This window comes from Bos grunniens, chromosome 29 (genome assembly GCF_055505025.1).
Source record: "Bos grunniens cultivar Pamir isolate PY7600 chromosome 29, Bosgru_T2T1.0, whole genome shotgun sequence".
In the NCBI taxonomy this organism is placed as follows: Eukaryota; Metazoa; Chordata; class Mammalia; order Artiodactyla; family Bovidae; genus Bos; species Bos grunniens.
This window is the reverse complement of record NC_141193.1, coordinates 23,926,335-23,998,423: the sequence shown is the minus strand read 5'-3', so window position 1 is coordinate 23,998,423 and position 72,089 is coordinate 23,926,335. Positions and strand designations below refer to the sequence as shown.

The 72,089-nt window shown below is 39.4% G+C and overlaps 2 protein-coding genes and 2 pseudogenes across 4 annotated transcripts; all 4 read left to right on the top strand.

Moving 5' to 3' along the window:
- Nucleotides 1–36,186: 36,186 nt before the first annotated feature.
- On the top strand, nt 36,187–37,382 carry LOC147342345 (olfactory receptor 8G1-like; annotated as a pseudogene). Its single transcript, XR_015157979.1, has one exon. The product of XR_015157979.1 is annotated as an olfactory receptor 8G1-like (transcript).
- Nucleotides 37,383–43,146: 5,764 nt separating this feature from the next.
- LOC147342344 (olfactory receptor 8G3-like) lies at nt 43,147–49,473 on the top strand (annotated as a pseudogene). Its single transcript, XR_015157738.1, has 2 exons — nt 43,147–43,176; nt 48,535–49,473. The product of XR_015157738.1 is annotated as an olfactory receptor 8G3-like (transcript).
- Nucleotides 49,474–57,727: 8,254 nt separating this feature from the next.
- Nucleotides 57,728–58,898, top strand: LOC147342343 (olfactory receptor 8G3-like). The gene has a single exon (XM_086384124.1). The coding sequence runs from the start codon at nt 57,945–57,947 to the stop codon at nt 58,896–58,898; it is 954 nt and encodes a 317-aa protein (XP_086240250.1). The 5' UTR covers nt 57,728–57,944.
- Nucleotides 58,899–69,041: 10,143 nt separating this feature from the next.
- On the top strand, nt 69,042–69,980 carry LOC147342342 (olfactory receptor 8G3-like). Its single transcript, XM_086385093.1, has one exon. It carries the CDS (start codon nt 69,042–69,044, stop codon nt 69,978–69,980), a length of 939 nt encoding a protein of 312 aa, XP_086241219.1.
- Nucleotides 69,981–72,089: the final 2,109 nt, after the last annotated feature.

Below are 72,089 nucleotides of genomic sequence, written 5' to 3'. Positions count from 1 at the left end.
CTCTGTCCCCAGTCATGTCTCCCATTTTATTAGTTACTTCAAACTATCTTTATTATTTTCTTGTACAAAGGATATCACCTGGCTTGAGGTCACAGACCTGCATATGCCTTGGGAAAACATCCTGGTGTGTGCACAAGCAGCGTTCTGAACTTGAGCTGACCCAGGTCCACACTATGTTTTTCCTTAGTTTAGCAGGGCATGATGACCCCAACTAATCAACCTAATGCACTTTTATTTGGGGTATGCTGTATTGTTGTATTTTGCTTTTATTCTTTTCCCATGGTGATTTTCTCATGGCTTAGCCAGAGCAATAGGTGACTATTAACCCCTGCAGGTTTTGAGTTAATGAGACAGGGAGTGTCTGAATCTTAAGAGCAATAGGAAGATCTGGGGCCAGATATACCAGGGTGCATGTTCCTGTCCAGTTAGTGAGAAGACATAAATTATTAGTGATTCCACATAAGAAAAATATTCCAGAGGAGCCAAGATGGCGGAGGAGTAGGACGGGGAGAACACTTTCTCCCCCACAAATTCATCAAAAGAGCATTTAAACGTCGAGTAAATTCCACAAAACAACTTCTGAATGCCGGCAGAGGACATCAGGCACCCAGAAAAGCAACCCAACTCTTCGAAAGGAGAGAGAAGAAATACAGCTCCACCCACCAGAACACCGACACAAGCTTCCCTAACCAGGAAACCTTGACAAGCCACCTGTACAAACCCACACACAGTGAGGAAACGCCACAATAAAGAGAACTCCACAAACGGCCAGAATACAGAAAGGACACCCCAAACTCAGCAATTTAAACAAGATGAAGAGACAGAGGAATACTCAGCAGATAAAGGAACAGGATAAATGCCCACCAAACCAAACAAAAGAGGAAGAGATAGGGAATCTACCTGATAAAGAATTCCGAATAATGATAGTGAAATTGATCCAAAATCTTGAAACTAAAATGGAATCACAGATAAATAGCCTGGAGACAAGGATTGAGAAGATGCAAGAAAGGTTTAACAAGGACCTAGAAGAAATAAAAAAGAGTCAATATATAATGAATAATGCAATAAGTGAAATTAAAAACACTCTGGAGGCAACAAATAGTAGAATAACAGAGGCAGAAGACAGGATTAATGAATTAGAAGATAGAATGGTAGAAATAAATGAATCAGAGAGGATAAAAGAAAAACGAATTAAAAGAAATGAGGACAATCTCAGAGACCTCCAGGACAATATTAAACGCTACAACATTCGAATCATAGGGGTTCCAGAAGAAGAAGACAAAAAGAAAGACCATGAGAAAATACTTGAGGAGATAATAGTGGAAAACTTCCCTAAAATGGGGAAGGAAATAATCACCCAAGTCCAAGAAACCCAGAGAGTACCAAACAGGATAAACCCAAGGAGAAACACCCCAAGACACATATTAATCAAATTAACAAAGATCAAACACAAAGAACAAATATTAAAAGCAGCAAGGGAAAAACAACAAATAACACACAAGGGAATTCCCATAAGGATAACAGCTGATCTTTCAATAGAAACTCTTCAAGCCAGGAGGGAATGGCAAGACATACTTAAAATGATGAAAGAAAATAACCTACAGCCCAGATTATTGTACCCAGCAAGGATCTCATTCAAGTATGAAGGAGAAATCAAAAGCTTTTCAGACAAGCAAAAGCTGAGAGAATTCTGCACCACCAAACCAGCTCTCCAACAAATACTAAAGGATATTCTCTAGACAGGAAACACAAAAACGGTGTATAAACTCGAACCCAAAACAATAAAGTAAATGGCAACGGGAACATACTTATCAGTAATTACCTTAAATGTAAATGGGTTGAATGCCCCAACCAAAAGACAAAGACTGGCTGAATGGATACAAAAACAAGACCCCTACATATGTTGTCTACAAGAGACCCACCTCAAAACAGGGGACACATACAGACTGAAAGTGAAGGGCTGGAAAAAGATTTTCCATGCAAATAGGGACCAAAAGAAAGCAGGAGTAGCAATACTCATATCAGATAAAATCGACTTTAAAACAAAGGCTGTGAAAAGAGACAAAGAAGGTCACTACATAATGATCAAAGGATCAATCCAAGAAGAAGATATAACAATTATAAATATATATGCACCCAACACGGGAGCACCACAGTACGTAAGACAAATGCTAACAAGTATGAAAGGAGAAATTAACAATAACACAATAATAGTGGGAGACTTTAATACCCCACTTACACCTATGGATAGATCAACTAAACAGAAAATTAACAAGGAAACACAAACTTTAAACGATACAATAGACCAGTTAGACCTAATTGATATCTATAGGACATCTCATCCCAAAACAATGAATTTCACCTTTTTCTCAAGCGCACATGGAACCTTCTCCAGGATAGATCACATGCTGGGCCATAAAGCTAGCCTTGGTAAATTCAAAAAAATAGAAATCATTCCAAGCATTTTTTCTGACCACAATGCACTAAGATTAGATCTCAATTACAGGAGAAAAACTATTAAAAATTCCAACATATGGAGGCTGAACAACACGCTGCTGAATAACCAACAAATCACAGAAGAAATCAAAAAAGAAATCAAAATTTGCATAGAAACGAATGAAAATGAAAACACAACAACCCAAAACCTGTGGGACACGGTAAAAGCAGTCCTAAGGGGAAAGTTCATAGCAATACAGGCACACCTCAAGAAACAAGAAAAAAGTCAAATAAATAACCTAACTCTACACCTAAAGCAACTAGAAAAGGAAGAAATGAAGAACCCCAGGGTTAGTAGAAGGAAAGAAATCTTAAAAATTAGAGCAGAAATAAATGCAAAGGAAACAAAAGAGACCATAGCAAAAATCAACAAAACCAAAAGCTGGTTCTTTGAAAGGATAAATAAAATTGACAAACCATTAGCCAGACTCATCAAGAAACAAAGGGAGAAAAATCAAATCAACAAAATTAGAAACGAAAATGGAGAGATCACAACAGACAACACAGAAATACAAAGGATCATAAGAGACTACTATCAACAATTATATGCCAATAAAATGGACAACGTGGAAGAAATGGACAAATTCTTAGAAAAGTACAACTTTCCAAAACTGGACCAGGAAGAAATAGAAAATCTTAACAGACCCATCACAAGCATGGAAATTGAAACTGTAATCAAAAATCTTCCAGCAAACAAAAGCCCCGGTCCAGACGGCTTCACAGCTGAATTCTACCAAAAATTTAGAGAAGAGCTGACACCTATCCTGCTCAAACTCTTCCAGAAAATTGCAGAGGAAGGTAAACTTCCAAACTCATTCTATGAGGCCACCATCACCCTAATACCAAAACCTGACAAAGATCCCACAAAAAAAGAAAACTACAGGCCAATATCACTGATGAACATAGATGCAAAAATCCTTAACAAAATTCTAGCAATCAGAATCCAACAACACATTAAAAAGATCATACACCATGATCAAGTGGGCTTTATCCCAGGGATGCAAGGATTCTTCAATATCCGCAAATCAATCAATGTAATACACCACATTAACAAATTGAAAACTAAAAACCATATGATTATCTCAATAGATGCAGAGAAAGCCTTTGACAAAATTCAACATCCATTTATGATAAGAAGTCTCCAGAAAGCAGGAATAGAAGGAACATACCTCAACATAATAAAAGCTATATATGACAAACCCACAGCAAACATTATCCTCAATGGTGAAAAATTGAAAGCATTTCCTCTAAAGTCAGGAACAAGACAAGGGTGCCCACTTTCACCATTACTATTCAACATAGTTTTAGAAGTTTTGGCCACAGCAATCAGAGCAGAAAAAGAAATAAAAGGAATCCAAATTGGAAAAGAAGAAGTAAAACTCTCACTATTTGCAGATGACATGATCCTCTACATAGAAAACCCTAAAGAATCCACCAGAAAATTACTAGAAATAATCAATGACTACAGTAAAGTTGCAGGATATAAAATCAACACACAGAAATCCCTTGCATTCCTATACACTAATAATGAGAAAACAGAAAGAGAAATTAAGGAAACAATTCCATTCACCATTGCAACGGAAAGAATAAAATACTTAGGAATATATCTACCTAAAGAAACTAAAGACCTATATATAGAAAACTATAAAACACTGGTGAAAGAAATCAAAGAGGACACTAATAGATGGAGAAATATACCATGTTCATGGATTGGAAGAATCAATATAGTGAAAATGAGTATACTACCCAAAGCAATTTATAGATTCAACGCAATCCCTATCAAGCTACCAACAGTATTCTTCACAGAGCTAGAACAAATAATTTCACAGTTTGTATGGAAATACAAAAAACCTCGAATAGCCAAAGCGATCTTGAGAAAGAAGAATGGAACTGGAGGAATCAACCTACCTGACTTCAGGCTCTACTACAAAGCCACAGTTATCAAGACAGTATGGTACTGGCACAAAGACAGAAATATAGATCAATGGAATAAAATAGAAAGCCCAGAGATAAATCCACGCACATATGGACACCTTATCTTCGACAAAGGAGGCAAGAATATACAATGGATTAAAGACAATCTCTTTAACAAGTGGTGCTGGGAAATCTGGTCAACCACTTGTAAAAGAATGAAACTGGACCACTTTCTAACACCATACACAAAAATAAACTCAAAATGGATTAAAGATCTAAACGTAAGACCAGAAACTATAAAACTCCTAGAGGAGAACATAGGCAAAACACTCTCCGACATACATCACAGCAGGATCCTCTATGACCCACCTCCCAGAATATTGGAAATAAAAGCAAAAATAAACAAATGGGACCTAATTAACCTTAAAAGCTTCTGCACATCAAAGGAAACTATTAGCAAGGTGAAAAGACAGCCTTCAGAATGGGAGAAAATAATAGCAAATGAAGCAACCGACAAACAACTAATCTCAAAAATATACAAGCAACTCCTACAGCTCAACTCCAGAAAAATGAACGACCCAATCAAAAAATGGGCCAAAGAACTAAATAGACATTTCTCCAAAAAAGACATACAGATGGCTAACAAACACATGAAAAGATGCTCAACATCACTCATTATCAGAGAAATGCAAATCAAAACCACTATGAGGTACCATTTCACACCAGTCAGAATGGCTGCGATCCAAAAGTCTACAAATAATAAATGCTGGAGAGGGTGTGGAGAAAAGGGAACCCTTTTACACTGTTGGTGGGAATGCAAACTAGTACAGCCACTATGGAGAACAGTGTGGAGATTCCTTAAAAAACTGGAAATAGAACTGCCTTATGATCCAGCAACCCCACTGCTGGGCATACACACTGAGGAAACCAGAAGGGAAAGAGACACGTGCACCCCAATGTTCATCGCAGCACTGTTTATAATAGCCAAGACATGGAAGCAACCTAGATGTCCATCAGCAGATGAATGGATAAGAAAGCTGTGGTACATATACACAATGGAGTATTACTCAGCCATTAAAAAGAATACATTTGAATCAGTTCTAATGAGGTGGATGAAACTGGAGCCTATTATACAGAGTGAAGTAAGCCAGAAGGAAAAACATAAATACAGTATACTAACGCATATATATGGAATTTAGAAAGATGGTAACAATAACCCGGTGTACGAGACAGCAAAAGAGACACTGATGTATAGAACAGTCTTATGGACTCTGTTGCAGAGGGAGAGGGTGGGAAGATTTGGGAGAATGGCAATGAAACATGTAAAATATCATGTAGGAAACGAGTTGCCAGTCCAGGTTCGATGCATGATGCTGGATGCTTGGGGCTGGTGCACTGGGACGGCCCAGAGGGATGGTATGGGGAGGGAGGAGGGAGGAGGGTTCGGGATGGGGAACACATGTATACCTGTGGCGGATTCATTTTGATATTTGGCAAAACTAATACAATTATGTAAAGTTTAAAAATAAAATAAAATTAGAGGAAAAAAAAAAAAAGAAAAAAAAAAAAAAAAAAAAAGAAAAATATTCCAGGGGTAACAAGACAAAAGCTGAAATCAATAGCAAATAGGAGCCTTTCTGGGAACTTGTGAATAGCCTCTGAAAATGACAGTGAACTACACAGTGTAGCCTCTGCAAGAGGAGTATTTATGCCACAAGCAGAAGGGAGGCTCCCTGAGAAAGTAAGAGAATGTCCTGCAGTTCCTGAGACATGGTAGATGGATCATCCTGAAGGGAAGGAGAGGTATGAAATGTGATTACAGAGGTGTGGTGGTAGAGTTCCTAGTTGGAGGTAAGAATTGTTTGTAGAATTCTGTCTGGAAAAGCAGGAAGGAGCCTGTTGTTGTGGACGAACATCAGAGATGGTGGGTCCTCCTCTAGCTGGTTCTTTATGAGTAGAAGTGAGATCTGTAAGAAGGGAGTTTAGTATCTTGTCAGGATTATGAATTTGATCAGTTGAATATAAATAGCACATATATGATATACAGAGAGATTCTCCTCCATATGTATGATAAAGAGAAGTGCTTATGTGAGTCCATTTACCTGTGGAAATGGGGAGTGCCCATCCTCTGGGTGAGAAGATGGATAAGCAAATCCAGCAATGATTGGCAGGGTTGAGTTTGAGGTACTGCATAAACAATGGGTCAGATTTAGAGTTCTGAATAGGTAGCAAGGTTTGGGGCAGGGTGAGTTATAGGGAGGGTATTAATGTGAAGTTTGGACTGTAAAAGAAGAGGGGGTAAAAGTAAAATCATAATGTGACGTCCCATGCTTAAGAGCAGAAAGTGATAAAAATAAGAATCCAGGTGTAGGAATCAATTTGGGTTGGTGTGGTGAGCTCTATGAAATCTCCCTGAAGACAAAGATTGTTTATGATGTCAAGGAATAAAGGGAGATCAATAACAGTAGTGTTTCCAGGAAAGGTAAGGGCTTGTGTTATTATGTGAAGGAAAGTGGATAATGAATTCATCTAGGCTGATCACAGTAAGAAGAGAACCATGACCCAAAAAACAAGAACTATGAAGGACCGATGCTGAAGCTGAAACTCCAATACTTTGGTCACCTGATTCAAAGAACTGACTGGAAAAGATCTGATGGAAAAGACCCTGATTCTGGGAAAGATTGAAGGTGGGAGGAGAGGGGGACAACAGAGGATGAGATGGTTGGATGGCATCACCGACTCAATGCACATGAGTTTGAGCAAGCTCTTGGAGTCGGTAATGGAAAGGGAAGCCTGGTGTGCTGAAGTCCCTGGGGTCACAAAGAGTTGGACACAACTGAGCAACTGAACTGAACTGAATGAAGAAGTAGGCAAAACAGAAGGAAATCTTTTGACTGATAGTCCACTATCAAGGGGAGACAAAGAGTAAACTCCTATTGTGAATAGGATAAGTAGGGGTAATCCTAGTCCAATTCGTAACCAATACATCTGTTTTTGTTTTACTTATCGATATTTGTTTTTGGCTGTTCTGTTCAGGAATTTGATCCAGTCGAAGCCTGGTGGGTCCCAGAACAGTGCTGGTGTAGCAAGGAACGTCTGAGTGGGGAATGTTTCTTGGCAGAGATGGAGAGTCTCCTGGGGCCAGCTTTAATCTAGAGATATGAAACTGAGAGGAATGACCTGATAATTTAGCAGCTGTTAGTGTGGTTAGAACGACCTCAAAGGGACATTATTATGGTGTAAGATTTTAAGCAGGACTCGATCCCCAGGTATGATTGTTAAGTCAGCTGAATTCATTTGATGAGGCTTTAGGAGAGAGCAATCTGCATGTTCTCTCTCTCATGAAGTGTCTAATAAGGTTAAGGGTGGGAGGATAATCTCCCAACAAGGGACTGGCAGTAGGAAACTGACCTAAGAGAAAGGACATCCATGCTGCTGCTAAGTCGCTTCAGTTGTGTCTGACTCTGTGCGACCCCATAGACGGCAGCCCACCAAGCTCCCCCATCCTTGGGATTCTCCAGGCAAGAACACTGGAGTGGGTTGCCATTTCCTTCTCCAATGCATGAAAGTGAAAAGTGAAAGTGAAGTCGTTCAGTCGTGTCCGACTCTAAGCTACCCCATGGACTGCAGCCCACCAGGCTCCTCCATCCATGGGATTTGCCAGGCAAGAGTACTGGGGTGGGGTGCCATTGCCTTCTCCAAAGGGCATCCATACATGAGCTCAAAAGGACTGTGGAAAGATGGGGCTTGTGGAGTAGCCCTAATGTGAGCCTAAGCCATGGGAAGGAGTTTGGTCCATGGCCTTTGCAGTTCTAGAGAGATTTTGGTTAGGTACATTTAAGAATAGAATTTGCCTTTTCTACTTTTACCAAGGATTGGGATCTGTAAGGAATATGTAATTTCCAAGTTATGTCAAGGGATTGGTCTACTTGTTGAATGATTTGGGAGATAAAAGCTGGCTCATTATCAGATTGGAGAGAGAGTGGGAGGCCAAAGCGAGGGATGATTTCTTGTATGAGAAACTGTCACCTCTGAGGCAGTTTCTGATCTCATAGGAAAAGCCTCAATCCACCCTGAAAAAGTGTCTACTAGAGTGAGCATGAGTTTTATTTTTCATTTTGGAGGCACATGAGTGAAGTCAATTTGCCAGTCCTCTCCTGGGATATGTCCTGGAGCCTCATGTGTTGGGCATGAGGGAGCAGGCTTGTTCCCTAGGGCTCCTTGTGGTGGGACTGAGGAGCGGATAATGCAAGAGTGAGTGATTTGTTGTAGGAGTGAAAGAAGGATAGGTGAAAAGAGGTTAAGAGATGATAAAGAGATTTAGTGCTTATGTGTAGGGCCTGATGAATCCCTGTGGTCTGAGACTGGGGAAGGACATAGCAACTCTGTTTTTTTAACCAGTCTCCTGTGGTTGTGCTCCCTCTTGTAATAATCATGGTTTTTCTTTGGGGAGGTAAAGGGGCTTTATGTTGGGAATTACTATATGTTGTTGAGCTAGTGATTGGAGTGAGGCCTGTTTTGTTTCTCTGTCTGTGGCTTAGTTGCCTCATGAAAAGAGGTCTGAGGCCAACTGGTGACCTCAGCAGTGTATGATGCCTACTTCAGTTGGCATGTTAGCTACTTTTAAAAGTTGGAGTATAAGCAGGGTGTTAGTTATGGGAAAGCCTTTAGTAGGTAGGCGCCCTCGTTCTTTCCAGATGGCAGCATGTGAGTGTATGACGTGGAAAGTATATTTAAAATCAGTGTATATGTTTACTCTCTTGTTGGCTGAGAGAGTAAGGGCTCTAGTTAGTGCAATAAGTTCTGCATTTTGGGAAGAGTTTCCCGAGGGGAGACGTTGGGATTCAATAATTTTGGTGTTAGAGACAATTGCATATCCAGCTACTTTTTTTCCTTCTGATGTCATAGAAGAGCTGCCATCAATATACCAAGTAAAGTCAGGGTTATTTAAAGGGGTTGAGGAAATGTGGGAGAAATGGGGCATCAGGTCTTCTAATGCTCTTTGCAAGTATGGATGGGAGCACTCAGAAGAATTAGGGATAAGGGTGGCAGGGTTGAGAATAGGACAGCGTTCAAAGGAGAACTCAAGAGATTCAAGAGGGATGACATGAATCAGTTGGATGCATGAAGGAGATAGAAGGATCATGGATTTGTGAGAAGGTAAGTCCTTAAAGTCATGTGGTGAAAAATGACAGTGGGTGCTCCAAAAGTAGTTTTTTACTTTCCTGAGTGAGCAATGTAGCTGCTGCCAGAGCATGTAGGCAGGCTGGCCATCCTTGAACTGTGGTATCTAATTGCTTTGATAGATAAGCAACAAGGGTGAAGGTGGGACCCTGATTTTGTCCCAAAATCCTAGGGCAATTTTGTGTCTCTCAGTAGTGAAGAGTACAAAGGGACAAGAAAGGTTAGGCAGTGTTAGAGCTGGGGCTGAGAGAATGGTTTGCTTAAGGGTGTTAAAGGCTGAACAGATATTTGATTTTAGCTCTAGGGGTTCTGAAAGACCTCCTTGGAAGGCTTGATATAGGGGTTGTGCCTAGAGGGTGAAATTAGGAATGTAGAGGTGTAGATATCCAGCTAACCCCAAGAAGGACAGGATCTCTGTTTTTGATGTAGGGAGTGGTAGGGTGGATATAAGGGACTTTCTACCGGTAGTAGTATATCTTTTTGTTGGTGTTAAAAGGACTCTGAGATGGGTGACTCTAGGAAGAGAGAGCTGAACCTTGGTGGGAGGTACTCTATAGTCTCGATCAACTAGAAAATTGAGGAGTTCTATAGTGTTTTGTTGAGAGTATGTAAGCAAATGACTACAAAGGAGGAGATCGTCCACATATTGGAGGACAGTACTCAGAGCAAGGCCAAGAGAGGTTAGGTCTGATGCTAGAGGTTGGTCAAAGAAATGAGGGTTATCACAAAAGCCTTTTGGGAGAACTGTCCATGTCAACTGTTGGGAGTGATGGTTGTCTGGATCAGACCAGGTAAAGGCAAAGAGGTTTTGAGAGTTTGGGTGTAAAAGGATAGTAAAGAAGGCATTGAGGTCTAGAACAGTGACATGGGTAGTGGAAGAGGGAATGAGAGAGAAAAGAGTATAGGGATTTGGAATTACTGGGTGTATGGGAATAACAGCCACATTGATAATTCTCAGGTCCTGGACCAGCTGATAGGGGCCATTTGGCTTTTTGATGGGTAGGATAAGGGTGTTTTGGGGAGAGTGAGTTGGGCATAAGAGGCCCTGGCATAGGAGTTTGGTGATGATAGGTTTTAACCCTTGTTGATGCTCTTGGGAGATGGGGTATTGTGGTTGACTGGGGGACTTAGAGGATTCTTTGAGATGGGTATGAATTGGAGCATGGTGAGAGGCAACAGATGGGTTACATGTATCCCCAGCTATGGAGTTCACAGACTAGGAGGGCAATGGGGCAGGGGAAGAGGAGGTGGGGTTGAGGAGCAGTAGCCAGGCTAGATCAGAGGGTGAGCTTGGGATAGTAATAGAGGCTTTAAGTTTTGAGACATGTTCTCTCCCAAGGACAGAAGTGGGGCATTTTGGGAGTATGAGAAAAGAATTGGAAAATGGGGTATCTTGAAGTATGCAAGGTAGAGGCTAAGTTATTTTTGGCATAGATATTAAACTGTCAATCCCCAAAACAGAGACCTGTGATACCTTGTTTTTTTCCAGAGCAGGCAAGCATAGCAGAGTAAGTGGCCACCAGTCAATGAGAAATAAGATTGGCTTACCTGGCACTGTAAGATTTACCCTGGGCTCTGTAGAGGTGATGAGAGTCAGGTCCTGGGACTCTGGGCATCTTCAGTCTTCAGCAGTGAGTCTAAGGAGTCTGGGCAGAGCTAGATCGGAGGACTCCTGCTGGGGATCAGGAGGGGATGTCTGGATCCCTAGAGGGGGATTTGGGGAGTTGACCTTACAATGTCTCTTTATGGCACAGCTGGGACATAGATCTTGGCTTTAGGCATGAGCCGGCCCAGTGCCCTTCTTTGCCACATTTGAAGCAGGGCCCAGGTGGCTTCCTTTCTTTGTTGGTTGATGGACGCTTGGAGCCATGTAATGCTCTGCTGTACTTAGTCACTCAGTCGTGTCTTACTCTTTGCAACCTCATGGACAGGAGCCCACCAGGCTCCTCTGTCCCTTGGGATTCTCCAGGCAAAAATACCGCAGTGAGTTGTCATGCCCTTCTCCAGAGGAATCTTCCCAACTCAGGGATCGAACCCAGTTCTCCTACACTGCAGGGAGATTCTTTATCAACTGAGCCACCAGGGAAGCCCAGCGCCATGTAGGGCACTGGCTAAAAGGTGGTATTTGGCCTGATCTCATTGGGCCTTCTCTAGCATTGCCAGCTCTTCCCCATTATTGAAATTTTTAAAAGCTAAATTTAAAAGGTCTCATTGTGGGGTTTGAGGGCCTTCTTCTGCCTTTTTTAGTTCTTTCAGATATCTGGGGACAACTGTAAGATAAAATGGTTGTTAAGGACAATGGTGAACCATGAACTTCCAGATGTTCAAGCTGGATTTAGAAAAGGCAGAGGAACCAGAGATCAAATTGTCAACATCCGCTGGATCATCAAAAAAGAAAGACAGTTCCAGAATGATATCTACTTCTGCTTTATTGACTATGCCAAAGCCTTTGACTGTGTGGATCACAACAAACTGTGGAAAATTCTTCAAGAGATGGGAATACCAGGCCATCTCACCTGCCTCCTGAGAAATCTGTATGCAGGTTAGGAAGCAACAGTTAGAACTGGACATGCAACAACAGACTGGTTCCAAAAAGGGAAAGGAGTATGTCAAGGGTATATATTGTCACTCTGCTTATTTAACTTATATGCAGAGTACATCATGAGAATTGCTGGGCTAGATGAAGCACAAGCTGGAATCAAGACTGCTGTGAGAAATATCAATAACCTCAGATATGCAGATGGCCCTACCCTTATGGCAGATAGTGAAGAAGAACTAAATAGATTCTTGATGAAAGTGAAAGAGGAGAGTGAAAAAGTTGGCTTAAAACTCAGCATTCAGAAAACTAAGATCATGGCATCTGGTCCCATTGCTTCACGGCAAATAGATGGGGAAACAATGGAAACAGTGACAAGCTTCATTTTTTCTTTTTTTGGCTCCAAAATCACTGCAGAAGGTGACTGCAGTCATGAAATTAAAAGATGCTTGCTCCTTGAAAGAAAAGTTATAACCAACCTAGACAGCCTATTAAAAAGCAGAGACATTGCTTTGCCAACAAAGGTCCATCTAGTCAAAGCTATGGTTTTTCCAATAGTCATGTATGGATGTGAGAATTGGATTATAAAGAAAACTGAGTGCCAAAGAATTGATGCTTTTGAACTGTTTTGTTGGAGAAGACTCTTGAGAGTCCCTTGGACTGCAAGGAGATTCAACCAGTCCATCCTAAAGGAAATCAGTCCTGAATATTCATTGGAAGGACTGATGCTGAAGCTGAAACTCCAATACTTTGGACACTTGATGCAAAGAACTGCCTCATTTGAAAAGACCCTGATGCTGGGTAAGATTGAAGGTGGGAGGAGAAGGGGATGACAGAGTATGAGATGGTTGGATGATATCACTGACTCAATGGACATGAGTTTGAGTAAACTCTGGGAGTTGGTGATGGACAGGAAGGTCTTGTGTGCTGCAGACAATGGGGTTGCAAAGAGTCGGACATGACTGAGCAACTGAACTGACTGCCTAAGGGCCCTCTGCAAAAGTGGGGTCTAATGTTGTATATTTTATAGGGCCCTCTTAAGTAACCTGGCTAGAAATTATGCCAGGTTTTCATCTAGTCTTTGAGTTATTTCCTGGAGCTTATCAGAGAGTTGATGGCCTTTTGAAGGTCCACAATGAGGCACACAACCATATGATTACAGGCTGCTCATCCAGGTCTCCCTATCTGATAATCCCAGTTGCGATCTTCTCAGGAGACAGCTGTGGCCTCCACAGGTTTAGTGTTGTCTGTTCTGTGTATCTCATCAGCATGCGCCTGAGAGGCTTGCCACAATCGTTCTTCTCTTCTGGAAGAAGAGTGGAGGAAAGTATGATATAAATATCATGCCAGGTTAAGTCATAAGACTGGGTGAGATATTTGAATGCTTTTAGATAATTATCTGGGTCTGAGGAGAAGGAGCCAAGATGATTTTCAATTTGAGATAGATCGGTGAGGGAGAATGGGACTTGAACCCAAACAATGCCTTCTGCTCCAGCTACTTCCAATAAAGGGAGGAGTGGAGCAGGGAAAGGAGCGGGGTCCTGCAGTGAAAATTTCCTGTTTTAAAGTTGTTTGGGACTGGTATGGTGAGTGGATTTAGGGAGGTCAGGGTAAAGCCTTGGGACCCTCTGGGTAGAGGGTGGGGCTGAAGTCTCAGAACTTGCCTCCTACACAGGCAGAGGAGAAAGGCTGGGAGCAGTGGCCTGGGCTTGAGAAGGAGGGAGGGAGGAGGGGGCATAAGGTGGAGGTTGTGGAACTGGATCTGGAGAGTTTGCAAGGGGATTGGGAGTGATAAGGGGTGGGCTGTGTTTGGAAGGGTTGAAGGAAGAAGAAAACTCTGAACAGGGATCAGGAGACATTGTATTTGAAGGATGTGGCCCAGAGTGGGCTAAGAGTATTTGAGAAGTAGAACAAGATTCCCAGAGAGAGGGTCGAGAGTGAAGAGTGAAGAAAGCTTGGACATGAGGGATTTCTAACCACTTGCCATTGTGGTGGCAGAAGTTATGGAGGTCCCATAAGGTATCATAATCGAGAGTTCCATTTTTTGGCCATTGGGATCTTTTACCAAGTCTTTATTGCAGGCAGATAGTGTTAGAAGAGTAAATAAGTCTTTTTGGTCTTATGTCCCCTTGGAAGCCTAAGGCTTTTAGGTTTCAGAGATGGCATCCTAGAGGAGTAGATTTTGAGGGCTGGGACTGAGAATTTCCCATTGGGGACAAATAGGTCAGTTAGACAAGGGTGACAGAAATTGAGGAGAACGGTCTAAGAGAACACACATTCTCATTCTCAGGACTTTCTCAGAGAGTAAAAATAGTCTGCTGTGAAATAGGCATCCCCTATTTCAAAGTCAGCCGAGGTACAAGGCCTAGGGCCTGAGGGCTGTGGGGATCCTTCGACCCAGTGCTAGGAGTTGGAAACAAGGCAAGAAAGAGAGGATCTGAGAGGATGGGATTTCACTCACCCTTGTAGCCAATGGATGAAATCTGGGCCGGTGTGTGGATGTCAGTCCAGCAAGGCAAGTGGAGAGTCCCATCCTGGAGCTCCTCTCAGTTTCTCAGCAATGTCCAAGGGAAGTGGACATTGAGAGGTGGGCTCATGAGAGGAACACACCCAGTTGTGGTGGATCTTCCAAGAGAGCAAGCCAGGCAGTCCAGAAAGAACAGGGAAATTTATTAGAGGAAAATGAGAGGGTAACTGGCTCTTAAGGAGAACCAGTGTCCTCTCTTTCTGACAGTCTTTCTTATACTTCACCAATGAAAAATTCTCTGAAAGGATGGTTAATTTTTAGCCTGTAGTTGAGTCCTGTGGTCACATAACTGGAGACCTAGAACCTGGTGGTCTCCTAGTTTTGAGTAGGTAGGCGATGGCACCCCACTCCAGTACTCTTGCCTGGAAAATCCCACAGACAAAGGAGCCTGGTAGGCTGCAGTCCATGGGGTCGCAAATAGTCAGACATGACTGAGCGACTTCACTTTCACTTTTCACTTTCATGCATTGGAGAAGGAAATGGCAACCCACTCCAGTGTTCTTGCCTGGAGAATCCCAGGGACAGGGGAGCCTGCTGGGCTGCCATCTGTGGGGTCGCACAGAGTCAGACACGACTCAAGCAATGCAGCAGCAGCAGCAGCAGGCACCAAGGAGAAAACAAAATGTCATTTGGGCAATTTGGTTACTCTGAAGGATCACTGTGATTTTATCCTTTGTTTACGAGGTCAACATAATGAGCCATCTTAACAATGAAACCCCATGTAGGCCCTACCAATAGTGTGGTAAAACATTTCCTTTAAATAATGACTGCTTCATAAAATAGGTATTAAAAAAAAAAAACAAAAACAGTTTCACCTCTCTATGTTGTCAAAAATCAAGAAATAGCAAAATTAAACCCCCAAAATCGGTGAACTGTACTTATGAGAGTTTGTTGTGTATATGAGAATGGTTTACAAGGTGGGAACTTTTAAATGCAAAGACTGATATGGTCATGAATTTATAGGATTGCTGGTGAAATAGAAATGAGGAAGCTATGCAATCATTTCAATGATTGGTTATTACCACTCAGTTTCCAAATGGCAGTCCTAGTCATGTCAGCTGTGTGTATGACTCTTTGTGACTCTATGTGACCCCGTGGTCTGTAGCCCACCAGACACCTCTGTCCATGGTATTTCCCGCACAAGAATACTGGAGTGGGTTACCATTTCCTCCTCCAAGGGATTTTGCCAAACAAGGGATTGAACCTGTGTCTCTTGCATTGACAGGGAAATTCTTTTCCACTGAGCCACCTGGAAAGCCGTATAGCAGGGGATTGGTCACAATGAACATCTCAAGTGTCTGAGCAGGATCCTGTGGGATGTTCCTGGAACAGCCCTTATCCCAGACCCTCTGCCTGAGCTCCTTTTTGGACTATGTAGATAATAGTATTTGATGCAGATTTCCTGAGTTGCTTTTCACATGTGAACATCCACTACATCCCAAATGGAAGATGTTAGTTCAGTTCAGGCAGTTCAGTCGTACTTCAGTTCGTGTCCGACTCTTTGTGACCCCATAGACTACAGCAGGCCAGGCTTCCTTGTCCATCACCAACTCCTGGAGCTTACTCAAACTCATGTCCATTGAGTCGATGATGCCATCCAACCATATCATCCTCTGTTGCCCCCTTCTCCTCCTGCCTTCAATTTTCCCCAGCATCAGGGTCTTTTCCAATGAGGTCAGTTCTTTGCATCACTTGGCCAAAGTATTAGAGTTTAAGCTTCATCATCAATCCTTCCAATGAATATTCAGGACTGATTTCCTTTAGGATGGACTGGTTGGATCTCCTTGCAGTCCAAGGGACTCTCAAGAGTCTTCTCCAGCACCACAGCTCAAAAGCATCAATTATTCAGAGCTCAGCTTTCTTTATAGTCCAACTCTCACATCCATATGAGAGGGTAACAGGCAGGTAGGCCAGGGGTCTCCAAACAGAGGAAATAGCCTGCAAGTGTCAGACATTTTTATCTCTCTTAAGCGGCAGGAGGAAACAAACTAGTGATATTTTTTTCCATCTCTATACAAATTTAAAAGGAGGTTTCTCTTAAAATACTGTGTTGCCATAATGACACCTGGTTTAGCCTGAAGTTAACTATTCTCAAACCTAAAGATAACCAATGCCTTTTTCTTATGGAAATGTTTGTCTTAAGCTATGCTAATGTACTATACATTTATCTCAAACTCTGTCTTCAAGTCGGTTCTGCCTCTTGACTTGGAACCTACTTGACGAACCAGTATGTTATACTCAGATATTGTTCCCCTAACCTATGTAAATGAAACTATTTGTATGGTGGTCTGCCCTTCTTTAAGATTCAAGTTAATCATTTTATGGCCCAGGATAAACCATTTGGTGCCAAGATTATCCCAAAATGCATCTTATGGGCGAGGGGCCTGGTGCCATTCTGAATTTTAAGACATTCCTTTCTTTCATTAACAGACTGCTAGAAGGTACTCTTGCCTGGAAAATCCCACGGATGGAGGAGCCTGGTAGGCTGCTGTCCATGGGGTTGCTAGGAGTCAGACAGGACTGAGCAGCTTCACTTTGACTTTTCACTTTCATGCATTGGAGAAGGAAATGGCAACCCACTCCAGTGTTCTTGCCTGGAGAATCCCAGGGATGGGGGAGCCTGGTGGCTGCCGTCTATGGGGTCGCACAGAGTCGGACACGGCTGAAGCGACTTAGCAGCACTGACTATATAACATCCAGCTGAAGACTAGCGGCAGAGGAGGCGGGGGTACTCTTCTGCCCGCTTCTGATGCCTACTCAGAAGCTTTCTCTATCTCCTTTATACTTTAATAAAACTTTATTACACAAAAGCTCTGAGCGATCAGGCCTTGTCTCTGGCCCCGGATTGACTTCATCTCCTTCGGGGGCCAAGAATCCTGGTGTCTTTGTGTGATTCAACAACAACCTTTCACATACATGACTACTGGAAAAACCAAAGCTTTGACTAGATGGATCTTTGTTGGTAAAGTAATGTTTCTGCTTTCTAATATGCTATCTATGTTGGTCATAGCTTTTCTTCCAAGGAGCAAGAATCTTTTAATTTCATGGCTGCAGTCACCATCTGCAGTGATTTTAGATCCCTCCAAAATAAAGTTTTTCATTGCTTCCATTGTTTTCCCATCTATTTGCCATGAAGGGATGGGACTTGATGCCATGATCTTAGTTTTCCAAATTGTTGAGTTTTAAGCCAAATTTTTCACTCCCCTGTTTCAGTTTCATCAAGAAACTCTTTAGTTCTTCTTCACTTTCTGCCATAAAGGTGTTGTCATCTGCGTATCTGAGATCATTGATATTTTCCCAGCAATCTTGATTCCAGCTTGTGCTTCATCCAACCGGGCATTTCACATGATGTGCTCCTCATATAAGTGAAATAAGTAGGATGACAATACACAGCCTTGACGTACTCCTTTCCCAATTTGGAACCAGTCTGTTGTTCCATGTCCAGCTTTAACTGTTACTTCTTGAACTGCATACAGATTTCTCAGGAGGCAGGTCAGGTTGTCTGGTATTCCAGTCTCTTGAAGAATTTTCTTTGGATCACAGATTGTTGTGTTCCACACAGTCAAAGGCTTTGGTGTAGTCAATACAGCAAAAGTAAATGTTTTTCTGGAACTCTCTTGCTTTTTTGATGATCCAGAAGATGTTGGCAATTTGACCTCTGGTTCCTCTTGCCTTTTCTAAATCCAGCTTGAACATCTGGAAGTTCACGGTTCATGCACTGTTGAGATCTGGCTTGGAGAATTTTGAGCACTACCTTGTTAGCATGTGAGATGAGTGCAATTGTGTGGTAGTTTGAGCATTCTTTAACATTGCGTTTCTTTGGGATTGTAATGAAAAGTGACCATTTCCAGTCCTGTGGCTACTGCTGAGTTTTCCAAATTTGCTGACAAACTGAATGCAACCTTTTCATAGCATCATCTTTTAGGATTTGAAATAGCTCAACTGGAATTCCTTCACCTCCACTAGCTTTGTTCATAGTGATGCTTCCTAAGACCCACTTGACTTTACATTCCAGGATGTCTGGCTCTATGTGAGTGGTCACACACTCTTGGTTATCTGGGTCATGATTATCTTTTTTGTGTAGTTCTGTGTATTCTTGCCACCTCTTCTTAATATCTTCTGTTAGATCCATGCCATTTCTATCCTTTATTGTGCCCATCTTTGCATGACATTTTCCCTTGGTATCTCTAATTTTCTTGAAGGGATCTCTAGTCTTTCCCATTCTATTGCTTTCCTTTATTTCTTTGCACTGATCACTGAGGAAGGCTTTATTAGCTCTCCCTGCTATTCTTTGGAACTCTGCATTCAAATGGGTATATTTTTCCTTTTCTCCTTTGCCTTTCTCTTCTCTTCTTTTTTCAGCTATTTTTAAGGCCTCCTTAGACAACCATGTTTCCTTTTTACATTTCTTTTTCCTGGGGATGGTCTTTATCACAGCCTCCCGTACAATGCCATGAACCTCCATCCATAGTTCTTCAGGAGCTCTGAGTATCAAATTTAATCCCTTGAACCTATTTGTCACTTTCACTGTATAATGCTAAGAGATTTGATTTAGGCCATACCTGAATGGTCTCATGGTTATCCCTACTTTCTTCTATTTAAGACTGAATTTAGTAATAAGGAGTTCATAATCTGAGCCACAGTCAGCTCCCAGTCTTATTTTTGCTGACTGTATAGAGCTGCTCCATCTTTGGCTGCATAGAATATAATCAATCTGATTTCAGTATTGACCATCTGGTAATGTCCATGTGTAGAGTCTTCTCTTGTGTTGTTGCAAGAGGGTATTTGCTATGACCAGTGTGTTCTCTTGGCAAAGCTCTGCTGGACTTTTCCCTACTTCATTTTGTACCCCAAGGCCAAATTTACCTGTTACTCCAGGTATGTCTTGATGTCCTACTTTTGCATTCCGGTCCCCTATAATGTAAAGGATGTTTTTTTTTTGGTGTTAGTTTTAGAAGGTCTTACAGGTCTTCATAGAACCATTCAACTTCAGCTTCTTTAGCATTACTGGTTGGGGCATAGGCTTGGATTACTATGATATTGAATTGTCTGCCTTGAAAACAAACAGAGATCATTCTGTTGTTTTGAGGTTTCATCCAAGTACTGTATTTCAGACTCTTTTGTTTACTATGATGGATACTCCATTGTTTCTTTTGGATTCTTTCCCACAATACTGGATAAAATGGTCATCTGGGTTAAATTCACCCACTCCAGGCCATTTTACTTCACTGATTCCTAAAATGTTGATGTTCACTCTTGCCATCTCCTGTTTGACCTGTTTGTTGGGAACAAGATGGCAGAGTAGTAGGATGTGCACTCATCTTCTCCTGCAAGAACTCCAAAATTACAACTCGCTGCTGAGCAACTATTGACAGAATATTGGATCCAAAAAAAAAGATACCCCACATCCAAGGGCAAAGGAGAAGCACCAGCAAGATGGTAGGAGGGGTGAAATCATATTTAGAATCAAATCCCATACCCACCAGGGATGCTTGGAGCGCTCAAACAAAATCTTGTCCACACCTGGACCCCATAGAGACTGAGTTTAAGTATCTCCTGCTGAGGTATGGGCCTGAAGTGGCCTGCTGCAGGGGCAGGGGCTCTGGGTGCATCAGACCTGTGTATGGCATAAGCCTTCTTGGAGGAGGTAACAATTAACCCCATCATAGAGCTTCCAGATTTATGCAGGACTGGGGGAACAGAATCTTAGAAGACACAAACAAAACTTTGTGTGCCCCAGGACCCAGGAGAAAGAAGTAGTCACCCCACAAGAGACTGATCCAGACTTACTCGTGAGTGTCCAGGAGTCTCTGGTGGAAGCATAGTTAGTAGAGGTCGGCTTCGGGGTTGGGGGCACTGAATGCAGCAGTGCATAGGACCTTTTGAAGGAGGAACATTATCTAAATTACCTCACCATAGTTTGGCCTCAGGTTAAACAACAGGGATGGAACACAGCCCTGCCCATCAACAGAAAGTTGGATTAAAGATTTACTGAACATGACCCCATTATGGCTACTCCATTTCTTCTAAGGGATTCCTGCCCACAGTAGTAGATATAATGGAATCAGAGAACTAAAATGGACTGGAATGGGTGAATTTAACTCAAATGGCCATTATATCTACTACTGCAGTCAGGAATCCCTCAGAAGAAATGGAGTAGCCATGATGGTAAACATAAGAGTATAAAATGCAGTACTAGGATGCAATTTTAAAAATGACAGAATGATCTCTGTTCGTTTCCAAGGCAAACGATTCAATATCACAGTAATCCAAGTCTATGCCCCAACTAGTAACACTGAAAAAGCTGAAGTTGAACGGTTCTATGAAGACCTACAAGACCTTTTATAGCACTCAAAGAAGATGTCCTTTTCATTATAGGGGACTGCAATGCAAAAGTAGGAACTCAAGTAACACCTGGAGTAGCAGGCAAATTTGGCCTTGGAATACAGAATGAAGCAGGGCAAAGGCTAATAGAGTTTTGTCAAGAGAACTCACTGGTCATAGCAAACACCCTCTTTCAACAACACAAAAGAAGACTCTATACATGGACATCACCAGATGGTCAACACCAAAATCAGATTGATTATATTCTTTTCAGCCAAAGATGGAGGAGATCTATACAGTCAGCAAAAACAAGACCGGGAGCTGACTGTGGGTCAGGTCATCAACTCCTTATTGCCAAATTCAGACTTAAACTGAAGAAAGTAGGGAAAACCACTAGACCATTCAGTTCAGTTCAGTTCAGTTGCTCAGTCATGTCCGACTCTTTGCGACCCCATGAATCTCAGCACGCCAGGCCTCCCTGTCCATCACCAACTCCCGGAGTTCACTCAAACTCATGTCCATCGAGTCAGTGATGCCATCCAGCCATCTCATCCTCTGTTGTCCCCTTCTCCTCCTGCCCCCAATCCCTCCCAGCATCAGAGTCTTTTCCAATGAGTCAACTCTTCGCATGAGGTGGCCAAAGTACTGGAGTTTCAGCTTTAACATCATTCCTTCCAAAGAAATCCCAGGGCTGATCTCCTTCAGAATGGACTGGTTGGATCTCCTTGCAGTCCAAGGGACTCTCAAGAGTCTTCTCCAACACCACAGTTCAAAAAGCATCAATTCTTCGGCGCTCAGCCTCCTTCACAGTCCAACTCTCACATCCATACATGACCACAGGAAAAACCATAGCCGTGACTAGACGGACCTTTGTTGGCAAAGTAATGTCTCTTCTTTTGAATATGCTATCTAGGTTGGTCATAACTTTCCTTCCAAGGAGTAAGCGTCTTTTAAATTCATGGCTGCATCACCATCTGCAGTGATTTTGGAGCCCAGAAAAATAAAGTCTGACACTATTTCCACTGTTTCCCCATTTATTTCCCATGAAGTGATGGGCCCAGATGCCATGATCTTAGTTTTCTGAATGTTGAGCTTTAAGCCAACTTTTTCACTCTCCTCTTTCACTTTCATCAAGAGGTTTTTTAGTTCCTCTTCACTTTCCGCCATAAGAGTGGTGTCATCTGCATATCTGAGGTTATTGATATTTCTCCCAGCAATCTTGATTCCAGCTTGTGTTTCTTCCAGTCCAGCATTTCTCATGATGTACTCTGCATATAAGTTAAATAATTCAGACATGGCCTAAATAAAATTCCTTATGATTATACAGTGGAAGTGAGAAATAGATTTAAGGGACTAGATCTGATAGACAGAGTGCCTGATGAACTATGGATCGAGGTTCATGACATTGTACCAGAGACAGGGATCAAAACCACCCCCATGGATAGAAATGCAAAAAAGCAAAATTGCTGTCTGGGGAGGCCTTACAAATAGCTGTGAAAAGAGGAGAAGTGAAAATCAAAGGAGAAAAGGAAAGATATAAGCATCTGAATGCAGAGTTCCAAAGAATGGCAAGGAGAGATAAGAAAGTCTTCTTCAGTGATCAATGCAAAGAAATAGAGGAAAACAACAGAATGGGAAAGACTAGAGATATCTTCAAGAAAATTGGAGATAGCAAGGGAACATTTCATGCAAAGATGAGCTCGATAAAGGACAGAAATGGTATGGACCTAACAGAAGCAGAAGATATCAAGAAGAGGTGGCAAGAATACACAAGAGAACTGTACAAAAAAGATCTTCATGACCCAGATAATCACGATGTTGTGATCACTGACCTAGAGCCAGACATCCTGGAATGTGAAGTCAAGTGGGCCTTAGAAAGCATCACTAAGAACAAAGCTAGTGGAGGTGATGGAATTCCAGTTGAGCTATTTCAAATCCTGGAAGATAATGCTGTGAAAATGCTGCACTCGATATGCCAGTAAATTTGGAAAACTCAGCAGTGGCCACAGGACTGGAAAAGGTCAGTTTCATTCCAATCCCAAAGAAAGGCAATGCCAAAGAATGCTCAAACTACAGCACAATTGCACTCATCTCACAAACTAGTAAAGTAATGCTCAAAATTCTCCAAGCCAGGCTTCAGCTATATGTGAACCGTGAACTTCCTGATGTTCAAGCTGGTTTTAGAAAAGGCAGAGGAACCAGAGATCAAATTTCCACCATCTGCTGAATCGTGGGAAAAGCAAAGGAGTTCCATAAAAACATCTACTTCTGCTTTATTGACTATGCCAAAGCCTTTGACTGTGTGGATCACAATAAACTGTGGGAAATTGGGGAAAAGATGGTAATACCAGACCACCTGACCTGCCTCTTAAGAAACCTATATGCAGGTCAAGAAACAACAGTTAGAACTGGACATGGAACAACAGACTGGTTCCAAATAGGAAAAGGAGTATGTCAAGGCTGTATATTGTCACCCTGCTTATTTAGCTTATAGGCAGAGTACATCATGAGAAATGCTGGGCTGGAGGAAGCATAAGCTGGAATCAAGATTGCTGAGAGAAATTTCAATAACCTCAGATATGCAGATGACACCACCCTTATGACAGAAAGTGAAGAGGAACTAAATATCCTCTTGATGATAGTGAAAGGGGAGAGTGAAAAAGTTGGCTTAAAGCTCAACATTCAGAAAACTAAGATCATGGCATCTGGTCCCATCACTTCATGGCAAATAAATGGGGAAACAGTGGAAACAGTGTCAGACTTTATTTTTGCGGGGCTCTGAAATCACTGCACATGGTGATTGCAGCCATGAAATTACAAGTTGCTTACTCCTTGGAAGAAAAGTTATGACCAACCTAGATAGCATATTCAAAAACAGAGACATTACTTTGCCAACAAAGGTTCATCTAGTCAAGGCTATGGTTTTCCCAGTGGTCATGTATGGATGTGAGAGTTGGACTGTGAAGAAAACTGAGCACTGAAAAATTGATGCTTTGGAATTGTGGTGTTGGAGAAGACTCTTGAGAGTCCCTTGGACTGCAAGGAGATCCAATCAGTCCATTCTAAAGGAGATCAGTCCTGGGTGTTCTTTAGAAGGAATGATGCTAAAGCTGAAACTCCAGTACTTTGGCCACCTCATGCGAAGAGTTGACTCATTGGAAAAGACTCTGATGCTGGGAGGGATTGGGGGCAGAAGGAGAAAGGGACAACAGAGGATGAGATGGCTGGATGGCATCACCGACTCCATGGACATGCGTTTGAGTGAACTCCGGGAGTTGGTGATTGACAGGGAGGCCTGGCGTGCTGCAGTTCATGGGTCGCAGAGAGTTGGACACGACTGAGAGACTGAACTAAACTGAACTGAGCATGACCCCACCCATCAGAATAAGACCCAGTTTCCCCCTCAGTCAGTTTCTCCCATCAGGAAGCTTCCATAAGCCTCTTATCCTTATCCATCAGAGGGCATAGAGAATGAAAACCACAATCACAGAAAACTAATCAAACTGATCCATGGACCACAGCTTTTCTAACTCAATGAAACTATGAGCTATGCCACGTCGGGCCACCCAAGATGCACAGGTCATGGTGGGTAATTTTGACAAAACATGGTCCACTGGAGAAGGTAATAGCAAACCACTTCACTATTTTTTCCTTGAGAATCCTATGAACAGTTTGAAAAGGCAAAGAGATAGGACACTGAAAGATGAACTTCTGAGGTTTGTAGGTGTCCAGTATGCTACTGGAGAATAATATGTTTCTCCAGAACGCATGAAGAGATGGAGTCAAAGCAAAAATGCCACCCAGTTGTGGATGTGACTGGTGATGGAAGTAAAGTCCCATGCTGTAAAGAACAATATTGCATAGCAACTTGGAATATTAGGTCCATGAATCAAGATAAATTAGAAGTGGAAGATGTTTACTACTTGATTACCAAGAGCACACAGCCCTAGATCTCTTGCAGACTAAAGACTGATTTAAATTAACCTCTGTGACACCATGCTGTTCCTTCACTTTCAGCCAGAGAACTGTGCAGGAGCTGATCACATACCCTGTGACCCATCTCCCCCATCTGCTTTTTAAGAGTGCTTTGCTGAGCTCTTTTGGGGGAGTTAGGGGCTTTTAAGGTCATGAATCAACTATCTTCTTGCATGATACTACAATAAAACTTTATCTGCTATGAACTCCTAACATTTCAGTTGACTTAGCCTCACTGTGCACACAAACAGTCATTAACAGTCATTAGCACTCATTTCATTTTTAAGAAGATGACTTAAGCTGTTCTCATGGTTTTGTGTGTCCCTCAGTCATGTCTGACTCTTTGCTACCCCATGGACTATAGTCCACCAGGCTCCTCTGCCCATGGATTTTTCAGGCAAGGATACTGGAGTGGGTTGCCATTTCCTCCTCCAGGGGATTGTCCTAAACCAGGGATCCAACCCAAGTCTTTTGCATCTCCTGTACTGGCAGGCAGATTCTTTACTACCACACCACCTAGAAGCCTTCTTTCATGATTATCAGAGGAATTTACAAGATATAGCTTAAATTTAGTCTCGCTTAAGTTCATGAAATAAGCTAGAATTAGTTTTACTTACTTACATGGATTAAATAGTTTTGGCTTTTCAGAAAATTCTCAAGTCCATTCTCCATTTTATATTTAAGTTTAACAATGTGGAATTACCTCTGATAACATTACTCTCATGCTTTAAAATTTTTTTGTGTCTATCCATTAACTTTAGAATACAACAAAATTTTTAATACATGTATAATAATTTGCATTCAGTTCAGTTCAGTCGCTCAGTCATGTTCGACTCTTTGCGACCCCATGAATGGCAGCATGCCAGGCCTCCCTGTCCATCACCAACTCCCGGAGTTCATTCAAACTCATGTCCATGGAGTCAGTGATGCCATCCAAACATCTCATCCTCTGTTGTCCCCTTCTCCTCTTGCCCCCAATCCCTCCCAGCATCAGAGTCTTTTCCAATGAGTCAACTCTTCGCATGAGGTGGCCAAAGTACTGGAGTTTCAGCTTTAGCATCATTCCTTCCAAGGAACACCCAGAACTGATCTCCTTTAGAATGGACTGATTGGATCTCCTTGCAGTCCAAGGGACTCTCAAGAGTCTTCTCCCAGCTATATCTAAATGTCCAGTCTCTATTTTCAACTTCAGTCCAAAATTACCAAGATATTTGTCCCTTTCCCCCTCCCCGAAAAAAATGCTGTCAAAATTTGGTGTCTTTGGAGATACTATTCCAAGTCTTTGAAATGCAATTAATTTCTATTTCACCTGCTAAAATCCCTCTGCAAAAGTCTGACCTGATTCCCACAAGACGACTTAAATTATGCTTCCTTTGTTCTCTAACTTTAGATCATAAATGCCCTAATGTTACACAGGTTACATTATATTGTGTCCTCTAAGCTCCTTGGGCTCTGTGGCTATGTTTCTGACTTCTGTGTATATTTCATATGTGCTGGATTCACAAAAGGAATTCAGCATTTGAAGGGAGAAGAATTGCACCCACGTGATCAAATACTATAGACATTGACATGAATCAGTGTATTTCAAATTTTTCACATGGTTAAATTAAAGATTACAGACAGGGTAAAACTGAGTAGAATACTAAATACCACACAAACGTGATCATGTCAAATATATAATGAAATACCTTAAAGTTCACACAAGAACAAACCAAATTAATAAACATAGATGGTTAACCTATTCATTTTTTAATCTAGCAATGTGGCAGCTTTATGATACTGTTTTACATCTATCAATTAACAAAATTTACATTTGTCAATTAACAAATTGATAGATTTTACATCTATCAATTAACAAATTTACATTTGTCAATTAACAAAATAATATTAAATAATTAAACTACATATTAACAAGCTACATATTAACTCTACTGCTTTTGGTAAGTAATGTTTATCAGTTCATATACAGGTAGACTTTATTGATTCATTCATTACATGCTTTTTTGAGTATCAATTCTATATTCTTCATAGTGACAGGAGCCAGGCTTATGAGTCAGATAAGACATTGATCCTGCCCCAAAGAAGTTTATTGCAATGACACACAAATACACAGGATTTTAAGAAAGTACCAAAGCCAACAAAGGCCTGTCTAGCCAAAGCTATGATTTTTCCAATAGTCATGTATGGATGTGAGAGTTGGACTATAAAGAAAGTTGAGTGCCAAAGAATTGATGCTTTTGAACTGTGTTAGAGAAGACTCTTGAGAGTCCCTTGGACTGGAAGGAGATCCAACCAGTCAATCCTAAAGGAATCAATCTTGAATATTCTAAAGCTGGAACTCCAATACTTCGGCCACCTGATGCAAAGAACTGACTCATTGGAAAAGACCCCGATGATGGGAAGAATTGAAGGTGGGAGGAGAAGGGGACGACAGAGGATGAGATGGTTGGAATGCATAACTGACTCAATGGGCATGAGTTTGAGCAAGCTCTGGGAGTTGGTAATGGACAGGGAAGCCTGGCCTGCTGTAGTCCGTGGGGTCACAAAGAGTCAGATATGACTGAGCAACTGAACTGACTGAACTGAACTGAAGAGGAATATTTGTTGCAAAATGGAGAATATGTCAGGATAAATTTCCATTTCAGAAAGCAGCATTAAATGAAATGTTAAGCAGAGAAATAAGAATTAGCTCTGAAACCAAAATTGTTAAGGGATTAAGAGAGTAGAATTAGGAAAAGCACAGAGGTGTAGATATAGCAGCTCGATTTATTCAAGGACTAAACATATTGGCTTAAGACATTTTTGCATCCCCTGGAAATGCAATTTTATTATACAAATCAAGAAAAATATGTTCCTTTATAGTTGGCTCTTAAAAAACACAAGTTCAAACAGCCTATGTCCACTTATATGTGTGTGTGTGTGTGTTTTCCCTTCCAATAGATGGGGAAACAGTGGAAAGAGTGAAAGGCTTAATTTTGGGGGGGCTCCAAAATCACTGCAGATGGTGACTGCAGCCATGAAATTAAAAGATGCTTACTCCTTGGAAGGAAAGTTATGACAACCTAGACAGCATATTAAAAAGCAGAGACATTACTTTGCCAACAAAGGTCTGTCTAGTCAAGGCTATGGTTTTTCCAGTAGTCATGAATGGATGTGAGAGTTGGACCGTAAAAAGCTGAGTGCCGAAGAATTGATGCCTTTGAACTGTGGTGTTGGAGAAGACTCTTGATGGTCCCTTGAACTGCAAGGAGATCCAACCAGTCCATCCTAAAGGAGATCAGTCCTAAGTGTTCATTGGAAGGACTGATGTTAAAGTTGAAACTCCAATATCTTGGCCACCTGTTGTGAAGACTTGACTCATTTGAAAAGACCCTGATGCTGGGAAAGATTGAAGGCAGAAGGAGAATGGGAAGACAGAGGATGAGATGGTTGAATGGCATCACCGATTCGATGGACACGAGTTTGAGTAAACTCCAAGAGTTGGTGATTGGCAGGGAGGCCTGGCATGCTGCAGACCATGGGGTTGCAAAGAGTTGGACATGACTGAGTGACTGAACTGAACTGAACTGAATCACTTACTAAGGTACTCTACAACCCGAGGCTGGTTTATGAGAATGGAAGACTGATTGTAAAGTCACACCTGGATTTTCAACTGCTTGTGAGTCAGTATTCCTAACCTTTGCCATTGTGCAAGGGTCAAGTGGAATATTGAATCCATGTGGCAAAGACTGTAGAGCAGGAAGGCTGGAAAGTTCCCAATGTACAAATGTAACAAAATCCCTTAGAAGCACAAAACAGAAACCATCAGTCAGTCCATTGCATCTAGTCAAGAAGACATTTTAGTTTCATATGTTGTATCAGAACTCCTCCACATTTTTCCCACTTCACTGTCAAGATGAATATAACTTGCCCTTGGAACTGATCTTCTCAGTCCAAGACTATCATCTGAGTGGTCACTTATATGAAGGCAAATGCTTAGATGCTTGAGGCTGTCAATGACAGACTCATAGCACCGTGGACTTATCTTCCTGTTGTTTTTATGGTTTTACATTTGATAAATCATTTTGTCAATTTCTCCCTCTTTTACTGAACCAGCACTATCCAATAGAATTTTTGGGAATAATCTGATGTACAATATTTGCCTTTTCCAACACAGTAAGCATTGGCTACATGTGACTATTGAGTACTTAAAATGTGTCAGTATAACAGAAAACAAATGGATTTTAAATTTGATGTACTTTAGTTACGTTTTGAATGGCTCACAAGAATAGTGGCTACCACATTGGGGAGCTCAGAAGAGCACTCGACAGCAATCCTTATATATTTAATTTGCTCACCATTATAATCCTGACCCCAAGTTATTTATAATGTCTTCATAAAACTTTTTATTCAGTTTCCCCATTGATAAAACGAGAATAATTCCAGTATATATAAAACAAATGAGGATAAAGCAGAAGAGTACTTAAAATGCTATTTTTTCAGTTTTTTATATAAATTTATTTATTTTAATTGGAGGCTAATTACTTTACAATATTGTATTGGTTTTGCCATACATCAACATGAATCCACCACAGGTGTACACGTGTTCCCCATCCTGAGCACCCCTCCCACCTACCTCCCCATACCATCCCTCTGGGTCATCCCAGTGTACCAGTCCCAAGCATCCTGTATCATACATCAAACCTGGACTGGTGATTCGTTTCACATATGATACGCAAAGTAAGTGATATGGGCTTCCCAGTTAGCTCAGCTGGTGAAGAATATGCCTGCAATGTAGGAGACCCCAGTTTGATTCCTTAGTCAGGGAGTCCTCTGTAAAACAGATAGCTACCCACTCCAGTATTCTTGAGCTTCCCTTGTGGCTCAGATGGTAAAGAATCCATCTTCAATGTGGGAGACCTGGGTTTGATCCCTGGTTTGGGAAGATACTGTAGAGGTGAGCAAGGCAACCCACTCCAGTATTCTTTTTTTTTTAATTTATTTATTTTAATTAGAGGCTAATTACTTTACAATATTGTATTGGTTTTGCTATACATCAACATGCATCTGCCATGGGTGTACACATGTTCCCAATCCTGAACCCCCCTCCCACTTCCTTCCCCATACCATCCCTCTGGGTCATCCCAGTGCACCAGCCCCAAGCATCCTGTATCCTGCATTGAACCTGGACTGGAGATTCGTTTCTTATATGATATTATACATGTTTCAATGCCATTCTCCCAAATCATTCCCTGCCCCCCCACCACCGCCCCGAGTCCAAAAGACTGTTCTATACATCTGTGTCTCTTTTGCTGTCTTGTATACAGGGTTATCATTACCATCTTTCTAAATTCCATATATATGCATTAGTATACTGTATTGGTGTTTTTCTTTCTGGCTTACTTCACTCTGTATAATCAGCTCCAGTTTCACCCACCTCATTAGAACTGATTCAAATGTATTCTTTTTAATGGCTGAGTAATACTCCCTTGTGTATATTTACCACAGGGAAATCAAAGAGGACACTAATAGATGGAGAAATATACCATGTTCATGGATTGGAAGAATCAATATAGTGAAAATGAGTATACTACCCAAAGCAATCTATAGATTCAATGCAATCCCTATCAAGCTACCAATGGTATTTTTTACAAAGCTAGAACAAATAATTTCACAATTTGTATGGAAATACAAAAAAACCTCAAATAGCCAAAGCAATCTTGAGAAAAAAGAATGGAACTGGAGGAATCAACCTGCCTGACTTCAGGCTCTACCACAAAGCCACAGTCATCAAGACAGTATGGTACTGGCACAAAGACAGAAATATAGATCAATGGAACAAAATCGAAAGCCCAGAGATAAATCCACGCACCTATGGACACCTTATCTTTGACAAAGGAGGCAAGAATATACAATGGAGAAAAGACAATCTCTTTAACAAGTGGTGCTGGGAAAACTGGTCAACCACTTGTAAAAGAATGAAACTAGAACACTTTCTAATACCATACACAAAAATAAACTCAAAATGGATTAAAGATCTAAACATAAGACCAGAAACTATAAAACTCTTAGAGGAGAACATAGGCAAAACACTCTCCGACATAAATCACAGCAGGATCCTCTATGACCCACCCCCCAGAATATTGGAAATAGAAGCAAAAATAAATGGGATCTAATTAAAATTAAAAGCTTCTGCACAACAAAAGAAACTATAAGCAAGGTGAAAAGACAGTCCAGTATTCTTGCATGGAGAATCCCGATGGACAGAGAAGCCTGGTGGGCTACGGTTCATTGGTTAGCAAAGAGTTGGACAGGACTAAGTGACTAAGCACAGCACAAGCGCTATATAATTGCTATATACATACATGAAGATCTATTGTAGACACATTTAAAAGCATACAGTTTGCATTTTTGAGTGTTTGTCCCAACACCTACTATCGTGTGTTGTATGTCAGCTGAATGAATAAATTACCAGCTGCTTTAAAATATATGTAATACATCAAATGTAATTTTTTTTATGAATGAACTCACCTACAAGTTACTATCCAGATAAACTTGGGAAAATTAACTAATCTTTCAGTGCCTCAGCTTCTTTATTTTTTAAGTATTTCACATTTTTTAGGTTTAATTATATCAAATTATAGCCTGATTCAACCTAATATTCAAGGTTTCCCTGGTGGCTCATATGGTAAAGAATCTGCCTGCGATGCAGGAGACTCAGGTTCAATCCCTGGGTCAGGAAGATCCCTTGCAGAAGGTAATGGCTGCCCACTCCAGTATTCTTACCTGGAGAATCCCATGGTCAGAAGAGTCTGTCAGGCTACAGTCCATGGGGTCGCAAAGAGTTGGACATGACTGAACAACTAACACTTCACTTTTCAACCTAATATTATCTTCCACACTGAGCTATAGTGACAATTGAATGAGTTAGCAAGTAAAACAGGATTAATATTAAATGTAGTGCATAGTAAGTTCTCAGTAAATCCTGGCTATAAAAAATGGACTTATGTACATAAAAATAAAATATTTGAAAACTATGTAAAGCAGCTACAACTAATAAGACTGACATATTACTTACTGTGCTAACAAGACATTTACTACTAATAATTATATACAATTAAGTATTTCCCCAAACCTCAAGAAAGAGAAAAAGATTGAAATTATGGCTTCAAATATTTCAGAAGGTATATTCATATAGGAAGTTTTTTTCAAAGACTGTCTAGAGTGATGTTCACAGGCTTTAATTTCTAGCCCTTAAATTAATGACTGTCTACTGTCTCAGTACTGAGAATATTGTACACAAGAGAGCTAATGATATTATCAACAAAGTATGAGAAAAGAAAATTTTAATCGCTCCTATACTCCCATAGCTCATTCCTTGTTAAAGGAAATCTTGAGGGAGTTTCCAATAGCTTCCAACATGGTTTTTATATTATTGATACCTCTTATATATTGAAACCTTAGATAAAATCATGTCACTTTGGCAAGTGACTCTGGTAGAATTATGAGGAAACTACAATAAGGAGTCATGACTCTTGATTCATAGTATTTCTATGAACAACTTGAATCAAGATCTGAATTTAAACACCAAGTAAAAGAGAGCATAGGAATTTCTATCTTGAATATCACCATCAGGATTTTCTTTAGAGAGTATTTGCTCTAAAGCAGACATACAACCCAGTCTAAGGTTTCCAAGTAAAGGGTGAGTATCTGAAGTCCATCTGTTCCAGAATTTTTTAATCTCAGTATATTAAGGGAGTCTAACCTCTGCAAGGAGAAAGAAATGGAAACCCACTCCAGTGTTCTTGCCTGGAAAATCCCATGGACAGAGGAACCTGGGAGGCTACAGTCCATGGGGCCGGGAAGAATTGGACATGACCGAGTGACATCACTTTCACTTTTCACTTGCATGCCTTGGAGAAGGAAATGGCAACCCACTCAAGTGTTCTTGCCTGGAGAATCTCAGGGAAGGGAGAGCCTGGTGGGTTGCCATCTATGGGGTCACACAGAGTTATACACGACTGAAGCGACTTAGCAGCAGCAGCAGCAACCTCTGCAAACACCATTACAGAGATTTCCTAAAAATGGTTGCTATCTAAAAATGGTTATTCACTTCTTAATGTAACACCTCTGAAGTCAGAAAACTATCTTTTTCATAATTCAGCCCATATTATATTCAGACCTATTTAATGGTTAGACAGCCTTGCTATTGAAACAGGTATTTTACAGGCTGTAGCTCTGTCCTTTGAGGTAACATATAATAAATCTAATTTTAATTCATGTTATTAGTTGTGTAGGTATTTGGAGGAAATTATTTTGATCCAAATATTGTTGCCTTGGATAATTATGATTTGAAATTCTCCATCATAAATTATAGCCACCAGAACTAAGCACAATTCACCAGATGTATTTTTTTCTTGTGTGATTATCACTCCCTTAATTTTGGATATTATGTTCTTTTTAATGAAATCATTGGGAGTTTGATGTGTTTTCTCTTGATCCACATGTGTTGAACACAGATTCGTTAGGCCAGTGCGTCCCAATTTTGAATGTTTTTTGCAGACCAGGCTTATTCCTACTTATATCCTTCCAGATTCAGGTTTCTTTTGGAAGCTTTCATTGACCCCTACTCTGGGTTAGCACCATAGTCACCATGTTCTGGAGGATCTGTTCAATCATTTATCACATTGTCTAATCTGCCCCCTCCACTCTCTCTAGACTGTAAAATTCCGAAGAGTAGGGATTCTATCTTATTCATCTCTCTATCCTAAGTGTCCACAGCAAACTGTACTTCAGTTCAGTTCAGTTCAGTTCGGTCGCTCAGTTGTGTCCACTCTTCGCGACCCCGTGAATCGTAGCACGCCAGGCCTCCCTGTCCATCACCAACTCCCAGAGTTCACTCAGACCCACATCCATTGAGTCAGTGATGCCATCCAGCCATCTCATCCTCTGTTGTCCCCTTCTCCTCCTGCCCCCAATCCCTCCAGGCATCAGAGTCTTTTACAGACTGTTAAATTCTTTATAATATCAAAGGCTATCAGATCCACAGGTTAATAGTATCTTCTAGAATCATTATCATTATAAAAGTGTCTGTTACTCTTCTCTACATTAACATCATCTACAAATTTCATAATGATTTCTTTTATGATATCATCAGAGTTATTAGCATATTTTTAGTACAAGATTAAGTATATAGTACCATGGAATAATTCTCAAAATAATATCTCAAAGTGCAAGTTCAAATTTTTTTAAAAGTAAATTTGTATTTAAAAAGGTGAACAGTTTTACCTGCTGTTATCACTAAACTCTACAAAAATAACTTTTTTAAAATTCACAATTTTGCAATGTCCTGACAGCTAAAGACTAAGAGGACCTTACTTTGAAATGATAATATTCATAATCACAACTGAAATTTATGCCTATGGATGAAAAGTGTCAATAACAAGAGGGTGGCAGGAAATAAATGTTGGTATCATAATTATAAATTTTTCCAGCTCTTATGCTCATTGCATGTAGCATATGTTTTATGCATGTTTTGATTTTGAGATAGTATTTCCAGAAGACATCAGTGTTAGCTCAAGTCCTTAATTACCGCTTTTATTTCTTGTGGATATGTCAATTGTTTTTATCTGTACTATTAGGAAATCATTATCCATATTTATACTGAAAAACCAGTCATGGCTAACAAGTCACTTAAGTCTCTGAATTTATTAATAGCGTTTTCATCTATATAATGGGAATAATACACTCATAAGGTTGTTGGGCGGAGAAGGCAATGGCACTCCACTCCAGTACTCTTGCCTGGAGAATCCCATGGACAGAGGAGCCTGGTAGGTTGCAGTCCATGGGGTCGCTAGGAGTCAGACACGACTGAGCGGCTTCACTTTCACTTTTCACTTTTATGCATTGGAGAAGGAAATGGCAATCCACTCCAGTGTTCTTGCCTGGAGAATCCCAGGGACGGGGGAGCCTGGTGGGCTGCCATCTATGGGGTTGCACAGAGTAGGACATGACTGAAGCGACTTAGCAGCAGCAGCAGCAAGGTTGTTGGAACACCATTTATAAAGCCCTTGGACAGCACATGGTATGCACTGAATAAATAATAACCATTTTTGACACACTGATAATCTCTGATGATACTTCTTGGGTCTCTTTCTTTTGAAGTCATCACGCTGTGCTGTGCGTGGAATCATCAGCTTTCTTCCAAACCCATATCCCAGAGATAGAAAGATGCAAATATTCTTTCTGCTTTTATCTCTTGTGCCTATGGGAGAGTGCTTTGGTTTGAAGGGGAGTTTGAAGGTGAGTACACACTGAGACCACACCCATGCTGTTGTTATAGCCCCAGGATCATGCAAGATCAACATGCTGTAGCCCTGGTTTCCCAGAACCTGAGCCCAGGATAATAACAGGTCATACAAAGTACTTAGCACACGGTGAGTATTCCATAAGAGATTTAGGATGAATGAATTTAGGCTTTAGTATTTCACACTTCTGCATTCTCCTCATTAAGAAACTCATGTCTTTCCTGGATGTGGAGTTCAAGTTGAATGACAGACTTATTGTTAGCCATCCAGTTGCTTTCTTGAGCTCTTCATATGACTTTTTGAAAAGGTGACTGTAGTGAAGGTATTCACTGCAGAGGATCAGTTATTAATATACTACTGTCAGTACTTTATATTAATTTTTCTACTTACATTAATTACTGTGAATGGTTGCTCTGATATGACAAAGAGATAGAGATACAAGGGCAGATATGAGTAGCTAAAAGAAGAGATGGAAAGTGAGACAGAAAGGCCTTATTTTGTATTCATGATCACATACTTATTATATGCCTAACTGTGGGAAAATATCCAACCACTATATTAGTTATCCAACATGTAAAATAGGCATAATATTTTCTCTGTAGAAGAGCTGAGAGTAATAAAAGCAAATCATGGAAAGTTCTTATAATAAAGTTAACAGAAAATTTCTTTGGCTGTCTAGGGACTGGACAATATGGATACCTAATGGGAGAGTGCTTTGCTTTGATAGTATAGAACAAACAAAGGAACATTCTATCTTATATTCATTATTTACACATCATATGTTACTGAGATGCACTTTGACCACTAATGTAGATCAGGAACAGACAGAGAACTGGAGCTATCTACTTGAAAAGTCTTGGTTTTTATATTACACATCATTGTGTTATAAGACAATAAATATCCACTTCAATTCTTCGTTTCTTCCATAAAATTCCCAGAGGAAAATGGCAGCAGGAAATAACTCCTCAGTGACTGAGTTCATCCTTGCTGGGCTAACAGAGCATCCAGGACTCCAGCTGCCCCTTTTCCTCCTCTTCCTAGGAATCTATGTGGTCACGGTGGTGGGAAACCTGGTCATGATCACACTGACTGGGCTCAGTTCTCGCCTGCACACCCCCATGTACTATTTCCTCAGCAGCTTGTCCTTCATTGACCTCTGTCAGTCCACTGTAATTACCCCAAATGCTGGTGAGCTTTGTGACAGAGAGGAATGCTATCTCCTACCCAGCATGTGTGACTCAACTCTTCTTCTTCCTTGTTTTTGTTATATCAGAATGTCATATGTTGGCTGTAATGGCATATGATCGCTATGTTGCCATCTGTAACCCCTTGCTTTACAATGTCACCATGTCTTATCAGCTCTGTTCTTGCATGGTAGTCGGGGTTTATATCATGGGCTTAACTGGTGCCACAGCTCACACAGGCTGCATGCTAAGAGTGCTTTTCTGCAAGGCTAATGTGATCAACCATTACCTCTGTGATCTTTTTCCTCTACTGGAGCTCTCCTGTTCCAGTACTTACATCAATGAGGTGGTTGTTTTGTGTTTCAGTGCATTTAATATCTCCATCCCAATGCTGACCATCCTCAGCTCCTACATCTTCATCATCTCCAGCATCCTCCAAATCCACTCCAAGGAGGGCAGGCCCAAAGCCTTCAGCACATGCAGTTCCCACATCTCAGCTGTTGCTATTTTCTATGGATCTGCAGCATTCATGTACCTGCAGCCATCATCAGTCAGCTCCATGGATCACGGGAAAGTGTCCTCTGTGTTTTACACCATTATTGTGCCCATGCTGAATGCCCTAATCTACAGCCTGAGGAATAAAGATGTCAAAATTGCCTTCAATAAAATCCTTGAAAAAAAAAGTTTACTGCGAAAATGAATATTTTGCCTTGGCAAAAATTTATAATTTCTTGAGAAAGTTTGGTAAGGAAACAGTCCAGACCCAGGAATGTATGTCCACAAATAATGAGATCATTGCTTCTATTAATACTTGATTATGTGGGATGAAAGTGGCAGGGAGAGGACTGGACTCATAGTGGTATGATATGGAGAGCAGTGCTGTTTGAGGATGTGCCAGGGTCGACATGTCCATAAAGTTCTGTATTGGATCTAAACATTAAACAATATCCAAAGACCTTCATGTGGATTATTTCATGTATGGAACATGGAACTCTTTTAGTCAAGACTTATTCATCTTTTAAAATTATTGTTTTAAGATTAAATTTTTTATTTTTTGGCTGCACTGTGTGACTTGCAAGATCTTAGTTCCCCCAACGAAGAACTAAACCTGGGTCTACTGCAGTGAAACTGCTGACTCCTAAACACTGGACTGCCAGGGAAATCCCAAGATTTATTTATCTTAATTCAAGGAATAAGTCCATTTTATCTGTATCCTTTGACCTTCTCAATATCTTGTGTCCCTGGTGCTATTTACTAATAAGACAAATATCTCCAAAATATGGTCTTTAAAGTAAACAATGTTTAACCATTTGCAATATATAAAATTCAATCTTTAATTCTTAGTTTGTACACATAAATGTATTAGGAGGTACAAAAGCATATGATGGGTGATAAGACATAATTCTTATGTCATGGGACACACATATGTTCCACACTATTGTGGAAGAGATTGACAGTAATAAACAGCCCTGAAGAATTATGTGCATTTTTTATTTTATTTTATTTTTATTTTTATTTTTTTTTACTTTACAATATTGTATTGGTTTTGCCATACATCAACATGCATCCACCACGGGTATACACGTGTTCCCCATCCTGAACCCCCTGCCCACCTCCCTCCCCATACCATCCCTCTGGGTCATCCCAGTGCACCAGCCCCAAGCTTCCTGTATCCTGCATCGAACCTGCACTGGCGACTCATTTCTTATATGATATTATTCATGTTTTAATGCCATTCTCCCAAATCATCCCCCCCTACCTCTCCCACAGAGTCCAAAAGACTGTTCTATACATTTGTGTCTCTTTTGCTGTCTCACATACAGGGTTGTCATTACCATTTTTCTAAATTCCATATATAATACACACTGAGGAAACCAGAACTGAAAGAGACGTGTACCCCAATGTTCATCACAGCACTGTTTATAATAGCCAGGACATGGAAGCAACCTAGATGTCCATCAGCAGATGAATGATAAGAATTATGTGTATTTTGACTTATATCTTTATGCAGGATTCCTTACTCCACTGTTCTGAGATAATTCTACCATCTCCATTTCCCTGACAATCCTGTACCCATTTTCTCTTGTCTCTAAAAAAATCTTATTTTTTTTGCCATTCATATTATAGAATCTTAGATTTAGAAGTGACATTCTTTTATTATTACAACCATATAGATAGTTCACTCACAAAGTTTAAAATTGAAAAAATATTTTCTGATTAATCGCCAAAATTTGGAAAACTCAGCAGTAGCCACAGGACTCGAAAAGGTCAGTTTTCATTCCAATCCCAAAGAAAGGCAATGCCAAAGAATGCTCAAACTACCACACAATTGCAATCATCTCACATGCTAGTAAAGTAATACTCAAAATTCTCCAAGCCAGGCTTCAGCAATACGTAAATTGTGAACTTCCAGATATTCAGTCTGGTTTTAGAAAAGGGAGAGGAACCAGAGATCAAATTGCCAACATCTGCTGGATTGTGGGAAAAGCAAGAGAGTTCCAGAAAAACATCTATTTCTGCTTTATTGACTATGGCAAAGCCTTTGATTGTATGGATTACAATAAATTGTGGAAAATTCTGAAAGCGATGGGAATACTAGACCACTTGACCTGCTTCTTGAGAAACCTATATGCAGGTCAGGAAACAACAGTTAGAACTGGACATGGGACAACAGACTGGTTCCAAACAGGAAAAGGAATACGTCAAGGCTGTATATTGTCACCCTGCTCATTTAACTTCTATGCAGAGTACATTATGAGAAACGCTGGGCTGGAGGAAGCATAAGCTGGAATCAAGATCGCTAGGAGAAATATAAATAACCTCAGTTATGCAGATGACACCACCCTTATGGCAGAAAGTGAAGAGGGGCTAAAGAGCCTCTTGATGAAAGTCAAAGAGGATAGTGAAAAAGTTGGCTTAAAGCTCAACATTCAGAAAATGAAGATCATGGCATCTGATCCCATCACTTCATGGGAAGTAGATGGGGAAACAGTGGAAGCAGTGATAGACTTTATTTTGGGGGGCTCCAAAATCACTGCAGATGGTGATTGCAGCCATGAAATTAAAAGACACTTACTCCTTGGAGGGCTTCCCTTGTAGCTCAGCTGGTAAAGAATCCGCCTGCAATGTGGGAGACCTGGGTTCAATCCCTGGGTTGGGAAGACCCTTTGGAGAAGGGAAAGGCTACTCACTCCAGTATTCTGGCCTGGAGAATGCCATGGACTGTAAAGTTCATGGGGTCTCAAAGAGTCAGACATAACTGAGCGACTTTCACTTATTACTCCTTGGAAGGAAAGCTATGACCAACCTAGATAACATATTAAAAAACAGAGACATTACTTTGCCAACAAAGGTCCATCTAGTCAAGGCTATGATTTTTCCAGTGGTCATGTATGGATGTGTGAGTTGGAATGTGAAGAAAGCTGAGTGCCGAAGAATTGATGCTTTTTAATTATGGTGTTGGATAAGACTCTTGAGAGTCCCTTGGACTGCAAGGAGATCCAACCAGTCCATTCTAAAGGAGATTAGTCCTTGGTGTTCTTTGGAAGGACTGATGCTGAAGCTCAAACTCAATACTTTGGCCACCTCATGCAAAGAATTGGAAAAGACTCTGATGCTGGGAGGGATTGGGGGCAGGAGGAGAAGGGGACAACAGAGGAAGAAATTGCTGGATGGCATCACTGACTCTATGGACATGAGCTTGAGTGAACTCCTGGAGTTGGTGATGGACAGGGAGGCCTGACGTGCTGTGATTCATGGGGTCGCAAAGAGTCAGACACGACTGAGCGACTGAACTGAACTGATGATCAGCTTGGAACAATCTCATACAGAGTTTGTCTTTCATTAATTCTCATATAAATATATATTAATTTCTAAAAAATATACAGTTCCTCATATACAATTAGAATTTTCAATATGTCACAGGAGTGGATATCAGAAAATTACTTATATTCTGTTTTAGTCACAATTAGGTGTGACTGTGCATCACACATACAGAAGTACACGCATACCGTGGTCTGTAAGTCTGAATGTGAATCAGGACAGGTTCAGTGGCTTACTGGGGACATAAGCTGCTTTTCAATTGTGACTCTGCTACAACATCTAGCTTCCACCCACTTTTTGGTCTCAGAGAGTAGTTCCAGATTCATCCTTCATCTCTACCCCTCAGCCATCAGAACTAAAGATAGGGAAGGAGAGAGAATGTCCCCTAACTTGAAGACAACTGCCTGGAAGTGACAGACATCACCTCCTCCTATTTCCCTTTTTGCGACCCAGTCATATGGTCCAAGGTGGCAATAAGTGGGGCTAAGAAAAACCATGGTATCTATATAGCTACCTACCCAACTATGAATCAGGGCATTTATTATTGAGGAAGAAAGGGAGAATTGGGAATAACTAACAGTGTCTTCCACTCTTTTCAGTATTTGAATTTAGCCCTAAACAGCTGTGTATTGTTCTCTCTAGAGTTAATATTTGAATTTGGCTCTGTATCCAAAATAATAATAATGTGAAATGTGATTAAAATGATATACATAACATGTAAAATATATTAATGTTTCATAACTATTAGTGTTTTCCCGAAAGCTATTTGTCCCACTGAGTGGGATATTTTCTGCAACATCTCAACAATGTGGTTTATTCCTGTCACTTCATTCTTGCTGCTTTTTGGTCCTGACATAGCTTCTTGATTCCATTCTCCCTTTCCAGTTTTGCACACCTTTCAGTTATAAACACCTTTGAAGAACAAATGCAAGTTTTTAATTCTCCATTCATTTCTGACCACTCCACACGATTATCAAACACATTTCTGGCTCATCATACATATTATATAATGATGTCTTTTATGGTACTCCTTATCATTAAAGAATGCTTGTGGATATTCTATCAAAGTTATCAGAATGTTGAGAACACTTGCTTTGTGTTACATTGTACCATATTTATTGTCCTTAGATCTGGTAATTATTGATGAGCAACAGTTTTCTATGTGTTTATGGATTATTCTATTCTAGATTTTACTCTTTTTTTGTAGCAATTTGCAAAAAAAAAACACAAAAAACCTTAAAAATCAGATTAAAATCTGATACCCAACAATAACTTAAAGCCTTTCAAAATTTGATTAGCCAATATACAGAAACAGCCTAAGGCATGTGGGATATATACACAATGGAATATTTTTGAGCCATGAGAAAGAAATCAATCCTGTCATTTTGGACAACATGGAATGACCCAGAGACATTAGGTTAAGTGAAATAAGTTAAACAAAGACAAATACTGTATAGTATCAGTTATATGTGAATCTGACAAATATGAACTCATAGAAACTGAAAGTAGAATGGTTTCTACCAGATGGTCAAGTAGGACATAAGGAGATGCAAGTCAAAGAGTACACATTTCCAGTTGTAAGATAAATAGCTCTGGGGATCTAATATACAGAATAATGACTGAGGTTAATAATATTGTATTAGATGTTTCTTTTTTTTAATTCAATTCTTTCTTTTTTTTTTTTTTACCACATGCCATGTGGATCTTAGTACCCTAACTAGGGATTGAACCTGAGACCCCTGAAGTGGAAGTGCAGAGTCTTAACCACTGGACTGCCAGGGAAGTCTATTTCATATGTTTCTAAGAAAGTAAATCTTAAATGTTTTTACCATAAAAAGGAAATGGTAACTGTGTGACATGATGGAGGTGTTAGCTAAAGCCATAGTGGAAACCAATTTGCAATATTAAACTGTATTAAATCAATTGTATATAGTGAGTAAACTCCGGGAGTTGGTGATGGACAGGGAGGCCTGGCATGCTGCTATTCATGGAATTGCAGAGTCGGACGTGACTGAGCAACTGAACTGAACTGAACTGAAGCTTGTACAATGTTATATGTCAATTATATCTCAAAGCTGAAAAAAGTAAATTTTATTAACAAATTTCATAGTATTTTTTCCTCAAAATGATATAACATTTAAAAACATTAAATACAATTTTTATTTCCTAGCAAATACAATTCAGAATTTATATAGAATTAAAATAATCTCAATAACACATGTATCTCTGTATTGTTTCTCAACATACTTCTTATAATATTAGAGGAAATTAGGTCATTATTTTTCCTTGATAGATTTGTTAGGACTCGATTATGGCACTAATCCAACAGATGCTTTCATTCAGTCCACAAGTTAAAATATTAAAAATATATTTTTTTATGGGTGTATCATGACAGCTAAATACAGTTAGCAGAGGAAATGAAAACAGAAGCTTTTAAAGCTCACATGTGAACATTGTTCTCTGATTATCTATTATTCTCATTGTGGAAAATCACATTAGAAAACTCTTTTAATGTATGTCTTTGTAATTTCCTGAAATGTTGAACTTTCAATTGATTTGACATGAAATTCACTGGAGCTGTGAAAAATCTATCACATCCTTGCTTGCAATGTATAATCTAACAAGAGCAATGAACCACATCCATGGGACCATATTAATCATTTGAGATCCAATGGAGAAAAGAGAGAAATTCTAATTGTTTATTTTCCCAATAGTTGATACTTGTGGGATGTTTCCAAAGGGAAGTAAGAATCATTAATTGTTCCACATGAGATTCTTGGCATCAACACCTAGAGTATAAAATCACCATTAATATCAACCATCTTTGCTAAGGATCATCAGCTCCAACAGAGGTCAGGACCAGTGATTCAAAATCACAAAAACAGAGACTTTTAGACTATGACCCTCAGCACCAAGAAATCCTGCAAGGTTAGTACTCAGAACTACCCACCACCACCATCAGAATAATTTTTACCTTCAGAGTTTGAGGGAGACACACTTACCTTTGAAGTTTTGGGGAGGAGGTGGTGGTGGTAGTGGTTAGTCACTAAGTCATGTCCAACTCTTTGTGACCCATGGGCTGCAGCATGCCAGATTCCTCTGTCCATGGGATTTCCTAGGCAAGAATACTGGAGTGGGTTTCCATTTCCTTATCCAGGGGATCTTCCTCACCCAGGGACTGAAACTGAGTCTCCTGCATTGCAGGTCGATTCTTTATCAACTGAGCCACCAGAGAAAGTGTGGGGAGGAGGATTTATCCCAGTCTTGAATTTAAAAATTTTAGGTCTTCTACAACAGCAACCCCTGTCCCCCAGCCCCCAGGTTCACTGACAGATGTGGGTAGTTATTTTTCTGTCTCTATCTGTCTTCAGTCTAATAGTCACACTCCCTGAGCAATAAAGTTTCCCTTATCATACCTGTCTCCACTGGATAAAATTATGGCCAACATGTCTTTATTTAGTCACTTCAGCTCAGGCATTGTGAGAGCCTTGTTCACTTGTGTGGTATGGTGGTGGTTTAGTCACTTGGTCATGTCTGACTCTTGTGACCCCATGGACTGTAGCCTGCCAGACTCCTCTGTCCATGGGATTCTCCAGGCAAGAATACTGGAGTGGGTTGCCACTTCCTTCTCCAGGGAGTCTATGTTAACTCCTCACTAAACTTCTTTCAATAATTTTATTAAAATATCATATTTATTGATAATTTCTGTATGTGAAGCATGATCCCAAACACTACCTAGTACAGAAGAATAACCATAAAAAACAATAATTAATACAGATTTAGGTATGCATTATATGTAACATGTGGTTGTTGTCTAGTTGCTCAGTTGTGTCCGACTCTTTGTAATTCCGTGGACTGTAGCCTGCCAGGCTCTTCTGTCCTTGGGATTTCCCAGGCAAGAATACTGAAGTGGGTTGGCATTTCCATCTCCTGGGAGTCTTCCCAACCAGAAATTGAACCCGTGTTCTGCCATTGGCAGGCAAAATTTTTACCAGATAAAAAATGCATTTCTGGACACATAGAAAATGGTCTTATTAACTGGAGCTTCCATTCTTTAAGTCCTTAATTGAAGTTTATTGACTGTTAGTTCACAAGATAAAGGGGATAGAGAGAAAAAATCTAAAGGAATCTGATGAGTCAAGAATGACAGCGCACCATGCTTTTTTGTGAAATAATTAAATCATGTGACAGCTATTGGGACATTAAAAAAAAGCTTATTGTCAGATGACATATATCTGTAAATAACAAAGAAATTGACTTGACTTTATTTAGAGACCATGGAAAATACTGTCAATTGATAAATAATATTAATAATTTAGAAAGCTAATAGCAAATAAAATAATTAAAATTTCCATTTTTACCATATGTGCTAATGTATGTAGAAAGGAGCAATAATTTTAAATTCTGGTCATGATTTAGAAATGAAAATATTGGTCAAATGAAAGATATAACAGAGACAAACTCAATAGGTGGAAAAAACATTAATATTTCTTACAAAGATCCAGTGACTGCACTAAGCTCCCTGTGGGAATCATTTAACTTAATTTTCACATGAAATGCACATTGGTGTTTTTGGTTTTTTAGAGTGTTGGAGAGTACAAGTAATTAACACAATATCACATGGGGAGTGAAACTTCTGTTAATTAATTATAGAAAGTTTACACCATTATTACTTAAATCTTTTGCAAATTTATATGACTATGAATAACATACACATCTAGAATATGGGAGGAAAGAAAAGGTCCTCAGAAATAAAAATAACAATGTTCATTCTGACTGATTTTAAAAACGCATAAATGGATGTTTTCTCTTAAAAAGTGAGGAAGTCTTTGAATTCTAAGTATCGTGAAGTTTGTATGTCCATCTCTGGTTCAACCAGAATCATCATTTGTCTCCAAGAAGCAGGAGAGAGTCAAGAGATTTCTGCTTTATGTATGTTGTCTGATGAGCGATCAAATAATGATCTCCACCATTATATCTACTACTGTGGGCAGGAATCCCTTAGAAGAAATGGAGTAGCCATCATAGTCAACAAAAGAGTCTGAAATGCAGTACTTGGATGCATAGCAAAAACAAAAGAATGATTTCTGTTCATTTCCAAGGCAAACCACTCAATATCATGGTAATCCAAAGCCTATGTTCCGACCAGTAATGCTGAGGAAGCTGAACGATTCTATGAAGACCTACAAGAGCTTCTAGAACTAACACCCCCAAAAAATGTTCTTTTCATTATAGGGGACTGGAATGCAAAAGTAGGAAGTCAGGAAACACCTGGAGTAGCAGGCAAATTTGGCCTTGGAGTACGGAATGAAGCAGGGCAAAGGCTAATAGAGTTTTGCCAAAAGCATGCACTGGTGATACCAAACACCCTCTTCCAGCAACACAAGAGAAGACTCTACACATGGACATCACCAGATGGTCAACACAGAAATCAGATTGATTATATTCTTTGCAACCAAGATGGAGAAACTCCACACAGTCAGCAAAAACAAGACCGGGAGCTGACTGTGGCTCAGATCATGAACTCCTCATTGCCAAATTCAGACTTAAATTGAAAAAAGTGGAGAAAACTACTAGACCATTCAGTTCAGTTCAGTTCAGTTGCTCAATCATGTCCAACTCTTTGTGACCCCATGAATCGCAGTATGCCAGGCCTCCCTGTCCATCACCAACTCCTGGAGTTCACCCAAACTCATATGCATCAAGTCGGTGATGCCATTCAACCATCTCATCCTCTGTCGTCCCCTTCTCCTCCTGCCCCCAATCCCTCCCAGCATCAGAGTCTTTTTCAATGAGTCAACTCTTCGCATGAGGTGGCCAAAGTACTGGAGTTTCAGCTTTAGGATCAGTCCTTCCAATGAACACCCAGAACTGGTCGCCTTTAGGATGGACTGGTTGGATCTCCTTGCAGTTCAAGGGACTCTCAGGAGTCTTCTCCAACACCACAGTTCAAAAGCATCAATTCTTTGGCACTCAGCTTTCTTCACAGTCCAACTCTCACATCCCATATATGACCACTGGAAAAACCATAGCCTTGACTAGATGGACTTTTGTTGGCAAAGTAATATATTTGATTTTTAATATGCTGCCTAGGTTGCTCATAACTTTCGTTCCAAGTATGACCTAAATCAAATCCCTTATGATTATACAGTAGAAGTGAGAAATAGATTTAATGGACTAGATCTGATAGACAGAGTGCCAAATGAACTATGGACAGAGGTTTGTGACATTGTACAGGAGACAGGGATCAAGACCATCCCAAGAAGAAGAAATGCAAAAAGGCAAAGTGGCTGCCTGAGGACGACTTTAAAATAGCTGTGAAAAGAAAAGAAGTGAAAAGCAAAGGAGAAAAGGAAAGATATAAGCATCTGAATGCAGAGTTCGAAAGAATAGCAAGAAGAGATGAGAAAGCTTTCCTCAGTAATTAATGCAAAGAAATAGAGGAAAACGATAGAATGGGAAAGACTAGAGATCTCTTCAAGAAAATTGGAGATACCAAGGGAACATTTCATGCAAAGATGGGCTCAATAAAGGACATAAGTTGTATGGACCTAACAGAAGCAGAAGATATTAAGAAGAGGTGGCAAGAATACATAGAAGAACTGTATAAAGAAAATCTTCATGACCCAGATAATCATGATGGTGTGATCACTCATCTAGAGCCAGGCATCCTGGAATATGAAGTCAAGTGGGCCGTAGGAAGCATCACTACGAAGAAAGCTAATGGAGGTGATGGAATTACAGTTGAGCTATTTCAAATCCTAAAAGATGATTCTGTGAAAGTGCTGCACTCAGTATGTCAGCGAATTTGGAAAACTCAGCAGTGGCCACAGGACTAGAAAAGGTCAGTTTTCATTCCATCCCAAAGAAAGGCAATGCCAAAGAATACTCAAACTACTGCACAATTGCACTCATCTCACACTCTAGTACAGTAGTGCTCAAAATTCTCCAAGCCAGGCTCCAGCAATACGTGAACCATGAACTTCCAGATGTTCAAGTTGGTGTTAGAAAAGGCAGAGGAGCCAGAGATCAAATTGCCAACATCTGTTGGAGCACGCAAAAAGCAAGAGAGTTCCAGAAAAACATCTATTTCTGCTTTATTGACTATGCCAAAGCCTTTGACTGTGTGGATCACAATAAACTTGGATAATTCTGAAAGAGATGGGAATACCAGACCACCTGACCTGCCTCTTGAGAAACTTATATGCAGGTCAGGAAGCAACAGTTAGAAGTGGACATGGAACAGCAGACTGGTTCCAAATAGGAAAAGTAGTACATCAAGGCTATATATTGTTACCCCGCTTATTTATCTTATATGCAGAGTACATCATGAGAAACGCTGGGCTGGAGGAAGCACAAGCTGGAATCAAGATTGCCAGGAGAAATATCAATAACCTCAGATACGCAGATGACACCACCCTTCTGGCAGAAAGTGAGGAAGAACTAAAGAGCCTCTTGATGAAAGTCAAAGAGGAAAGTGAAAAAGTGGTCTTAAAGCTCAATATTCAGAAAACTAAGATCACGGCATCTGGTCCCATCACTTCATGGCAAATAAATGGGGAAACAATGGAAACAGTGGCTGACTTTATTTTTTCTGGGCTCCAAAATCACTGCAGATTGTGACTGCAGCCATGAAATTAAAAGACGCTTACTCCTTGGAAGCAAAGTTATGACAAACCTAGATAGCTTATTAAAAAACAGAGATATTACTTTGTCCACAAAGGTCCATCTAGTCAAGGCTGTGGTTTTTCCAGTAGTCATATATGGATGTGAGAGTTGGACTACAAAGAAAGCTGAGCACTAAAGAGTTGGTGCTTTTGAACTGTGTTTTTGGAGAAGACTCTTGAGATTCCCTTGGACTGCAAGGAGATCTAACCAGTCCATCCTAAAAGAGATCAGTCCTTCATGTTCATTGGAAGTTCTGATGTTGAAGATGAAACTCCAATACTTTGACCACCTGATACGAAAAGCTGACTCGTTGGAAAAGACCCTGATGCTGGGAAAGATTGAGGGCAGGAGGAGAAGGGAAAACTAAAGGATGAGATGGTTGGATGGCATCACTGACTCAATGGATATGATTTTGGGTGATACCCGGGAGTTGGTGATGGACAGGGATGCCTGCCGTGCTGTGGTTCATGGGGTCACAAAGAGTTGGACACGACTGAGCAACTGAACTGAAGTGAACTGAACAGAATCTGTCCCTCCCCCTCATAACATACACTCACGTGACCATGTCTGCTCACACATGTACACTCATTTTCTCATTTTAAACTTAAAACCTTGGAGAGGATAACAGACCCTGGAAATCACTCCTAAGTGACTGATTTCCTCCTTGCTGGGTTCACAGAACAGTCACAACTCCAGCTGACTCTTTTCCTCCTCTTCTTAGGAATCTAAGGGTCATAGTGGTGGGGAACCTGAGGAAGATCACATTCTTTGGGCTCAGTTCTCACCTGCACACCCCCATGTACTATTTCTTTATCAACTTGTCTTTATTGATCTCTCTCATTCCACTATCATTACCCCCAAAATGCTGAGGAACCTTGTGATAGAGAAGAATATCATCTTTTACCCTGAATGCGTGGCTCAGCTCTATTTCTTCCTGATTTTTGCTTTTGCAGAGGGTCATGTGTTGGCTGTAATGGCATATGACTGCTATGGTGCCATCTGCAAACCCTTGCTTTAGAATGTCACATTGTCTTATCACTTCTGCTTCTGCCTTATAATGGGAGTTTATATTTAAGAATAATTGAATCCACAATCCACACAGGATTTTTGTTGAGACTTCTTTTCTGCAAGAACCATGTGTTTAACCATTATTTCTGTGATCTCTTCCCACTCTTGGAGCTCTCCTGTTCCAGTGTCTATGTCAATGAATTATCGGTTACATTCTTCAGTTTATTTAACATCTTGACTCCTGCCTTAGCTATTCTTGCCTCATATATCTTCATACTCTCCAGCATCCTGCACATTTGTTCCACTGAGGGCAGGACCAAAGCCTTCAGCACCTGCAGTTCCCACATCTCAGCTGTTGCTGTTTTCTATGGATCTGCAGCATTCATGTACCTGCAGCCTTCATCTGTGAGCTCCATGGACCAAGGGAAAGTGTCCTCTGTGTTTTGTTCCATCATTGTTCCCATGCTAAACCCTCTGATCTATAGTCTGCAAAATAGGGGTATCAAATTTGCCCTGAAAAAAACAGTAGACAGTAGAAAGTGTAGATGAGTAGAAACAACATAATGATAACATATCAGTTACTTGGTTTTCCTAAGATATGTTATGTATTATGATTATTTTTTATGAAAAATCAATCATACTTGCCTATATAACACACTTCCAAGATTTTATCCAGGGCACTTCTTGAACCTATATTGCAATATTTATATATAAAATCATAAGCTGTGATTATGAATAAAGTTAAAAAGCTCCTGAAGATAAAGGAGTCTTAGTTTTTTATTTTAATGATAATCCATACAGGAAGAAGATGAAGATTTTGAAGTTAATCATAGTAATCTATATAGTTAATTTTATGAATGATAAAACACAAAGTCCAGCATTTAAATGGATAACTTTATTTGATATTCACAGTATTATATAAGCAAGTGATCATATTGTTTTTGTTAGGAGGAGGATGAAATTGAATGGCATTTAGTTTGAGTAAATGCCACGGTCCCAAACATGATCTACACATCAAGTAAACTCAGTTCCCTATAAGACTGAGTTTCTTTCCTCCAGATCTCTTCCATGCTTTTTCCTCTTTATTTCTTCTGATATCATTAAAATAACAAAAAAACATTCAAACTTGACTTCATCAAAGCAAAAGATTCATTACAGTCTCAGAGACCTGGGGCTTCCCAGGTGACACTAGTGGTAAAGAATCTGCCTTTAAATGCAGGAGACACAAGAGATGCAGGTTCAATCCCTGGGTTGGAAAGATCCCCTGGAGTAGGTAATGGTAACCCACTCCAATATTCTTGCTTGGAAAATTCCATGGAGAGAGGAGCCTGACAGGATACAGTCATGGGTCCCCAAAGAGCTGGACATGACTGAGCAACTGAGCACACGTTAGAGACCTAATTGTTATACTTGATATAATAAAGCAATACATAGCAACAATTTTTATAAAACATCCTTAACATTATTGTCTTATCTTTAGACGTGGAATAGCTATTTATGAAAGCAGATGCTCATGAAAGCCAACATTCCAGCTAAGCTGTATTACTGTCATATGGTTCATGCTCTTTCCTCCCATAGCTTACAAATAATCACCATTTAATGTCAATTGTATCTTTGAAATATCTTTTCTCCTATCCTGTTTTATTGTATTTCTGCTTCTAAGCATCTAACATCTTATATCTATCAATTTGCATGATATTCTAAGTACTCAGTTGTTTTCTGTCTCTTTCCTTCAAATCATCTTATTATTTGCCAGATGGATGTTCTTTGCCTAGTGTGCCATCTTATCTGATATAACAAGTACAGATGCAATGACAGAATTAAAACAATGGCTATGACATCTTAATAATTTTTTTATAATTGTAAAATCATTTATTAAAGACCTGGTTAAATACTTCCCATTTCTGAACTCTTTCTCTGAGATTCAACTGTACAAGCCTAGCTGATGATCACAGCCATATGATCTAGCAGCGTCCTGTGAATTGTTGTTGTTCAGAGCTAAGTCATGTCTGACTCTTTGTGACCCCATGGACTGCAGCATGCCAGGCTTCCCTGTCCTTCATTATCTCCCTGAATTTGCTCAAATTCACGTCCATTGAGTCGGTAATGCCATCCAACCATCTCATCCTCTATCGTCCCCTTCTTCTCCCACCTTCAATCTTTCCCAGCATCAGGGTCTTTTCCAATGAGTAGGTTCTTCACAGCAGGTGGCCAGAGTATTAGAGCTTCAGCTTCAGCATTAGTCCTTCCAATGAGCAGTTCTCTCAGCAGCAGCCACAAAAGTCAGGGTTCCAGACAAAAGTATGATCTCCCTTCCAGGAAATACTTGGAAGCTGGAGTTAGGGACAGGGAGAGTGCAGACCTGCTGCCCTGTTACCTATATCCCAAAGAGTATTTCAATAAGCCCTCAATGTGTGTCTCCTTAGATGCCTATTCCTCTTGCCTATGCTTAAAAATAAGCAAAAGAAACTCTTTCACAAGAAGCCCAGGTGCTTTTCTAAAAGTCATGTGCCTTAAGCTGAGCTCTGGGGTCGGTTAGCCTATCTGTTTATAAGTTTTAAGAACTGTGTCTCAGGGACTTCCCTGGTGGCCCAATGGTTCACGATCTGTCTTCCAATGCAGGGGACATGGGTTGAATCTTTCCTCTGGGAACTAAGAGTCCCACATGCCATGGGGCAACAAAGCCCACATGTTGCAACTAGAGAGACCTGTGCACCAAAACTGCTGAACTTGCATGCCACAATGAAGATTCAGCAGTCAAAAAAAAAAAGATGTTTTTTAAAGAACTGGCTCTCGATTCATTATAGCATTGTGGGTCTCATGATCACAAACCATGCTGACTTTACAGATAACTGTTTTGTGGGTTTCTCTCTTGGGTTCAGGTCTTACCATTTGGGGTGCCAGATGGGGTTCAAGCTGTTAGCTCCTTAAGCAGAAACTCAAGGCTCTGAGGTATGCTGACTGTGGGTTGCTGCAGCAAGCTGTGGTTTATGACAAGATTGTGTCTCAGCCTCTCATATCCACTTCAGTGTGGCCTTTTCTTATTTCCCCAATGGATAAGAATTAATCAGCTAGTTCTCCTTCCCCTAAAAAGCACCACACAAGAAATAACTTTATATATAGCTGTAGATTCACTGTATCCATGGGTGAAGGTGAGTTCTGTATGTTACTACTTTGAAACAGATCACCCATGTGCATTTTTCTTTTAGTACACTACTCATTAATCAAACAACAGCTAGTAATTTTTTTACACTGAGGTTTGATATATGGACATTTTTTGTGTTTTCAAGCATTTATGCATATTTAAAGCTTAAAAAGTGTTACGAAAGGTAAAAATGTGAATGTGTGTGTGTTAGTTGCTCAGTCATGTCCAACTCTTTGTGAACCCATGGACTGTAGCCCACTAGGCTCTTCTGTCCATATAATTCTCCAGGCAAGAATACTGGAGTGGGTTGCCATTTCCTTCTCCAGGGGATGTTCCTGACCCAGGGATTGAACCTGGGTTTCCTGCTTTGCAGGAGATTCTTTACTGTCTGAGTCACCAGGGAAGGCCTAACACACATATACAAATTTTAAAAGTACTAAGAAAGATAAAAATTTAAAGCCTCCTTAGGAATTTTCTCGAAGAAGGCAATGGCACCCCACTCCAGTACTCTTGCCTGGAAAATCCTATGGATGGAGGAGCCTGGTAGGCTGCAGTCCATGGGGTCGCTGAGAGTCGGACATGACTGAGCGACTTCACTTTTCACTTTAGGGATTTTCTATGGATCTCTATCTGAGAACTAGTGGAAGATGTGGTATTAAAATATTAGAATAGATGTCAGAGTTTCCAAAACACAAAAAATAGAAATCAAGGACTTGTAGAAGGAGACTTACTACAAATGAGAAAAAATTTAATGAATACTAGGATTTGTTAAACATTATTTTGGAGGGAGATGTTTTCAGATGTTTTAGTAATTGGAAACAGCATGACTAGGTAAATGCATTCTAAAGTAGGCACTCTGATGGACTTGGATAATGTTCCCATGCAGAATTTGCTCTCATTAACTCAGATTCAACCTTATATTAATTTCTTTAAAAAATTTTAAAAAAGAAAAAATAAACTGTTCCTGGTGTACAATTAGCATGCTCTAGCATCTTTAGTTTGCATTTCACAGGAGTGGGTTTTAGACAATTCTTCTTTATTTTCAAATTTAATTGCAATTAGGCTTAGTTGCAATTAGGTTTCAGTGTGTATCACACACACCCCTACACACACACACATGCACCATGGTGCCTTAAAGATCTTCAGGACTGGTTCAGTGGCTCACTGCGGCATATAAACTTCTTTTAAATTGTGATCTGCTACAACATCTAGTTTCCATCCATCTCTTGGTCGCAGACAGTAGCTCCAGATCGATCTTGCATCTTCATCCCTCAGCCATCAGAAGAAAAGATGTGGAAGGAGAGGAAACGTCCCCTAACTTGAAGACCACCTCTTGAAGAGACAGACTTTACCTCCTCCTATTTCCCTTTGGTGCAATTTGGCCAGGCAATCAAACTCGGCTGGAAGAGAGGTTAAGAAAATACCAAGGTGTCTAGATAGCCACATGTCCAACTAAGATTCAGGGCATTTATTATTGAGGAAAAATGGGAGAATGAAAATTAGGAATAACTAACAATCTCCTCCACTCTTTCAATATTTACATTTAGTCTTAGACATCTGTATGTTGTTTCATCTAGAGTCAACATTTGAATTTACCGGTTCATCTGAGGAGAATGGCAATATGAAATTGATGAAAACAAAATGTTTAGGGCATAAATAAAACATACTACTATTTTCATAACTGTTAGTAGCTGATACAAAGCTCTTAAGTTGTTCCAGGTAGTTTCTGTAAGATTTCAACATTGCTGGATTCATCCCTATAACCTCGGCAAGCTGCTTTTCCATCCTGAAATAACTTCTTGACTCCATTCTTCTTTTTCAGATTTATACACCTTTCAATTCTACACATCTTTCAAAACCAAATACCAGTATTTAATTCTCCATGCATTTCTGATCACTCTATTTTCAGGCACACTTCCAGTTCCTCACAGATACTAAAATAATCCAAATATTTTTTTTGTTGTTGTTTCCTGAGTATATCACAATATCTAACCACAATTAGTATTATACATGAAAAAAAAAAAAAGTTCATGTCTTACATTTAAAGTTTATTTCCCTCAGTTTTCTACTTTTCACCTAGTAGGAAATCACTTTATTGATAGTTTGACATGAAATTCACTGACGCTTTAACAAAATGTGTCACATCCTTCTTTACAATACAGAATCCAACAAGAGCACTGACACACCTATGTGATGCTATTAAACACATGAGAGCCAAAGAGGAGAAAGCAAAATTCTAATTGCTTCTTTTCCCAAGAGTTGATACTTGTGAGATATGAACCTAGTGGGAGTTCACTCTCATTTTTCCTAATTAGACTCTGAATCAATACCCAGAGTATAAAATTGCCATTCATATCGACCACCCTTTACTAAGAGCCATTACTTTCATCAGAGGTCAGGACATATCATTACCATGGAGGCTATTAGGCTATGACACCTCAATACCTAACAGCCCTGCAAGGTTAGTATTCAGAACTATCCACCAGCATCATCAGATTTTCTATTTCCCTTCAGAGAAATTGGGGAGAAATACATAGGTCTGAAATTTCGGGGAACAAGGAGTGTGTGTCTGAATCCCAGTCCTGACTTTTATGATTTCAAATCATCTGCTGTGGCTCTGCGCTAAGTGCTAAGTCACTTCAGTTGTGTCCAGCTCTTTGTGACCTCATGGACTGTAGCCCGCCAGGCTCCTCTGCCCATGGTGATTCTCCAGACAAGAATACTGCAGTGGATGTCTATGCCCTTCTCCAGGGGACCTTCCTAACCCAGGGATAGAACCTGCATCTCTTACATCTACTTGCATTGGCAGGCAGGTTCTTTACTACTAGCACCACCTGGAAGCCCTCTGTGGCTGCCCCCAAGTGCAATTACAAATGCAGCTAGCTTTTTTTTTGTTTTTAATCACTATCTGTCCTCACTGTAATATTCACACTACATTATGAGCAAGGAGAGGTGGTTGGATGGCATCACTGACTCAATGGACATGAGTTTGAGCAAGCTCTGGGATATGGTGAAGGACAGGGAAGCCTGGCTTGCTGCAGTCCACGGGGCCGCATAGAATCAGACACAACTGAGCAACTGAACAACACCAAATGAGCAAGGACTACTTTATGAGAAAGGATACTTAGCTGTACCTGACTGAATAAAATTATGACCAATACTTCCTTCTCTACTCACTTCAATGGAGGTAGTGTGAGAATTTTGTTCATTTATGGGGAGTCTATGTTAATGTATTGCTGAGCATCTTTCAAATGATTTTATTAAAAACTCATGCTTATTGATACTTGCTGTATGTAAGGCACCATGCCAAACATTGTATTGAGTAAACACTGTAGTGCAGAAGAAAAATCAGTAAATAATCCATAATAATTGATACAGGTTTATTTATGCACTAAATATAACATAAGAAATATATTCATGGGCACATAGAAAATTTTCTCATCAACTGGGTCTTCCATGGTTAAAGTTCTTAACTAAAGGGTCTTTAAAATCAAGTACATTCTATAAGATAAAGGGAATAGAGTGAGAAGAGCTAAAGAAATTTGTTGAGTCAAAAATGAGAGCCTATTATGCTCTTTTGTGAAATAATTAAATCATGTCATACCTGTTGAAGCATTAAAAAGAAAACTTTTCTTGTCAGATGATGTGAATCTTGGAATGGCAAAGAATTTGTCTTGACTTTATTTGAAAACCATGGAAAATATTCATAATTTAAGAAGTTAATATTCAGTAAAAAAATTTCAAGCTCTATATTACCATATGTGTTAATGCAGAAAGGAGCAACAAGAAGATGTGCTAAAGAAAAGAAAACTTAAAACTCTGGCCATGATTAAAGAATAAAAATGTTGGTCAAATAAAGCATCTTATAGAGAGAAGCTGAATAGATTAACAATAAAATAACATTGACATTTTCTTAACAAGAGCCAGGGACAGGGCTAAGCTCCTTGTAAGAATCATTTTACTTAATTTTCACATAAAACAGATTTTTGCTTTTTCAGAGTTGGAGAGCACACCTGATTCTCTCAAGATCATGTGGCAAGTATGGGGTTCAGGGAGGTTTCAATGCACTAATTCTAACTTAGTATCAGGGATTATGTGTGTGTGTTTAGTCACTAAGTCATGTCCAACTCTTTGCGACTTCATAGACAATAGCCCGCCAGACTCCTCTGTCCATGGGATTCTCCAGGCAAGAATATTGGAGTGGGTTGTCATTTCCTACTTTAGGGGATCTTCCCAACACAGGGATCAAACCCAAGTCTCCTGTGTGTCCTGTATCACAAGCAGATTCTTATAAAAATTATAAAACCATGAAACAGTGAAACTGAGATGTTAAAGATTAAACGTCAAGCATCAAGCATTTCTTGTTATTAACAATGCCTGCTAAGTAAGTAGTTATTCAGAATGAAATCAACATTTTGATTGTAAGATCTGAATATTTTGATGGTTGGAGTGTTTTATTGTGAAATGAAATATTTCTCCAACAGTTTCAAGCAGTTATTTTTCTCCACTCTATTGATGACATATAAAACAAGCCCAATAACTCTTAAATAAAGCAATATGTTGAACTATGAGATACCTGTCAGGTGTCATATGAGTTTTTATTTTTCTAGAAAAATATCCTCAGTTATTTCATCCATTCTAATATGGAAAAATTTTTATCATAGTTCTGAAATTTTCCAATTTTTTTCTCTCACATAAAGTATTGCATCTTGAACTGAACAGATTAATCCAACAATTGAGTTTTAACTAAGATTATGATTTTCCATTTTATAGAATCTAATCATTATCTGTACAAATGTAAACTGAAAGTGAGTTGATCTTTAAACAAAAAACACATCCCAAAGTTAACCAATACTAAATTTAAATTAAAGTTTCTATTTGTATTTTGTTTGTGTTCTACTAATCCACATCTCTATCATCTTTGAATTCCATAAAGAACATCTGCAAAATACAGGATAATATTAATAAAAAAGACCAAAATAAATGAGACATAGTATTTGTCCTCAAAAATGGATCTCATATTTAGGGGGAATATAAATAGTTTTATCACCTCTTCCATCAACCTTGAAGTGCAAATTGCATGCAATAAACTTTGCACACTGATCCCCTGGTCACAGTGGTGGAATACATAACCTATACTGAGGTCATTATATTCTGACCCCCAAGATTATCAAAATTAGAATAAAGGAGGAAGGTTCCTGAGTCTGGAAAAGCTGCTGAGGTATAAGGATGATGTCTGCCACACAGTTATGTATCTGCCCTCTGGGATCAAAATCCAGGGAGAAGGAAGTTGGGACATTAAAGCTGTAGACATCAGGTGAAATGATAGTTTCCCATTCCTTCAAATATTTTGGGTTATGACTCTAGTAAGGAAAATAGCTGAAATTAATACAATTGTTTTTCATAGATTTATGAATCCTGTTAATTTATTAGAGAAAGCACACACTATTCTTACATATTCTGAGTGAAATAAAAATACCATGCCATTTTACATGAATATCATTAAGACATATGTAAAGATTATGGGAATAAAGAAAAAGTCTTCAGAGGTCTCAGTAGTAATGTTCACCCTGATTTTAACAATCTACAATCAGTATTTTCTCTTAAAATCTTATGAAGTATCTTAATTATAAATTTCATGAAGAAGTTTGATTTTTTTTTTTTCTGGTTCAACTAGGATCATTGTCTCAGAGAAGCAGGAGAGAATTAGAAGACCTCTGCATCATGAGTCTCTTTTGATGAGACATCCAATAATGACCTTCCCAAATTACTCTCCCCAGCACCCACTCACATGTACACACAGACACTCACACACATGCACACATGGGCATAAAATCTCATTTTCTCTTTCAACTTAGAACTGATTGAGAACATAATGGACCCTGGAAATCATTCCTCAGTGACTGAGTTCATCCTCGCTGGACTCACAGAACAGCCACAACTCCAGCTGCCCCTTTTCCTCCTCTTCCTAGGAATCTATGTGGTCACGATGGTGGGGAACCTGGGCATGATCACACTGACTGGGCTCAGTTCTCACCTGCACACCCCCATGTACTATTTCCTCACCAACTTGTCCTTTATTGATCTCTGTCAGTCGACTGTCATTACCCCCAAAATGCTGGTGAGCTTCGTGACAGAGAAGAATATTATCTCCTATCCTGAATGCATGACTCAACTTTATTTCTTCATCATTTTTGCTATTTCAGAAAGTCACATGCTGGCTGTGATGGCATATGACCGCTATGTTGCCATCTGCAACCCCTTGCTTTACAACATCACCATGTCTTATTACATCTGCTTCTGCCTCACAGTGGGAGTTTATATTTTGGGCATCACTGGATCCACAGTCCATACAGGATTTATGTTGAGACTCTTTTTCTGCAACACCAATATTATTAACCATTATTTCTGTGATCTCTTTCCACTCTTGGAGCTATCCTGTTCCAGCATCTATGTCAATGAATTATTGGTTATATTCTTAAGTGCATTTAACATTTTGATTCCTGCCTTAGTTATTCTTTCTTCCTACATCTTCATCCTCTCCAGCATCCTCCAAATCCACTCCAAGGAGGGCAGGTCCAAAGCCTTCAGCACCTGCAGCTCTCACATCTCAGCTGTTGCTATTTTCTATGGATCTACTGCATTCATGTACCTGCAGCCATCATCAGTCAGCTCCATGGACCAAGGGAAAGTGTCCTCTGTGTTTTATACCATCATTGTGCCCATGCTAAACCCCCTGATCTATAGCCTACGGAATAGGGATGTCAAATTTGCGCTGAAAAAAATTCTAGACTGTGCAAAACATGTAGGAACAGAGCCAATATCATGATCCATATCAGTCATGTAGACTGCTGAGGAATACCAATTCTTAATTATATAGAATATATTTAATAGAGAAACCTCTGTCCTTAATTTATCCTTTTGTAATAGGTATTAGTAACTTGTTTTCCAGTTAATATGTTATTTGGACTCTGAGAGGTAAATACTTTGGAGATCAGGTCAGAACTAATAAGTAATAGAGGAGAGTATTTTAAATTAATAAAAATTCTAAGATGTTGCAGCTAATGTTCCCCAGCTATGAATCCATTAGGAGACCCATTCAAATTTGTATGTCTCTGTTGTTGTTCAGTCACTCAGTCATGTCTGACTCTTTGTAACCCCAAGGACCGCAGCACACCAAGCTCACCTGTCCTTCACCAACTCCTGGAGTTAGTTCAAACTCATGTCCATAGAGTCAGCGATGCCATCCGACTGTTGACCATCTCGTCCTCTGTCGTCCCCTTTTCCTCCTTACTTCAATCTTTCCCAGCATCAGGGTCTTTTCCAATGAGTTGGCTATTTGCCTCATGTGGCCAAAATATGTCTCCCTGAGTTTACTCCTGTTTTATTTTCATATTATGTTTCATTACATTAAATATTAGACCACCTTAGTATGAAGTTTAAAATTTCACAAGGTCTATAACTGTGATTTTGTAATATTTTTTGTTTACTTTTTTTTAAATTTAAATTTATTTATTTTAATTGGATGGGTTTTGTAATTTTTATGTTCTAGTTTAAATTTCATTGAGTGGTATAATGTTTTCTAAACTCAACATTCAAAAAACTAAGATCTTGGCATCTGGTGCCATTACTTCATGGCAATTAGATGGGGAACAAGTGGAAACAGTGACAGATTTTATTTCTTGGGCACCAAAATCCCACAGTGACTTTAGCCACAAAATTAATAGATGCTTGCTCCTTGGAAGAAAAGCTATGACCAACCTAGACAGCATATTAAAAAGCAAAGACATCACTTTGCTGACAGAGGTCCATATAGCCAAACTAGTTTTTCCAGTGGTCATGTTTCAATGTGAGAGTTGGACCATCAAGAAGGCTGAGCACTGAAGAATTGATGCTTTCAAATTGTGGTGCTGGAGCAGACTTTTGAGAGTCTCTTGGACAGCAAGGAGATCAAACCAGTCAATCCTAAAAGAAATCAGTCCTGAATATTCATTGGAAGGACTGGTGCTGAAGCTGAAGCTCCAATACTTTGGTCTCCTGTTGTGAAGATCTGACTCACTGGAAAAGATCCAGATGCTGGGAAAGATTGAGGGTAAGAGGAAAAGGGGGTGGCAGAGGATTAAATGGTTACATAATACTACTAACTCAAGGAACATGAGTGAGCAAACTCCAGGAGATAGTGTAGGACAGAGAAGCCTATCATGCTATAGTCCATGGGGTCACAAAGAAATGGACACCACTTAGGGACTGAACAGGTTTTTCTCTGTTAACTCAGGTGGTAAACAATTTGCCTACAGTGCAAGAGACCCTGGTTTGATTCTGGGTCTGGAAGATCCTCTGGAGAAGGGATAGGCTACATACTACAGTATTCTTGGGCTTCCCTGGTGGCTCAGCTGGTAAAGAATCTGCCTGAAATGCGGGAGACCTAGGTTTGACCCCTGGATTGGGAAGATCCCCTGGAGAAGGGAAAGGCTACTTGCTCCAGTATTCTGGCCTGGAGAATTTCATGGAGTGTATAGTCCATGGGGTTGTGAAGAGTCGGACTTTCACTGAGAGATTTTCACTTTACTTTGACTTAGGGACTGAACAACAACAGACCTCATTAAGTGGTAAAAATGCCTTATAAGTAATTTTTCTAAATAATGGCTTAGAGAAAGAAGGAGGAAGGATGGAAAAGAGGTTGAAAATGAAGAAAGAGAAGAATGGAGGTGTTGGGCTGCAACCCCACAGGCCTACAGGCCTGTTCTTTCCCAGCTTGAAGATCAAAGAAAGAGCTCAAAGTCAGTATTAAAGACATCAATGGTTCAATGGATTTTACACTTCTGAAGCAAGATCCTGAAGGGACACCCCACCATGTGCAGCTAATGGATGGGCAGGGCATGGTGACTGTCTTCACTCTGAGGAGAGAGGGCTGGAGTGGGGGAGATTACAGGTTATAGGGGAATTGACCTCAGATAGCCTCATTAGTTACCACAGAAACCAGCAGAGGGACACATCTCTCACTGCTCCTAGGCAAAAAGAAACAACTAATAGCTTGGGCCTGGGGCGAGGACACCAGAAGGTCAGTCATGTGAGTAAGGAGTAGGTGTGGTCAGGCAGGGGATGTACAGAGAACAAGAGAACAACCAAATTGAGTGGCTGATTGTAAGGAAAGAAAAGAAATGAGAAGATAAAAGAAAAAAAAAAAAGAAATTTCAAATTTCTTTCCCTGAAACATGCCACTACATGGCATGTATTTTGCCTCTTTTTTAAATATTTTGTGAGAAAACCTTTAAGAATTGTGTTGTTATTTCTTAAATGTAAAGATCAATGAAAGCATTTGAAAATGTACTATAGTTTACATTATGAACCACCATACAAATAATGTTATAAAGATTCTTCATGGGTGCGTGCTCACTTGCTTCTGTCATGTTGGACTCTGACACCCTTTCAACTGTAGCCTGCCAGGCTTCTCTGTTCATGGAATTCTACAAGCAAGAATACTGGAATGGGTTGCTATGCCTTCCTTCAGGAATATTCCAGACACAGGGATCAAACCCATGTCTCTTATGTCTCCTGCATTGGCAGGTAGATTCTTTACCATTAGAGCCACCTTACTGTTGTTGCCTGGAACAACAGGCAACTCAGGTACTGTTGCCTGGAACAACAGGCAACTCAGGTACTGTTGCCTGGAAAATCCATGGGTGGAGGAGCCTGGTGGGCTGCAGTCCATGGGGTTGCTAAGAGTCGGACATGACTGAGCGACTTCACTTTCACTTTTCCCTTTCACGCGTTGGAGAAGGAAATGGCAACCCACTCCAGTGTTCTTGCCTGGAGAATCCCAGGGACGGGGGAGCCTCGTGGGCTGCCATCTATGGGGTCGCACAGAGTCGACATGACTTTGAAGTGACTTAGCAGCATTGTTGTTGCTCAGTTGCTAAGTCGTCAGAAGACTCTTTGTGCAGTATAACAGACTTCCCTGTCCTTTACTATCTCCCAGAATTTGCTCAAATTCATGCCATCCAGCCATCTAATCATATGTTGCCCTCTTTTCATGTGACACCTGGGAAGCCCCAAATCTGCCTTTAAAAAGAATGTGTTTCATTTAATGTTCCTGCAAGCTATTAAAATAATAGAAAGTGAAAGTGAAGTTGCTCAGTCGTGTGAAGTTGCTCACTCTTTTCGACCCCATGGACTGTAGCCTACCAGGCTCCCCCGTCCATGGGATTTTCCAGGCAAGAATACTGGAGTGGGTTGCCATTTCCTTCTCCAGGGCATCTTCCCCCCCAGGGATTGAAACCGGGTCTCCCACATTGTAGGCAGACACTTTACTGTCTGAGCCACCAGGGAAGTCTATTCAAATTTATAAATCTTGATGAGATCGTCCTTATCCTTGCTGATTTTTTATTAGATTTTTTTGTCTTATAATTAACATTATTAATTCATTTCATTCTATTTTTACTATATTGAGATTTTATCAAGACTATATCAAAATACAGTTTTGTCAAGATTACATCAAGAACGTATATACTCATTCTAAAAATAAAGTCCTCCTATCAAAAGTTTTGAAAATTGCATATGCTGTGCACTGGTGAAACAAACACCTCAGTAATGATATGAAATATTTTTATCATTCTAAAAGGTTCTCTCAAGGCCTTTACCAGATATTCTCCCACACTCCACTGCAGTCTGGAAATGACCTCATTTCTACTCTGTAGATTATTAGTTCTACTTTTCTAGATTTCTAGACTCCCATATAAATGGAATTATACAGTAGGTACTCTTTTATGTTTGGCTCATTTTAGACAACTTGCCATTTTTAAGATTAGTCCATATTTCTGCTCGCATTTGTGATTTACTACTTTTATTAATAAATGTATTCCACCCTGTGCATACAAGTACATATCACAATTCATTTACCTATTCATTAGTTAAATATTTGGGCTGTTTCCATTGGGTTGTTAGAACCAAATCTTCTATGCTCATTTTTGTACAAGTTTTAGTGTATACATATGTGTACATTTCTCTTGGGTAAATTACCAAGGAGTAGAGGTGCTAGGTTATAACATAAGTGTATACCTGACTTTCTAAAATTGCTGTACAGTTTTCCAAAGTGGTAGCTCTATATCCTCTCTAGAAGGTTCATATTGCCTCAAAGTTTTGCAATTGTAGGTTTTTGTTTGTCTGTTATTTACTTATGTATTTAATGCTAATTCAGTATAGGCATATGGTGGTTTGTCCCTATGGTTTACCTTTAGCTTTCATATCCTAATGAGTACTTATTTTATTGTTTTTTATGAACTTATTAACTATTCCTTTATCGTCTTCTATAATATATCTGTTCAGACAGTTTTTCTATTTTTCATTGGCTTGATAATCTTCATGTTATTGTCTTATCTATATTGTTTACACATTTTCAATAACATTCCATGGTGGCTTGTTTTAATTTTCTAATGATGTCTTTTATTTTTTTTTTATTTTTTCTTTTTACTAAGTAAAATTAATTTTTAATGTCCATAAAGAAAAGAAATCACAAGGAAGTACAAATTTTGAAGTATCTCTTCATAGGACAATGTGTAATCATTTTCTGTAGAGAGAATAAAAATATAATTCTGTTTTTCTTCCAGCAATGTTGATTGAATTTTCTTTTTACTGTCTTTATATTGCTAATAGTTTAGAACATTTTCTTTTGTCTTTTTCTTTTTTTTGAATTTAAATTTATTTATTTTAATTAGAGTCTTTTAAAGAATAGTTTTTAAGTTGGACAAAACAGAGTTTGTCAAAGTTATATGGTTAATCTGTGTTCTAAGAATTATCAAGCTACTCCAATATTTTTTATTTTCTTTAGTAACTTTTCTCCAGAAGTTGAATAGTTTAGCCTTCATGTTTATTTGTAAAATTCATTTCAAGTTCACCTTTTTTTTCCCCCTAAGTTCATCTTTATTTAGCCATTAAGTAGACATTTCAGATTTTCTGTTTCTTCTTTTCTTATTTTTAATCAAGTGAAATTCTTTTTAAATTTTACTTTGAGGCATGTAATCATAAAATAATCTATATACTATCAGAATAGGAGACTGCATATATGATTCTATATCCCTTAATTTGATGACTTTTTATAGCCTCTTACTTAAAGAAAAACAAAAGAGATGAATATTTTAAACATTATAATTGATGTTTGTATTTTGAGGTGTGTAATTACCACTTACTTTCTAATTAATAGCATATTGTAACAACTATAACTAAACAATTATTATTATTGTTACTACTATTTTTCAGGGTGCTGTATACTGTGCTTAATTGCTTAGTCATATCTCACTCTTTGCAACCCTATGGCCTGTAGCTTTCCAGGATCCTCTGTCCACAGGGATTCTCCAGGCAAGAATACTGGAGTGGATTGCCATGCCCTCCTCCAGGGGATCTTCCTGACCTGGGATCAAACCTGGGTCTCCCACATTGCAGGCAGATTCTTTACCATCTGAGCCATCAGAGAAACCCTTCAGGTGCTATATCTCTGCTAAATAGATAATGAGGTTGCTGGTCCAAGTTTACCAGCAGTAAATGGTGGATCAGGAGATGTACAAAAGCACTTGGACTTTAAGCATATTCACGGAAGCATCATTTATACCTAGTCCCTCAAGCAAAATATCTCCAAAATGGTGAATAGTGTGTCAATTCAGGTACCACATTTGCATGAGTCTTTTGAATAAAGATATTAAATATAATTTTTATTTTCTAATAAATAAAACTATTTAATATTATAAAACTAAAATAGTCTTTAGAACACATGTATCTGTATCTTGTTCTTCAACATATCTTTTACAATTATTGGGGAAATTATAAAATTATTAGTCATCATCCTTCGATTTTAGATCTGTTAGGAATTTCTCACAGGGTTATGGCAATAGCTATAAGATGCTTTTAGTTAGTCCCAAGTTAAAATATCCAAGTACTTTTGTTTTAGTAATGTATCATCATATATTGGCACCCCACTCCACTACTCTTGCCTGGAAAATCCCATGGATGGAGGAGACTGGTGGGCTGCAGTCCATGGGGTTGCTACCAGTCTGACATGACTGAGTGACTTCACTTTCACTTTTCACTTTCATGCATTGGAGAAGGAAATGGCAGCCCACTCCAGTGTTCTTGCCTGGAGAATCCCAGGGATGGCGGAGCCTCGTGGGCTGCCGTCTATGGGGTCGCACAGAGTCGGACACGATTGAAGCGACTTAGCAGCAGCAGCAGCATCATATATAAATACAGTTAGTATTATATATGAAAACAGAAATTTCAAATCTTACATATAAAGTTTGTTTCCCTCAATTTTCTATTTTCCCCTTGTGAAAAACCACTTTAAGACATTACTTTAGTGTATGTCTTTATAATTTCATGAAATTTTGAACTTTTAATTAGTTTGACATGAAATTTAGTGGGCTCTAACAAGATCTATTACTTCCTTGTTTACGATAAATAACCTAACAAGAAAAAATAACCAAAGCTATGTGACACTGTTCAACACTTGAGAGCCAATAGGGAAAGAGGGAAATTCTAATTATTTGTTTTCCCAGGAGCCACAGTTGTGGGGTAAGATTCTAGTGGGAGATAATCAATCATTGTTTGTTCCTCATCATCAGACACTTAGCACTGATACCCAGAGTATAAAATCCTCATCTATCAACTAACTTTTGCAGAGGGCCATCAGCTTCATCAGAGATCGATTAATGACACAAAATTATTATCACAGACGCTTTTAGGCATGACCCTCAACACCAAAGAGTCCTGCAAGGTTGGTACTCATAACTATCCGCTGGCATCATCAGAATCATTTTTGCCTTCAGATAAGTATAGGAGAAAATTGCAATTCAGAATTTTTAAGGAGGAAGTGTCTTAAACCCAGTCCTAACTTTTTAAATGTTAGATCTCTAGCACCCTCCTTGTGCACTAACAGATACAGGTAGCTATTTTTTCTATCTCTTCCTGTCCTCACTCGAATAGTCAACTCCCAAACAAGTAATATTTTACCACCTACCTTTCCCCTGTTGAAGAAATTCAACACACTTTGTTTACTCACTTCAACTCTGGCACGTCTGAGAGCTTCATTCACTTTTGTGGAGTCTATGTTAACTTTTCACAAAATTTTCAATCATTTTATTAAAATATCATATTTATCAGTACTTTCTGTATGGAAGGCACTGTTTTGAGTTACTCATCAGGTACAGAAGAAAAACTAGTAAATAACTAAATTAATAGAGATTAAAGTACATGCTAAATGTGACATAAGAAATGTATTCTTGGACACATAGAAAATGTTCTTATTAACTGTGTCTTGCACTTTTTAAGGACCTTGATTACAGTGCCTTTACTATTAAATAGGTTTCACAGGATAAGGGGGTAGACTGAGAAAAGCTAAAGGAATTTGATGAATTAAAAATGAGAGCCTACTATGCTTTTTTGTGAAATAAATTATGATAGCTGTTCCAACATTAATAAGAAAATATTTCTTTAGCTGTCAGACAATATAAATCTTTGAATGACAAAGAAATTGATGTGAACTTATTTAGTCACTATGGAAATTATTGATAGTTTAGGAAGCTAATATTCAGTAAAAATCTTCAAATATGTATTACCATATGTGTTAATGTAAAAGAGGCAAGAAGAAGGTGTGCTAAGGAGAAGAAAATTTAAAACATTGGCCATCATTCAGGAATGAAAATGTTGGTTAAACAAAAGATATATTGGAAAGAAACAATATATCAAAAGTAAAATAACAATATTTTCTTACTAAGATCCATTTAATTTTCACATGAAAGAGATATTAGTATTTTTGTTTTTTCAGAGAACTGGACAGTAGATGTAATTAACCCAAGGTCATAGGGCAAGTATGGAATTGATATGAAGTTTTAATCCATTACTATCTTAGTATCAGAACCTATAATAATTATAAATTCATTAAACATTGAAATTGGAAGAGATATAATAGACTATTTAATCCTACCAGCCATCAAGTCCTTATGTCATTAACAATATATCTGCTAAGTAACTAGTTATTCAGGCTGAAAGCAAAACTTTGACTAAGACTTAGTTATGTCTGAGAGTTGGAATACTCATTTCAGTCTGAACCCAAATATTTCACCTGTAATTTCAAGCAGTTAGTTTTACTTCAGTCTCTTGATGGTATATACAATGACACCAATATGTCTTAAGTAAAGCAATATTTTGGGCCATGAGTTAACTGTCCTATGCTACATGAATTTTTGCTTCACTCCAAAACTATCTTCAGTTTTTTTCAGACATTCTAAAATGACAGATTTCTAGATCATTTTTCTGAAACTGTCTAGTTTTTCTGTTACATTAAGTATTGTACGTCAGACTGAACATAGTAATCCAACTACTGTTTCAGTTTTAAGTAAGAATATAAATTTCCATTTCCTAGAATCTGCTCATCTTCTTTGCAAATGTAAACTAAACATATATTGGTCTCTTAAAAAAAAAATCACACAATTGACCAATATTACCCAAAATTGCATTTAAACTAAAATTCTTAATTGTATTTTGCATGCACTCTACTTACCTACATCTCTACCATCTTTGAATTCTATACAGAGCACACGCAAAATACATGATTGCACACACACACACACACACACAAAGACCAGCATAGAATCTTCTGTTTGCCTTTAAAAACCTTTCTTATATTTTTGGAATATGAATATTTTTCTCACCTCTACCATTGCCATGAAGTTCAAATTGCATTGATCAATCTGACTATACTGCCACCCTGGTCACAGTGATGGAATACCTGCCCTACTTTTAGGAACCTGTCCTGGTTCCTGAGATTATCTAGGGCTTCCCAGATATTGCTAGTGGTAAATAACCAGCTTGCTAATGCAGGTAGACATAAGAGAGTAGAGGGTTTGATCCCTGGGTTGGGAAGATCCCCTGCAGGAAGGCAGACAACCCACTCCAGTATTCTTGCCTGTAGAATCCCATGGACAGAGGAGCCTGGTGGGCTATGGTCCATAGGGTTGCAAAGACACGATTGAAGCAACTTAGCTTGCACACACACATGCAAAAGATTATCTAAATTAGAACAAGAGAAGATGACTTCTGGAGTTTGAAAAGCTATTGAGATATAAGCATGATGTCTGCCAATAAATTATGTTTCTGCTCTCTGGAGTCATGGTCTGGGGAGAAGGAAGCTGCCATATTAAACAGCAACCCTCAGGTGGTAGTCTTCCAGTGCTTCAGATATTTTGAAGTGGGATTCTAGTAAGGAAAGCAGCTGAGACTAATACAATTAAAAGTAATAAAGTTACTTTTCAAAGATTTATGAATCTTCTGTATTAACTACAGAAGACATGTACTCCTATCACTTATTGTGAGTGAAATGAATATTATGCCATTTGACATGCATATGTTAATATACACATATAGAATATGGAAGGAAAGAAAAGTACTCAGAAATGGAAGTGTGTGCTTAGTGCTTAGTCACTCAGTTGTGTCCGACTCTTTGTGATCCCATGAGCTGTAGCTTCCAGGCTCCTCAGTCCATGGGATTCTACAGACCAGAATACTGGAGTGGTTGCCATTCCCTTCTCCAGGAGATCATCCCAACCCAGGAATTGAACACACATCTCATGCATTGCAGGCAGACTCACTTGAGCTACCACAGAAGCCCATTCTGATGATTTTCAAAATTCAGAAATTGGGGTTGCCTCTGATAAAGTTATGAAGTGCTTGAATTATAAAGTTTGTAGAGTTTATATTTCCTTCTCTGATTCAACCAGGATCATTTTATTTTTGTCCCAGAGAAACAAGAGAGACTTGAGAAATCCCAGAAGAGATTGTGAATCTCTTCTGAGAAGGGATCAAATAGTGATCTCCATAGAATTTCTCTCCCCTATAACACATACACATGTGCATACACATGCATGAACATACCCACACTAAAGTATTGTGATTTTCTTTTATAGACTTAGAACGGACTGAGAAGATAATGGACCCTGGAAATCACTCCTTAGTGACTGAGTTCATCCTTGCTGGTCTCACAGAACAGCCACACCTCCAGCTGCTCTTTTTCTTCCTCTTCCTAGGAATCTATGTGGTCACGGTGCTGGGGAACTTGGGCATGATCACATTGATTGGGCTCAGTTCTCACCTGCACACCCCAATGTATTACTTCCTCATCAACTTGTCCTTTATCGACTTCTGTCATTCCACTGTCATAACCCCTAAAATGCTGGTGAGTTTTGTGACAGAGAAGAATATTATCTCCTACACTGAATGCATGACTCAGCTCTATTTCTTCATCATTTTTATCATTGCAGAGGGTTACATGTTGGCTGTAATGGCATTTGACCGCTATGTTGCCATCTGTAACCCCTTGCTTTATAATGTCATCATGTCTTACCACATCTGCTTCCGCCTCACAGTGGGAGTTTATATTTTGGGCTTCATCGGGTCTACAATCCATACAGGCTTTATGTTGAGAGTCTTTTTCTGCAAGAACAAGATGGTTAACCATTATTTCTGTGATCTTTTTCCACTCTTGGAGCTATCTTGTTCTAGCACCTACATCAACAAATTATTGGTTCTAGTCTTGAGTGCATTTAACATTGTGATACCTTCCTTAACCATCCTTGCTTCCTACATCTTCATTCTCTCCAGCATCCTCCAAATCCACTCCATTGAGGGCAGGTCCAAAGCCTTCAGCACATGTAGCTCTCACATTTCAGCTGTTGCTGTTTTTTCTGGATCTGCGACATTTACATACCTACAGCCATCATCTGTGAGCTCCATGGATCAAGGAAAAGTGTCCTCTGTGTTTTATACCTGCATTGTACCTATGCTGAATCCTCTGATTTACAGTCTGCGTAACAAGGATGTCAAACTTGCCCTGAAAAAATTCTGGAGATTGAAAAATGTGTATGAATAGAATCACTATCATGATGACACAGAAGTCCTTTTGCTCCCTGACATATAATATGTATTGAGTTTATTGATTTGGGAAACTTAGTGACATATAAAAAATATATATACAAAATTCTACCTCAGGCCTCTTCTTCAACATATATTAAAGTCATTATATATAAAATCAGAAACTGTGATTATGAATAATATTCTAAAAACCCTTGAGGGTTAAAGGAGTCTTAGTTTTATTTGCAATGATAATGCCAAGAACAAGAACAACATAGAGGAGGGAATGAAGATTTTGAAAACAATCCTAGTAACTATGTTATCAAAATTTTATTAAATATTATGCACTATTTCCAGCATTTGAAATGGATAACTTTATTTATATTCACAGCCTATATCAGAGTAAACCCTAGTCGAATTTAGTTTGATTATTTGCCCACAGTCCTAAATATAACAAGTGGTAAAGCCTAGCTTGTTTGTTTCCAAGACCTATGATTTTTCTCAAGATGATTCTTTGGCCCCATGTAATTGTGGGAGGCAGTGCTAGTAGTAAAGAACCCATTTACCAATGCATGAGACAAGTGTTTGATGCCGGGGCTGGGAAGATTCCCTGAAGGCAGAAATGGCAACCCATTCCACTATTCTTGTCTGAAAAAATCCCATGGACAGAAGAGCCTGGTTAGATACAGTCCATGGTGTGCGCAAAGAGTCAGACATGACTGAATATGCATGAACTAAGGTTTCCCTAGGAATTTTCTTCTACACATCAAGGAACTTCAGTTCCCTATAAGACTGTGTTGCTTTCCTCTAGATCTCCTTAATGCTATTTTTACTTTTATTTCATCTAGTATCATAAAAATAATCAAGATATATCTAACCCACCTAATCAAAACAAGAACAAAGGAGACTTACTATAGTCTCATATTAGAGACTTAAATTACTATATTTGATAGAAAAAAGTTTTTATAAAAGCAACCTCAACAACCTTGACATCTTACTGCAATGCTATAGCTACTTACAGAGCAACTGCTGATATGCTAATTTTTATCACTGTGGTATGATTAAGGCTGTTTTGCCCCATAATTTACAAATAATTGCTATTTCTTTTTTTTTCAAGATTTCTTTTTTTTTCCTTTTTTTAAAATTTAATTTAATTTTGTTTTTAAACTTTACATAATTGTATTAGTTTTGCCAAATATCAAAATGAATCCACCACAGGTATACATGTATTTCCCATCCTGAACCCTCCTCCCTCCTCCCTCCCCTACCATCCCTCTGGGTCGTCCCAGTGCACTAGCCCCAAGCATCCAGTATTGTGCATCGAACCTGGACTGGCATCTCGTTTCTTACATGATATTTTACATGTTTCAATGTCATTCTCCCAAATCTTCCCACCCTCTCCCTCTCCCACAGAGTCCATAAGACTGTTCTATACATCAGTGTCTCTTTTGCTGTCTCATACACCGGGTAACCACAACTAATTGCTATTTCATGTTGGTTTGTGTTTGAAATTTCTCTTCTCTGCCACTTGAAATATTGCTTTTCTGCTTCTGGACATTTGTCTTGTAACTATGAATTCACATGATATTTTAGACGCTCAATTGTCTTCAGTCTTTTCCCAAATAAACCATCTTACTCATTAAGATCATGCTCTTTGGATAGTGTGTGGCCTTATTCATCTGAGGCTCCAATGGTATGAGAACCATGAACTTACCAGATGTTCAAGCTGAATTTAGAGTTCAAGCTGAACTTAGAAAAGTCAAAGAGATCAAATTGCCAACATCCATTGGATCATCGAAATAGCAAGAGTTCCAAAAAAAATCTGCTTTTACTTTATTGACTATGCCAAAGCCTTTGACTCTGTGGATCACAAAACCTGGAAAATTCTTAAAGAGATGGGAATACCAGGCCACCTGACCTGCTTCCTGAGAAATCTATATGCAGGTCGAGAAGCAACAGTTAGAACTGGACATGGAACAATAGACTGGTTACAAATCAGGAAAGGAGTACGGCAAGGATGTATATTGTCACTGTGCTTATTTAGGGCTTCTCTTGTGGCTTAGCTGGTAAAGAATCCATTTGCAATGTGGGAGACCCGGGTTGAATCCCTTGGTTGGGAAGATTCCCT

Excerpts from the sequence above, each read along its gene's own strand:
- LOC147342343 (XM_086384124.1), top strand. The coding sequence starts at position 57,945 with ATGGACCCTGGAAATCATTCCTCAGTGACTGAGTTCATCCTCGCTGGA.
- LOC147342342 (XM_086385093.1), top strand. The coding sequence starts at position 69,042 with ATGGACCCTGGAAATCACTCCTTAGTGACTGAGTTCATCCTTGCTGGT.